The 72,089-nt window shown below is 42.4% G+C and overlaps 1 protein-coding gene across 2 annotated transcripts; it reads right to left on the minus strand.

Annotated features, from left to right (window-relative positions):
* Nucleotides 1-12,197: 12,197 nt before the first annotated feature.
* On the minus strand, nucleotides 12,198-16,333 carry LOC125540143 (linoleate 9S-lipoxygenase-like). 2 transcript variants are annotated; one of them, XM_048703732.1, is made up of 8 exons: nucleotides 15,898-16,333; nucleotides 15,557-15,813; nucleotides 15,030-15,471; nucleotides 14,721-14,914; nucleotides 14,000-14,355; nucleotides 13,619-13,912; nucleotides 13,165-13,293; nucleotides 12,198-13,073 (listed from the first exon to the last, which is right to left on the minus strand). In XM_048703732.1, the coding sequence occupies exons 1-8, from the start codon at nucleotides 16,265-16,267 to the stop codon at nucleotides 12,332-12,334; spliced, it is 2,784 nt and encodes a 927-aa protein (XP_048559689.1). In that variant the 5' UTR covers nucleotides 16,268-16,333; the 3' UTR covers nucleotides 12,198-12,331. The 2 variants fall into 2 exon arrangements, with proteins under 2 accessions (XP_048559689.1, XP_048559690.1); XM_048703733.1 differs by lacking the exon at nucleotides 13,165-13,293 and having other exon boundaries at nucleotides 15,898-16,332.
* Nucleotides 16,334-72,089: the final 55,756 nt, after the last annotated feature.

Raw genomic sequence — 72,089 nt, forward strand, 5'->3', positions numbered from 1 at the left:
AAAAATAATTGACAACATGGTGAGCCACCGTGTTAAAATAGAGGACGTTCATGTATGTCACTGTGTTGAGTCATACTTATTGCCTAGCGCATAATTTTTTTGTCTCCTGTTGCAACACATGGACATTTGCTAGTCAGAAATAAAAAAGAAAAAATAACCAGAGCAGAGCAAATAGTGACACGAGCGAACTGCAGAACAGTGAGCGAACAGGATAGGGGCATTTCCTATTTGGCGCTGCAGGCGCCGGTTATAGCTGTTTCCGCAAACCGGCGCCTGCAGCGGCTCTAGCTGGGGTCGGCCCAACTCCCATTTCACCCCTGTTTTCGAACTCAAAAAAGAAAAGTTAGGAAAAGCGTGCACAACCAGGAATCGAAACAATGACCTCTCAATTGATAGAAAACTCCACAGACGACTACGCCACCGCTCCGACTTGTGAATACAAGCCGCCTTTCCATATTTTTATACCTTTTTTTTCCTGTGTTTGTTCCCCTTTCTTTTTTGTTTAATGTTTTCTTCTTTTCTTAAATACGTGAAATGTCTACAAATAAATGATATTTGTTTTCTAATTCGTGAACTTTTTATTTAAATTGGTGAACTTTTTTCAATTCCATGAAGTTTTTTTCAATTTCAATGAACTTTTTCAAGTTCAATGAATTTTTTTTCAAACTGATTAATTTTTTTTTCAAAAGTCTTCTGAACATTTTTATGAACTTATTCTAAAAATAGATGAACTTTTTGTAAAATCCGATGAACTTTTTTCAATTCGATGAACATTTTTTTTCAAATCCAATGAACTTTTTTCGATTTGATGATTTTTTTCCAAATCCAATGAACTATTTTCAATTTGATAAACTATTTTTAATATGATGAACTTTTTTCAGATATGTGAACTTTTATGTTCAAAATCAATGAACTTTTCTTAATAATATATGACCTTTTTTCGCAAACATATTCAAACTTGCAAAAAACCGGAGTCCGGTCTTTTTCCTGAACCAGCGGCACAGCACAGCCCAAAAAAAGCCAGCCATGCGAGAGTGAGCGAGCGAGCGATCTTTTAGTGGGCCGCGGCCCATGGCTGGTCGCTGTAGGCGCCAGTTCTCCAACGGGCGCCTACAGCGCCCAATAGGAGCTCCCAGCGATAAGGCACTAGCTGCGCTAAAGCACCGGCCCATATGCGCGCTATTTTCGTCCATAATTGTCGCACCCTTCCGGCCGTCCTATATGCAAAAAAAGAGATGCTCAAAAAAAATATGCAAAAAAAGAAAAGAAAAATCCCATCCCCTCCTTGCCCTCCTTTTATTCCTCCCTCGCCGCCCCTTCCTTGCCCTTTGCCCTCTCCCCGCCTCCTCCTCCGGCCAAAATAATCCGACACCAGCTATGATATTTCCACCTAAAATGTGGCTTGACACACTTCAGATACTCTTGAGGAAGTTTGTGCAGTTATATGCTTCAGTAATTAATGTTTGTATGCTTTTCTTTTCTGATGATAGGGCTTCTACCGCTTTCTTGTGGAATCAATCTGGTAAAGTGTTTAAGACTTTTATTATCTAGAGAAAATTATCAATTTCTTGATGCCTCATATTTGAGTCGTGATTCTTAATATGCTTCCCAATTGATGCATGATTGGTATACCTCTGATTCATTAATCAATGCCTATTTCTCCTGTTCTGTAATATAATTAATCAATTGCATTGAAATTGTAACAAGGTGCATGCACCTTTTATCTGCTTAAGTTTCATACTTTTCTTGAGGCCAATCTGAAAAACAGTGTAGTGTTGCAAACCTGTGACATTGACCACCGAAGATACAAATACATTTGAAAACGAGTGGTGTATTTAGAGAATAAATTGAGTTCGATACAATGGATAAGTGATAGCTGCCACCCAAATTCGAATATGAAGGCTGTTTCATATGAGGACCTTCACTAGTCTGCACACATATTTTTTTTTCACGGGGAACCATAGTGTACAAATGTACAGAAAGGTCTCATGTCAGACGGTACTCATCTCTTACATTCCAATATCTCTTATGGACTTCAGTTCTACAATACCTTCTTTACCACTTTTGGCTTGGATTGAGGAGGCGTGGGTGTTCAAATTCAGGCCTAGAAATTTAGTGTATGCTAGGTAGGTCAATGCATTTGGAACATCCTGTAGAGCACACCAGTTGTTGCCTGTGTCCAATGAACTGGGTGTTTTGCTGAATCCAGGCATGTGGAGAATAAATTTAGTTTTAGTCTTTTAGACAATGTCTAAGTGATAGCTAACCTCCAATGCAATGAAGGGGTTTTCATGGAAATGTATGATTATATGTGCATTGTGGAAAAAACACACATCATTTTTGTTATATAACTTGTCTTTTTTTTCCACACAAGACATGTTGTATGTTTTCATGATTTTTTTTGTACATATATGAAAATTAACATGCACGAATTCACATATGTACGGCTTACTAAAGACTACTCTTAAGAGTGCACTCATCTTTACCTTTCGGGTGTTTCTTATTGTTTCGATACCTAGATACAGGGCTTCCTTAGCTTGGATTGAGGGGGCGTGGGTGCAGTGGCAGAGGCAGGGGGGACTGGCAGGGCCGTGCCCCCCCCCCTATGCTCTCACATATGCATGCATATTTGCTTGCTAATCGTTCATGCATGAGAGAAAATTAGCTAGGTTAGATGGTTTGGCCCCTCCTGATATTACAAGGCATTGTTTGGCCCCCTCTCCATCTTGAGTTTCTGGCTCTGCCACTGCATGGTTGTTAAGTTGAAATTTAGTGTATGTTAGGTAGACATGCATTTTGAACTCCTTCTAGAGCATTAGCTGTTGTTTCTGTCCAATGAATTGTGTCTTTTGCTGAGTAGAGACATGCATTTGATCACTGACACAACTAATGTAGCTACTGAATTTGGTAGTGTGGGGGTAGTGTTGGAAATATGCCCTAGAGGCAATAATAAATTGGTTATTATTATATTTCCTTGTTCATGATAATCGTTTATTATCCATGCTAGAATTGTATTGATAGGAAACTCAGATACATGTGTGGATACATAGACAACACCATGTCCCTAGTAAGCCTCTAGTTGACTAGCTCGTTGATCAATAGATGGTTACGGTTTCCTTACCATGGACATTGGATGTCGTTGATAACGGGATCACATCATTAGGAGAATGATGTGATGGACAAGACCCAATCCTAAGCCTAGCACAAGATCGTGTAGTTCGTTTGCTAAAGCTTTTCTAATGTCAAGTATCATTTCCTTAGACCATGAGATTGTGCAACTCCCGGATACCGTGGGAGTGCTTTGGGTGTGCCAAACGTCACAACGTAACTGGGTGGCTATAAAGGTACACTACAGGTATCTCCGAAAGTGTCTGTTGGGTTGGCACGAATCGAGACTGGGATTTGTCACTCCGTGTAAACGGAGAGGTATCTCTGGGCCCACTCGGTAGGACATCATCATAATGTGCACAATGTGACCAAGGAGTTGATCATGGGATGATGTGTTACGGAACGAGTAAAGAGACTTGCCGGTAACGAGATTGAACAAGGTATCGGTATACCGACGATCGAATCTCGGGCAAGTACAATACCGCTGGACAAAGGGAATTGTATACGGGATTGATTGAATCCTCGACATCGTGGTTCATCCGATGAGATCATCGTGGAACATGTGGGAGCCAACATGGGTATCCAGATCCCGCTGTTGGTTATTGGCCGGAGAGTTCTCTCGGTCATGTCTGCATGGTTCCCGAACCCGTAGGGTCTACACACTTAAGGTTCGGTGACGCTAGAGTTGTTATGGGAAATAGTATTTGGTTACCGAAGGTTGTTCGGAGTCCTGGATGAGATCCTGGACATGACAAGGAGCTCCGGAATGGTCCGAAGGTGAATATTGGTATATTGGACGAAGGGTATTGGAGTCCGGAAGTGTTCCGGGGGTATCAGGCTATGGCCAGCATGACTGAAAGGTGTTTCGGGAGCCCCGGCAAGTGTGGGAGGGCCTCATGGGCCAAAGGGGAAGGGGCAAACCAGCCCACTAAGGGGTGGTGCGCCCCCCACACCCTTTCCCACGTTACTTGGGGGGTTGGGGCGCCTCCACCTGGCTTTGGAGGCAAGCCTCCACCTGCTTGGCTTGGGGGGCAAGTCTCCCTAGAATTTTCCCTAGGGAGATCCAATCTGCCTAGCCGCCGCCTCCTAGGGGAAACCCTAGGGCACCTCCCCCTCTCCCCATGCCCCTATATATAGTGGAGGGGTGGGAGGGAAGTCGTGGCCTCTTCCCTGGCGCAGCCCTCCCTCCTCCAACTCTTCCTCCTCCTCCGTAGAGCTTGGTGAAGCCCTGCAGGAATACCACAAGCTCCACCACCACGCCGTCGTGATGCTGGAGTTCTCCCTCAACTTCTCCTCTCCCCTTGCTGGATCAAGGAGGAGACGTCCCTGGGCTGTACGTGTGTTGAACGCGGAGGCGCCGTCCGTTCGGCGCTAGATCGGAATCAACCGCGATCTGAATCGCTGCGAGTACGACTCCTTCATCCGCGTTCTTGCAACGCTTCCGCTTAGCGATCTACAAGGGTATGTAGATGCACTCCCCTTCCCCTCGTTGCTAGATTACTCCATAGATTGATCTTGGTGATGCGTAGAAAATTTTAAATTTCTGCTACGATCCCCAACAGTGGCATCATGAGCTAGGTCTATGCGTAGTTTCTATGCATGAGTAGAACACAAAGCAGTTATGGGCGTCGATTTTGTTAATTTACTTGCCGTTACTAGTCTGATCTTGATTCGGCGGCATCGTGGGATGAAGCGGCCTGGACCGACCTTACACGTACTCTTATGTGAGACTGGTTCCACCGAATGACATGCACTAGTTGCATAAGGTGGCTAGCGGGTGTCTGTCTCTCCCACTTTAGTCGGATCGGATTCGATGAAAAGGGTCCTTATGAAGGGTAAATAGAAATTGGCATATCACATTGTGGTTTTCGCGTAGGTAAGAAACATTCTTGCTAGAAACCTATAGCAGCCGCGTAAAAACTTGCAACAACAATTAGAGGACGTCTAACTTGTTTTTGCAGCTTATGCCTTGTGATGTGATATGGCCAAAAGGATGTGATGAATGATATATGTGATGTATGAGATTGATCATGTTCTTGTAATAGGAATCACGACTTGCATGTCGATGAGTATGACAACCGGCAGGAGCCATAAGAGTTGTCTTTATTTATTTATGACCTGCGTGTCAACATAAACGTCATGTAATTACTTTACTTTATTGCTAAAGCGTTAGCCATAGTAGTAGAAGTAATAGATGACGAGACAACTTCAAGAAGACACGATGATGGAGATCATGATGATGGAGATCATGGTGTCATGCCGGTGACAACGATGATCATGGAGCCCCGAAGATGGAGATCGAGAGGAGCAAAATGATATTGGCCATATCATGTCACTATTTGATTGCATGTGATGTTTATCATGTTTTACATCTTATTTGCTTAGAACGACGGTAGCTTAAATAAGACGATCCCTCACTAAAATTTCAAGAAAGGTGTTCCCCCTAACCGTGCACCATTGCGAAGGTTCGTTGTTTCGAAGCACCACGTGATGATCAGGTGTGATAGATTCTAACGTTCGAATACAACGGGTGTAAGCCAGATTTACACAGCAAAAACACTTAGGTTGACTTGACGAGCCTAGCATGTACAGACATGGCCTCGAAACACGGAAGACCGAAAGGTCGAGCATGAGTCGTATAGAAGATACGATCAACATGAAGATGTTCACCGATGTTGACTAGTCCGTCTCACGTGATGATCGGACACGGCCTAGTTGACTCGGATCATGTTTCACTTAGATGACTAGAGGGATGTCTATCTGAGTGGGAGTTCATTAAATGAACTCAATTATCATGAACATAGTCTAAATTGTCTTTGCAAATATGTTGTAGATAAATAGCTCACGTTGTAGCTCCCTGTTTCAATACGTTCCTAGAGAAAGATTAAGTTGAAAGATATTGTAAGAAATGATGCGGACTAGGTCTGTAGTCCGAGGAGTGTCCTCACTGCTACACAGAAGGCTTACGTCTTTGATGCACCGCTCGATGTGCAAACCCCTACAACGTCGTCCGTGGATGTTGTGAACACCTGACAGACACATCCTGATGACTACATGATAGTTTAGTGCACCATACTTTACGGCTTAGAATCGGGATTCCAATGACGTTTTGAACGCCATAGAACATATGAGATGTTCCAAGAGCTGAAATTGGGATTTCAGGCTCATGCCCGTGTTGAGAGGTGTGAGACCTCTAACAAGTTCTTTTGCCAACAAGATGGAGGAGAATAGCTCAGCTAGTGAGCATGTGCTCAGAATGTCTGGGTGCTACAATCACTTAAATCAAGTGGGAGTTAAACTTCCAGATAAGATAGTGATTGATAGAGTTCTCTAGCCACTATCACTAAGCTACTAGATCTTCGTGATGAACTATGACATGCAAGGGATGGAGTTGATCCCGGAGCTGTTCGCGGTGCTTAAGACCGCAAAAGGTAGAAATCAAGAAGGAGCATCAAGTGTTGATGGTTTAACAAGACCACTGGTTTCAAGAAGGGCAAGGGCTAGAAGGGAAACTTCATGGATGGCAAACCAGTTGCTGCTCCAGTCAAGGAACCCAAGGTTGAACCCAAACCCGAGACTAAGTGCTTCTATTCTAAGGGGGACGGTCACTGGTAGCGGAATTACCCCAAATGCATGGTAGATAAGAAGGCTAGCAACTTCAACAAAGTATATACGTGTTATTAATGTGTACCTCACTAGTACTCCTGGTAGCACCTGGGTATTGGATACCGGTTCAGTTGCTATTATTGGTGACTTGAAGCAAAAGCTACGGACTAAACGGAGACTGGCTAAGGGCGAGGTGACGATGTGTGTTGGAAGTGTTTCCAAAGTTGATGAGATCACCATCGCACGCTCCATCTGCCTTCGGGATTAGTATTGAACCTAGATAAATATTATCAGGTGTCTACGTTGAGCATGAATATGATTAGATCATGTTCATTGCAATACGGTTATTCATTTAAGTTAGAGAATAATGGTTATTCTGTTTACATGAATAATACCTTCCATGGTCATGCACCCTATGTGAATGGTTCAGTGAATCTTGGTCGTAGTAATACACATGTTCACGCCAAAAGATGTAGATAGTACCACTTTCTTGTGGCACTGCCGCTTAGGTCATATTGGCGTAAGATGCATGAAGAAACTCCATTTCAATGGATGTTTGGAGTCACTTGATTTTGAATCGCTTGACACATGCAAGCCATGCCTGATAGGCAGGATGACTAAGACCCCGTTTTCAGGTACAATGAAATGGGCAAGTGACTTGTTGGAAATCATACATGCTGATACGTGTGATCCAATGAGAATTGAAGCATGCGGTGGATATCGCTATTTTCTCATCTTCACTGGCGATTTGAGTAGATATAGGTATATTTACTTAATGAAGCACAAGTCTGAAACGTTTGAAAAGTTCAAGCGATTTCAGAGTGAAGTTAAGAATCATCATAACAAGAAGATCAAATTCCTACGATCTGATCAATGAGAATTTCTGAGTTATGAGTTTGGCAAACACTTAAGACATTGTGGAATTGTTTCATAGTTGAAGCCACTTGGAACACCACAGGGTAATGGTGTGTCCGGACGTCGTAATCAAACCTTATGAAATATGGTGCGATCTATGATGTCTCTTACTGATCTACCGCTATTATTTTGAGGTTATGCATTAGATACAACTGCATTCACTTTAGATAGGACACCATATAAGTCCATTGAGACGACGTCATATGAACATTGGTTTGGCAAGAAACCAAAGTTGTCGTTTCTTAATGTTTGGGGCAGCGATGCTTAAGGCTTCAGCCGGAGAAGATCGAACCCAAAGCGGACAAACACATCTTCATAGGATACCCAAAGGTTACAGTTGGGTATACCTTCTATCTCAGATCCAAGGACAAATTGTTTGTCGCTAAGAATGGGTTCTTTCTCGAGAAGGAGTTTCTCTCGAAAGAATTGAGTGGAAAGAAGATAGAACTTGATGAGGTTGTTGAACCTTTATTTCAACCAGAAAGTGATGCAACACAGAAAGATGTTTTCTGTGGCGCCTACGTCTGTTGAATAGGAAGTTAATGACAATGATCATGAAGCTTCGGATCAAGTTGCTATCGAACCTCGTAGGTCGACAAGGATATGTGCTACTCCTGAGTGTTGCGGTGATCCTGTCTTAGATATCATGTTGTTAGACAACAATGAACCTACGAGCTATGGAGAAGCGATGGTGGGCCCATATTCCGACAAATGGTTAGAAGCCATGAAATCCGAGATAGGATCCATATATTAGAACAAAGTATGGACTTTGGTGGACTTGCCCGTTGATCGGCAAGCCATTGAGATAAATGGATCTTTAAAGAAGAAGATGGAAATGGGCGGTAATGTTACCATCTATGAAGCTCGATTTGTGGGAAAGAGTCTTTTCACAAGTTCAAGGATTTGACTACGATGAGAATTTCTCACCCGTAGCAATGCTTAAGTCCGTCGGAATCATGTTAGCATTAGCTGTATTTTTCGATTATGAAATCTTACAGATGGATGTTAAAACAAGTTTTCTTACCAGTTTTCGTAAGAAAAGTTGTATGTGATACAATAAAAGGTTTTATCGATCCTAAGGATGCTAAAAGGTATGCTGGCTCCAGAAATCCTTCTATAGACTAGAGCAAGCATCTCGGAATCGGAATATATGTTTTGATGGAGTGATCAAAGCTTTTAGGTTTATACAATGTTTGCTAGAAACTTGTATTTACAAGAAAGTGAGTGGGAGCACTACAACATTTCTGATAAGTATATGTGGATGACATATTGTTGATCCAAAATAATGTAGAATTTCTGGAAAGCATAAACGGTTGTTTGAAGAGTGTTTTTCAAAGGAAGACCTGGATAAAGCTGCTTACATATTGGGCATCAAGATCTATAGAGATAGATCAAGACGCCTGATGGTACTTTCAAAGAACGCACACCTTGACATGTTTTTGAAGGAGTTCAAAATAGATCAGTCAAAGAAGGGGTTCTTACCTGAGTTGTAAGGTGTGAAGTTGAGTAAGACTCAAAGCTTGACCACGGCAGAAGAAAGAGGAAGGACGAAGGTCGTCCCCTATGCTTTTGTCATAGGCTCTATACGGTATGCCATGCTGAAGTACCGCACCTGATGTGTGCCTTGCCACATGTCTGGCAAGAGGGTACAAATGTGATCTAGGAGTAGATCACCAGATAGCGGTCAAAAATTATCCTTAGAGAAATAAGGAAATGTTCTTGGTTATGGAGATGATAAAGAGTTCGACGTAAAGAGTTATGTCGATGCAAGCTTAACACCTATCCGGATAACTCTGAGTAGAGATACCGGATACGTATAATGGAGCAATAATTTGGAATAGCTCCAAGTGGAACGTGGTAGCAGCATCTACGATATAAAGTTTTGCGAAATACATAGGGATCTGAATATGGCAAGACCCGTTGACTACAACCTCTCTCACAAGCATAACATGATCAAACCCAGAACTCTTTGAGTGTTTATCACATAGTGATGTGAACTAGATCACTGAGTCTAGTAGACTCTTGGATGTTGGTCACATGGCGATGTGACCTGTGAGTGTTAATCACATGGCGATGTGAACTAGATTATTGATTGTAGTGCAAGTGGGAGACTGTTGGAAATATGCCCTAGAGGCAATAATAAATTGGTTATTATTATATTTCCTTGTTCATGATAATCGTTTATTATCCATGCTAGAATTGCATTGATAGGAAACTCAGATACATGTGTGGATACATAGACAACACCATGTCCCTAGTAAGTCTCTAGTTGACTAGCTCGTTGATCAATAGATGGTTACGGTTTCCTGACCATGGACATTGGATGTCGTTGATAACGGGATCACATCATTAGGAGAATGATGTGATGGACAAGACCCAATCCTAAGCCTAGCACAAGATCATGTAGTTCGTTTGCTAAAGCTTTTTTAATGTCAAGTATCATTTCCTTAGACCATGAGATTGTGCAACTCCCGGATACCGTAGGAGTGCTTTGGGTGTGCCAAACATCACAACATAACTGGGTGGCTATAAAGGTACACTACAGGTATCTCCGAAAGTGTCTGTTGGGTTGGCACGAATCAAGACTGGGATTTGTCACTCCGTGTAAACGGAGAGGTATCTCTGGGCCCACTCGGTAGGACATCATCATAATGTGCACAATGTGACCAAGGAGTTGATCATGGGATGATGTGTTACGGAACGAGTAAAGAGACTTGCCGGTAACGAGATTGAACAAGGTATCGGGATACCGACGATCGAATCTCGGGCAAGTACAATACCGCTGGACAAAGGGAATTGTATACGGGATTGATTGAATCCTCGACATCGTGGTTCATCCGATGAGATCATCGTGGAACATGTGGGAGCCAACATGGGTATCCAGATCCCGCTGTTGGTTATTGGCCGGAGAGTTCTCTCGGTCATGTCTGCATGGTTCTCGAACCCGTAGGGTCTACACACTTAAGGTTCGGTGACGCTAGGGTTGTTATGGGAAATAGTATGTGGTTACCGAAGGTTGTTCGGAGTCCTCGATGAGATCCCGGACATGACGAGGAGCTCCGGAATGGTCCGGAGGTGAAGATCGGTATATTGGACGAAGGGTATTGGAGTCCGGAAGTGTTCCGGGGGTATCAGGCTATGACCAGCATGACCGAAAGGTGTTACGGGAGCCCCGGCAAGTGTAGGAGGGCCTCATGGGCCAAAGGGGAAGGGGCAAACTAGCCCACTAAGGGGTGGTGTGCCCCCCCCACACCCTTTCCCACGTTAGTTGGGGGGTTGGGGCGCCTCCACCTGGCTTGGGAGGCAAGCCTCCACCTGCTTGGCTTGGGGGGCAAGTCTCCCTAGGATTTTCCCTAAGGAGATCCAATCTGTCTAGCCGCCGCCTCCTAGGGGAAACCCTAGGGCGCCTCCCCCTCTCCCCTTGCCCCTATATATAGTGGAGGGGTGGGAGGGCAGCCGTGACCTCTTCCCTGACGCAGCCCTCCCTCCTCCAAATCTTCCTCCTCCTCCGTAGAGCTTGGCGAAGCCCTGCGGGAATACCACAAACTCCACCACCACGCCGTCGTGATGCTGGAGTTCTCCCTCCTCTCCCCTTGCTGGATCAAGGAGGAGACGTCCCCGGGCTGTACGTGTGTTGAACGCGGAGGCGCCGTCCGTTCAGCGCTAGATCGGAATCAACCGCGATCTGAATCGCCGCGAGTACGACTCCTTCATCCGCGTTCTTGCAACGCTTCCGCTTAGCGATCTACAAGGGTATGTAGATGCACTCCCCTTCCCCCCGTTGCTAGATTACTCCATAGATTGATCTTGGTGATGCGTAGAAAATTTTAAATTTCTGCTACGATCCCCAACAGGTAGGATCTACTGGAATTTTTTGAGCAAGACACTCCGCCTTCAGCAAAGGGTTGATCTCACATAAAGCAAAACATTCTTCGTTTTCTCTTTTATTTCTGCCTTGCATGCCTGTCAGCCTGTGTGATCATTCCCGTTTGCTTTGGTTCTATGTAATCACAAATATCTGTTCATCTTAGGTTGCTCAACATTTACGTGTATCTCATAATGGCCTACGATGCGACTGTCGGCGTGAAGCATGGCAGACTGGAGTGGCTTGGGGTCTATAGAATGCTGCGAACGAAGGGTGGCCTGATGAAGGTGCTGAAGCATACCTTTCTTGATATCTTCGGTGGAAACAAGAAGTCAGTCTCGATAAAAAGAAGGAACAAAAAGGGCCAGTAAGGGAGGGGGGGAGGGGGGGGATGCAAGTAGGGTGCTCACTTGTGTCATCTGGTGGCAATTATTAGTAGAATCATTAGGTTAAGCTGGTAGGCTCAATGGGTTCTTCACACCGTACCGTATGCTTGTGGTGTGGCTGCGCACTGAAGAAGATAGCATGTTCTGCGTTTGGATGGAACGCTGGACTTACCTTTTGTTGGTACGGTTTCAGCGAAGTCGGTGAACTGAATCGTGTTTATATCGAACTGAAGATGGTGTGTTCTTCTTTGGTTGTAGCAGAAAGTCAGAAGGTTAAATGCAAATAGTTGACAGTGATGGATTAAGATGTGCCAGGATTATCAAAGGACTTCCCCATCATCCCGGGAGCTCTTTTATTTATTTATTTATTTATTTTATTTATTATTGACCAAGTCTACACTTTTGGCGTCCATCATACTGCATACACGCGCCGGGGGACGCAGCGTGCTGCTCAAACGGCGATGCTGTTGGGAATCCCGCCGACGTGTGGCGCCGCAGGGTCGGCCCTCGGCGCGAGCAGCGTGTAGGGCACCTCCACGGGCCCGTTCCGGTTCCGCAGAGCGCCGTCGGCGTTCCTCTTCTTGACGGCCTCCGCGACGGCGTCCAGCTTCGCGTTGAACTCGAGCAGCGCCTTGGCTGCCCGCTGCTCGCTCGTCCACCGTGCCGTGTCCGGCCGCTCTCCCATGAGCGGCTCCCCTGGCTTCACCGGCGGGCTCATGGTGAGCGCCATGAGGCCGAACGCCTCGTTCTTCGGGGTGATGTGACCGAGGAACTCCGCCTCGGTCACGGCCGCCCCGGCGTCGGCCGGCATCTCCCCGGAGGTGACGGTGGGGCGGTTGGGGACGAAGCCGTTGTAGGCGTACTGCCCGAAGCTGACGGCGGAGTGGTAAGCGGAGCCGAGCCAGATGATGGTGGCGCAGGTCTCCACGAGGTCGTTGACGCTGTCCATCGCCGGCCACCACGGCGCGTCGCTCAGGTCGCCGTGGCCCACGTTGCGCACCTCGCTCCACCATGCCTGCAGCTCGCTGTCGCCCGCGACGGCGCCGTCGCCCTCGGCGTAGTATATCGCGCAGTAGTCGGTGACCCATTCCTTGATGGCTGTCCAGATCTCCAGCCCGTCCACGGCGTACGGGTAGTCCTTTATCAGCAGCTCCAGCTCCCCAGCCTTCTTCGGATCGCCTCTCGCCACACCTCTGCGTACATACAAATGCATCAAGTATTTCAGATTCTAAAGCTGTGCATGCATTGTAGGATTATCAATTTTATCAGCATTTTAGTCGGTACGTCTTGATGTGTTCGTTGGGGAAAAAGAGTTCGGTGACCCATTTCCAGATCGCCGTCAAGATGTTGAGCTCGTCGTTTCTCGGCAGCTCCAGCTCCTCAGGTTTCTTCGGAGCTCCTCTCACCATTCCACTGCGTAGTATGTGTACAAACAATAATGCTAGACCTATAAAGACTCCACAAACGTTTAACTTTTCTAACTAATACTAATTCTCTCCCCCCTTAATCTAACTGGGCTGGTCTCCTTCATCCCTCTTTTACCAATCATAATCCTCCACATCAGTTTGTGTTTAAAAAATTGAAATAACCTTTTGTAGATGTAGCATCACTCATGTACAAATGCATCAATTAATCATTCCAAATTCTAGGTGTGCCATTTGATTGTAGAGTTTACTTAATAGTACCTAGGTTTTTCGCAAAAAAGAATTAGTACATAGGTCAGTTGCACTTTACTCACCGCTTGATGAGTTCGTTGGGGAAAGCGAGCTCGGTGAAGTTAAATGAAGCGTATGCCTTGGAGGACATCTCCATGCCGTACTTGCCGGTGAAGAAGTTGACCTCGTGCATGTTGCGGTAAAAGGCACCGCCCTGTCGCTCGTCGCCGGAGCCGATGACGATGTGTCGTGCCGTGGAATTTGTGTCCAAGGTGTTCCGGAAGTGCGGCTTGAGAAGCTTGTGGATTGGGTGCAGCACGCTGAGCTGCCGGTTCGCCGCGATCACCACCGGCTCCATCGTCGCGTGCGTCCTCAGCCTACACACACCACACAAACCAGTCAACATGACATGAGCACATGCTATGATTCTCATCACACTGATTAGCGTAGTAAGGGTAGCGTACCAGTGGAGGACGTAGTTGTTCTTGCAGGCGTCGTTGGAGGCGGCGTGGGCCTTGGCGAGGTCCCACGCCGTGAAGGTGTCGGAGGCGGCGTCGCCGGCTTTGAGTTGGTCGGGCGGAGTGTACACCGTGCTGGTGGCGCCGAGGCGCTCATCCTTGGGGTGCGGCGAGCTAAGCTCGATCGCCAAAGGCTTGAGTGTGGAGTCGTCTTGCAAGAAGAAGAGAGTCCTTGTGGCATACGACTTCCTCTCGGAGATCTCGCCCTTCTCCTCGTCGCCTGGCAGCTCGTTGATGCGCTTCAGGTACGGCATCACCCAGTCGTGGTGATCCACAACGTACAACCTGTCCTTTTCTATAGCCTGCACAATTCGCGCAGTGGTCCGAGAGCACACTTACATTTTTGTGTTTGAAGAGATATTAACGGTTTTGCCATTTCTTCTCAATTAAGAAAATCTTACTCATAATTTGAATGATTTCACGGTTGCTATTGCTATTGGACCATATATATTAGGAACATATTTTATCCAAACACTTTTACTTTCTTATTTTGCTTTTTCTATGAACATGTGTGTGTGTGTGTGTGTGTGTGTGTGTGTGTGTGTGTGTGTGTGTGATATGAACATATATTTCCTTTATAAACTTGGTCAAAATAATTATAATGTTTGACTTTGAAGAAATTTTACATGCCTTATAATTTGACAAGGAAGAAATATATAGTACGTACCTGCGCCACGGTCATGTTTCCCAAGTTCTTCTCAATGTGCTCTTTGGTTATCTTGCTGTCTTGGTCACCATACAGGGCCCGGTCAAGCTTGCTCGTGAGTGGGAGGCCGGTGACGAGCTCGATGGACAGGGGGTTTGTCCCCGCGAGTGTTTGCCTGGCGAACTCTTCATCGGTCCGCCAAGCTGTTCGATTCGCTATATATGTACACCAAAAATAGGTTTGATGAGTTCAACTTCCGTGGCATCACACATACATACTTGAAGCTGATAAGTTGATCGAGAGACCGGGGTGAGACGACAATTGCGGTACCTGAGATGACCTGTGGGACGGGGAATGCGATGGGCTTGGCGTTGGTGTCGAAGAGGCCGTGGACATCCGCCAAGGACCCGAAGTGGCCCTCGAGCTTGGGAAGGTTGGGCGCCTTGGCGACGGCGCCGGTCCGCTCGTCGCATGGGATGTAGACCCCTTCCTCCAGCGACGCCCGCGTCTCGCTCGCCGGGTCTGCCTTGCTCGGAGGCCGGCTGGTCCTGGTCCGGCGAGGGTACGGGTACTCTTCGGACCCTCCCAGCACCGGGCGCGCCAGGTCCTCGCGCAGGTCCGGGTTTCCCAGGTCGTTGTAGAGCGCGTAGTCGTACACGCGGTCCCATTTCTGCAGCGGCGCGTCTGCCGGCGCGCCCTCGCCCCGGAGCAGACGGAGCTCGTCTTCCCTGTCCTTGCGCAGCGCCGGCGGCGTCTTCTCCTTCACGTACGCCTGCACCAGAATCACCAAACGTACGTTGTAGCTTATATACTATGCAGGAAAACAGTTCATGGCAGCTGTGTGTTAGTGCACTCACGTCGTTGGTGAAGAAGAGGCGGTACGGGTGCTTCCCGACGGGATAGACCCATCCGTTGCAGACGAAGTGGACGGCCGGCGAGCTCAGGCTCAGCAGCTTCAGGTACACGGGGAAGCCGGAGTTGTTTGTCACGAGCACGGCGCCGGGCGCGCCCAGGGCCTCGTCCCACAGTAGCTCCACGTCGACCTCCGTCTCCCCGCTGGATATGACGGCGTCCAGCGCCGCCGCCTCCCCTCTCACGCCGCGCTCATCACGCCCTGTAGTATGTTTGTTAGAGTACTCACGGTGGTCTAACTTACGGCTGGCCATCTGATTAAGCTACAAACATGCTACGTACGTACCGGCGACGGTGGCGCTGACGAGCTGGAGGGACAGCCTGAGCGGGCCGTTAGGCGAGTCGGAGCTCTGCAGCAGCAGCTTGCCTTGGACAAGGGCGCTAGTGGCGGCGGACGTGGTCTGCACGTCGGAGCCGGCCACTGCACGCGTGGCCGTGGTGGCGCCATGGCTTGGGCTGGTGCTCGGGTGCAAGATTTTGAGCTGCGAGCGAGCCGCGGAAGGGACGAGCATTGGACGTGGTCCGTCCCGGCGCTCCAGCGCCCCTGCAGGACGGAGCATCGTCGCGGTCCATCCCGGCGCCCTAGGGCCCGTGGCGGACGGAGCATGCGGGCCGCGGGCACACGGACGTGGGCTCTGACGGATCTGCATCGGCATCGAGTCGGTCAGGCGAGAGCGCGCTGATCACAGGTATGCTTGGTGCTGGGTGGTTGGCATTGTGACTCGGGACACACATATATATACATCGTCGGGCGAAAGTTGGCACCGATGATGCTACTAATATCCTAAAAAAAAAACATGTGCTACTAATTCTCTAGTCATTGAGTTTCATTCAAACAAATAGATGTACAGTAATATAGTTTGAAATAAAATTTTGTTTTACTTTCCTTTTCATAAATGTGTTTTTTCCAACAAGATCTTTAAAACAAGACCAAAATTGAAATCAATTTTTTGACAACTACTCCCTCCGTTCCAAATTACTCGTCGCGGAAATGGATGTATCTAGAACTAAAATATATCTAGATACATCCATACCTGCGACAAGTAATTTGGAACGGAGGGAGTAAATCACAAGGCTTCAAACTTGTTTCGTCAAAATTCATTAATTCCATGCGAAAAATCAATAACGTTTTATTCTTTTTCGCATAAATAATCTTATTGTTTCACTCTGGCCCGTGTTCCATGGTGTACCATTATGTTTCACCTTGTTTTAATATTTGAATTTGAAAACTTGTTGAAATATAATCACAAGTGGTCTCGTTTATACCTTCTCATCATCATAAACACAAAGATGCAAACGGATGCTAACATGGACTTCCGGTTAAGAAGATAAAATAGATCTAGACTTGGGAATAAAATGAAAAAGCATGGGATGGTGGAGCATAGCTGAACAACAGTGAGAGAAAAGTCTGACCAACTATAAGCAGCAATCATGAATTCATGCGAATCTCCAAGAAAATCAATTGATGCTACATGCATGGGATATCTAGTGCATGGTAGACAGGCCTTTCTCTGTAAATATACCGTTCCGTTATCCACACTAGTCCTAGCTTCAGGACTCGTGCAGAGTCCAACCCATGATTTCCCATTTTGTATAAAATGGATACGAAAACGAATGCTGGTGGTGGTTGCCCCCCCCCCCCCCCCCCCCCCCCCCCCCCCCCCGCCCCCCCCCCCCCAAATCTCTCTCTCTCTCTCTCTCTCTGAAATATACGGAAAAATAAGTGAAATATGCGATATGCTACTTATTTCAAATAACTGGAACTGAAATACGAATTGAAAATTACTGAGATATATGTTTCAGGAATATTTCAAATGAGACAAATTGTGATTTGTGAAAACTATATATGAAATAAGTGTAATTTAAAAGGTTCCAAAATTGAAAATTGGTGAACTTGTTGCTGAAATTGAAAATTTAAATCATTGAAATATGTTGTGGAATTGAAGTTGTTTGAATATATGTTACTGAAATCCCTGTTTGTGAAATTGAAAAATCATTGAAATAGTAAGGTAAAATATTTTTTAAATAGTAACTGAAATAATTATTTTGATAGAGATGGAGAAAGTGAGATAGATTCTGGATTGAGAGAGAGAGAGAGAGCACACAACATGGCGGCAACAAAGTCTAGAAGAAACATGGGTGCCCCCCTTCGAGTTGACATAAATATGACATACGAGTGGGAGGCTGAGCTCCGGTGAGGGAGGGGTGATGACGGTGACGCACGTTCGCCCCGCTTTAGTGCCGATAGTCATCACTATGTTTTCTACTGGCATGGATATAATTTTTGTTATTTCCGTGTTCTTTGTACTGCCATGGCTTGATGAATAGATCAAAAGTTTTCTCGCAGATAAAATACAATGAGCATGATGGCAAAGCAGCGGCATGGTTGCTGGAGGCTTCGAGCGAAGAACACTTTATTTGATTTAAACCGTATAAAAGGAGAAGACAAGTCACCCCGTATAAAAGGAACATACTAAATACAGGGTAAAAAAGATGATATCGAATGATTAGAAGAGTGTGAGTAAATATTGACGTAATTTTTTCAATTTGAAACTTAGAAGAGGTATGTACATTGTTATATTGATCTTAGCCTCACCGCCCCGTCCCTGGTGCAGATTAAAAAGTGTTTATCAATAAATTAATATGTTCTGTTATATAGTCCTTTTGGACCGAGAGCTTCACAAGATGGGTGCCCTCGCGTCGCCTCCCCTCAGACAGCTCAGGGCAAACCCTAGGTCCATCGTCGTCTCTTCCTCCCCCGCTCCCTCACCTCGCCACAACCCAACGTGCCCATTGGCAAAGCTAGTGCAAGGTCCATGGATGGTGGCTGCTAGGCACTTGGTTGCTTGGTCAGTTGGCGGGGCGAAGTGAGGTCACCTGATCTGGGATACTAAGGTGGCCACTGCTCAGAGGTACTATGGCAAAGTAGCAGCATGGTTGGTGGAGGCTTCAGGCGCCTCGCGCGTAGGTCAGGTGGAAAGTGGTACATGTGTCGTTCCCCGCCGTTGGATCTCCTCATATCCACCCACTTCCTTTATCATGGTGGCGATTGGCCCCGATCTTCTATAGGGGTGGCGATCATCCGGTGTCTGTGCGCGGCGACATTATGTGATGTGCATGTGGTGGCTTCAGATTGTGGTGATGACTATGAAGCGATGGTGTCGTTCCGAGGCTCTTCAGCGAGGTGTCATCCTAACCCAGACCCTATATATCCTCCTCATTCCTACTTAACAACAGGAGTAAGTCTTATTTAATTTTGTTTGCAATTAACCTAATGGTGGTTGGTTACTATCGAGAATCATATTATCCCAATCTTTCCAAATTTACCAAGAAGATAACAGAATGACTTCAGTAAACAATGGCATGGATGATACTTGTTGTTTTGTTACGGAGACATTAGTGACGATTCTAAATGCTAATTAGCATAGTGACCATTTAATTGTCTAGCTATATTTGTTATGACTTGTATATTGGCATTGGTGTTTGTTCATTGTAGCTTTCGTATTTATGAATCAAATTAGAAGCGAGAGAGTACGTATGGACACAAATTGTTACACCATAATCAGAAGCGAGAGAGTACGTATGGACTTCAAGGTAGCTACGTTTTATTTTCCGACCAAACCCAGGACCTACAATTTTATTTTATTTTATTAATTATATATGTAAGCTATGTTGTTTTTCTTCTGGACCGCGGTTCCTTTTGTATATTCACTGTTCTTTTCTATTTATTGCCAAAATAAATCTTATCCTGTGACTTATTTTCTTAATTAAATTCCAATTGTTATTTATAACTTATTATTAAAGCAAGTTCTAATCCTCTATTATAACTTCATAATAATCACATAATTTCTACTACTTTAATAATATAATATAATTCTGGATAGATACATGTGAATGGAGTAGTTAAGAGAAAATTTGTGAATGTCAGAGTGGGCATGAACATATTCTTAGTGGGTAGGGAGTTCAACGGTTGGTGAAATCAGGTAGAGCCTCATAGCCTCATAGGTGTATACAAGGTAGCATGCTGCCCTTTAGGATGACCCAAGTGAAAAGGGGAGAAATTGAAGTAATGAGATATGGATCTCATGACATCGCTCGCAGCATACACTTAACTGCTCTTGACTTTGTATGAAATTAACGATAGATTTAAGCATGAATGAAAAACATGAAGCAACTTCTTAAGATGGACTAGTGCTTTATTTAGTGAGGGCCCGGGTGGGGTGGGTGGGTGGGGGGGGGGGATTACAATAATTGGATATGTATGTAGTGACATAGCTCAGATCTAGTGACATCGCTTGCAGCATATTCTTGACTTTTGTACATGGTTAACCATAGAATTAACTATTAAGCACAGAGGAAAACCGTGAAGTATAGAAAAAGTTAAATGTATGCTTGTAGCTTAATAATGCAGTTCGTACACCAAACTAACTAAAGAATAAATCATATTGTGGCATCACTCCACCACGTACTCTTAACTCAATCTGCATGTGATTAATTAAATAAATAAGCACCCAGGAAAAACGTGAAGCAAAGTAACAAGTCAAAGTACACCTTTAGCTTAATAATGCAGTTCGCAGAGCTAGCCTTGTCATAGTCTAAAAAAATCTTATAGATTTAATTACATCGCTCACGACATACTCTTGACTTTGTATGCAATTAACAACAAGAATAAGCACTTAGGAAAAACATGAAGCAAAGCGACAAGTCAAAGTATACATTTACCTTAATATTGTAGTTAGTACACCAAGCCTTATAATAGTCTAACAAAAATCATATGGATCTAGTTACATCGTTCACGACATACTCCTGACTTCATACACAATTAACTATAGAATTATGTACAGTAAAAGGGTTAAATCAAACAAACAGGTTCAAAGTAATACTTTAGCATAATAGTGGAGTTCGTGCAAGATTCCTTACAACTTTAATATGTAATATCAAACAAATTCAATACAATCATCTTAGAAGGCCAAAAAATAATATATCTATTATATTATTAAAATTAGAGGTAAAAAACACTACCTTCGTTCACACCGAGGCTAAATAATTTGCTTAGTTGATTGCATAGTAAGTTCTAGTTATGATGGTCAAGGTTTAAAAACTAGACATCAAATGTGGAAGGTAACTTATGCATGCTAAAATTAGCATTGGCATCAATTGAGTAAATCTGAATGACAAAATTTTTTGTAAAGAAACAGATTTTAACAGTGCAAATAAGACCATACATACTAGTCCACTCTACAAAAGAACTTATTCTTACTTGGTTTGACAAAAATACCGAAGGACATAACGTCCATGGCTAACCCATCTGAGAGATCACTTATAGGTTATATATGTTCAATAAAATCAATTACCTCATATGCATAACGTCTATCAAAAACACTTATTTCCAAATTGTATATTTATGTGTATATTATCAATTGAAACTTTTTTATCATTAAAGGAACAAAATTTTAAGTGTGATAAAACCTTCTTGTGCTTATTATTCAAGTGAGGAGGATCTAACACAAAACTGAAAATCATGCTTGGGTGTAACCCAATTATCCTTAAAATAAAAATCATTTTAGTTTTTTAGTGTAAAAATAGATGTCCAGTTCAATGATGTGACATTGATTTATATATGAATTTTAGAATGAGAGCTAACAGTACTAGGCTTCATGGAAAAACATCATATGGAAACCTCAATACATAATTAAAAACGAAATGTATGACATCATCATCATCATCATTATTATTATTACGCAGATGAACAATGCATCTCCCTTTGTATATGACATTCGAAATACCAATAAAAAGGGAAGTAACAAATGTGCTCCATATAAAATACATAGATAGTCCATAATTAGTTATGCTCAGAAGATTCTGTATATAAAAAAACTAGTTGGTGGACAAACGGACACCTACTTTCTATGTACCAAATTTTAATATTATTTTAGATTAGGAAAGTATGCAATATATAACGACACAGGAAAGAGGCCAACCTAACATGCATAAAAAAATATTGACATGCATGTATGGCCTCTGTCGATATACACGGTAACAAGAAGTGTCCCGACTCTGATGAAGGAGGGGCGATGACAGCGGCGCACCTTCGGCTCGCTCCAGTGTTTGTAGTCATCGCTAGGTGTTCTACGGACATTGATGTAATTTCTATTGCTTCTTGTGTTCTTTGTACTGGCATGATAATTGATGAATAGATCGGAAGTTTTTCCGCAAAAGAAAAAGTGGTTGAGAAAACATATCGAGAAGATGGCATACATGCCATCGGTTCACACTCGAGCTAAGATTTGGCCACATTATTAGGTCAGTAGAGGGTACTCCTGAAACAAACCCAACAATGCCCCCACATCATCTGTTTGGGCAACACAGGAGGCTCTTCCACAGCTAGTCCGGAAGGTCTCCTTCCTGCCCGTCCTCTTCCTGCCGCTGCTGATTCACATCGGTAGGGAAAAACCCTATGCGGCGGACGACCTGATGGGCTACGACGGCCATCACTGGTGTGGCTCCTAGCCCAGATTCGGATGTGCCTCTATGCGACTGCGGGCTTCCTACATCCTCGCGGAGCGCGGCGGCGTGTGATCTTGGAGCTGACATAGTGCTCTAGTCGAGAGGCGTTGTGCTGATCTTGCGGTTGTATCCAGTGGTGTGCTCCGTTATCGGTGTTTGTCCTAGTGGTGACCACTCCGGCCTGTGGCGGCAGACTTGTTGCAGATTGCTGTGGCCACCAAAAGATCTTAATGAGGGTACTCCCTCCAGATCCGGTGGTTGACTTCAGCAAGGAGATGCAAACTATGGATGATGGCTTGACGCAAAGGGATGGTCGTGCAACAAAGGCTGTTGCAGATCGTGTATAGTTGCTGGAATGACGGAAAAATGGTGGCGACAACACATAAGCAACATTGATGCTTGGTGCTACTCGAGCTCAGTCTCGAGCTCACGGGCGAAAGCCTAGGTCTGACCTATGTTGGTTATACATGGCAATGCCGATGTTTTTTCGTTGTTACCTTGTTGAAGGCATTGTTTGGAATATACTTCGACTAATTCTTCTGGGTGAAAATCTAGTTTCTAACCTAGTGTGATTGAATGCGGTGATGGCAACATTTGTGTGTTGTTTCCTTCTTGTATGCGTTGCTATTGAAGAACCTCGCCATCCATGTGGTGTCATGAAGTATTTGTTGAGTATATGGTCATCGTTATAGTTTGCCGTTCGCGAATCAGGTCGTTTTTTTTCTTTTCTCCTCGCCTATGCATATCTTTCGTCTTATATGACTTTGCTATTTGTCGTCATGTTTTTGTGTGAGTGTGTTGGTGTTGGCTGTGTACATCCTACATATGCAGAGGCCGGATGTATACTCACTGTGTTTGTGTCCTCTTGATGCTTTATTTTGAGCAAAAACATTCATCAATTGTCAAAAAAGAAAATGCATGTCATCGGTGAGAACAACTGACGGATTCATGGCAATATGCTATGTGTGTGACCGAGCATATCATACGAGACAGAGAACATGATGTTGTGGTGGCAACAATAAAGGTTGGAATCACAAATCATGTCAAGTATATAATTAACCATTTTAGTTGTGCTTAAGAATGCAACTGACACAAACAACATGTGCAGAATCAGAATATATAAATACAAGCTCAAGTAGTTAAGTGCTAGAAAATGATTACATAATTTCGCCAGAGTATGCAACGATGAATAAACGAAGTTAGATGACAAGGGACAATATAGAGTAGTGTAAGGTGGGGGGAGACTAGTATATGATCAGTCCTTTAGGTGAGATCGTAGGATCAACCCAAACATTTCATATTTAGACAATCCAAAAAATTCTGAAAAAATGTACAACATACCTGCAAGGTATGTCTACAACTTCAAAAAAACATCAGCTCAAAACTTGATCTACAATTAGAGATTCGAAAAAGACAAATTCAACTATGAATAGTGCCAACTTTGGGGTGAATAGTATTTGACACTATTCATATGAGATTTTGTCTTTTTTCATCCTCTAAGTGTAGTTCGAATTAGGAGCTGAAACTTTTTGAGCTTGTACATCACACATGAATGTGTGTCTCCAAAAAAATTCAGAATTCTTGAACATGTTTTGTATCTTCAATTTTTTTGATCTCATTGCGTGGAGAATTTAGGTATATGAATTGCAATCCGTATTGTTTGTTAATTAATGTTGCGAAAGATGAGGCGGGTGTATGAGGAGAACATAATTTTTAAGTCGATCAGATAGTTGGTTGAAAAATCACCAGAAGATATTTAAAATCATTGTAACGACGTGATCAAGCTTCTGTTTCTAACTAACCACCGATGATGAACCATGCATAGATAGAGAAAAATGTGTGCACTCCAACTTTTCTACTACCATTCTTCTAAAATAAAAGTTTTCTACCATTAACACAGAAAATTATTTCAAATTTTCAAGTAAAAACTGTATAGTTTTAGTCCTCCAAACCTATAATTTTGTCCAGGTATGTTCATACAGAAAACACTCACCAAAGTTGTGCAGCCGAGACCAAGTCAAAATATATCTCAGACGTCACATATATGACATGAATAAATATCTAGCCGAGAACGCTAGTTGCCGTAGAAAAAGCATAAGCAACGCAAAATATAATGACTTGGCGGAGTACCATTTAACGCCATCCACATCAGCAACTCAGCAACTGACAGTGCCACGACTTCTCGTACGATCATGCGGCCGCACTATTTTGGCACGCATTCAGCACCTGTATATAGTACTATTTATAGCAGCTGTGCAGTTTTGGTTTTGTGTGAAGTGGCCGAGACAGATTTGGATCATGCGGAATGGTGACCTCCACACGCAGAATAATGCAACGGTGACATGAGACAAAGTTGTATCATGCGGGCGTGGATCGCGTGTGGCATGGCAGAGGATAGGGACGCCTTATCTCCACCGCGGAGCCGAGGCACCGTATGTTGCATCGCCACGTGCGTGTGTATGCCATCGGTTGGCAGCTCGTGAAACGTGCATCGCGTGTAGTAGGCCCACGACCACGAGTGACCCTGGACGTGGTACCGCACCTTGCGCTACCGTGCTACGGGGTAACCTGGGCCGTTAGATCTGCGATCCAACGGAGAGCGTCGCTGGATGTGCATCAAAGCGCCATTTTGAGAGTGTCCGGAGGTTTTATGCGAAACTCGCACTGATTGATGCTGACCCGATCCAAGATCTAGTGGTCCAGAAGCGCGTATGACAGTGCTGTCTGAAGATTAGGCAGCGCTGCGAAAATTCACAGGGGCACGCACCTGCGAAAACGCCTGCCGCATGGGGAAATTCGTTAGAAAATGGATGTAAAATTTTAAATGTGTGAATATAAGAAGGTATACATGTTTTTTCTGCACAAATACAACATCCATGCGTACTTCTACGATCTTGCACTTTATGATACGCTCCATCACCCCTTATGTTCTAACAGTTATTCACTACTGTTCATCTTCTTTCTCCTCCATCTGTTCTTGCACTGCCTTTTCATTTCTATACATGTGATTTCCTTTCAACCTTTTAATCTTCCTCCATCTGTTTCGTTAGTTCGTTAGATACATATTTCTCCAACACATTCGGTTCTTGCAATTGCAATGACTTACCTAAGGTTTGATTTCATTTTCGGCTCCTATGGTTAACCCCGTTTGTTCAACCAGGTTTTTATACGAAACTTAGAGCGTAATATTTTCCGTTCTTCTTTTTGAAACTTACTGTCACTTATGGCGTGCATATTTTATTTTGTTCATGGGCACACACAACTAGTGGGCCCTAGCTAGCCAACATTTGTTTTCGCTTGCGGAATCGAAACATGTCTTATCTTCTTTTTGGTTGCTCTCTTGCTCTCGTCTTCTTCCTTTCTACTACGATCCTGTAGATCTACTTTCTTTTGGCTTCTACTGAACGTTTCTACAACCGGTTGCCGCAAGTCGACGTCCTCGAGTATCGACATATATTACACTAGTCTCGGTGGTTCTTTCCATGTCGCTCCAATTTGTGGCAACCAAGAAAACCCCAATGGAGGTCGATGCAGTTCATGAAATGGAGGTAAATTACAACGTACAGATCTTTAATTTCCTGCAAATCACGAGTCCGATATTACCGCCGACTAAATTGGTTGTTCATTAATTTCTAGTCTGTAATGACTGTAGGGGATTGTGTGGCGGTCATTACGCTATTAGAAACAAGTCTTTATCCTTGTTTTTCCCAGCGGCCTACAAAGAAAGAACGGCAAGTTTCTAATTGTAGTTCAAATATTCTTCATGACTTTTTTCCTCAATTTTACTGCACACTGCTAACCATACTGCTGAACAACATCTTTAATTAAATTTCTGTTCACTGGACAAGACGTTCATTGAGGAAAATATATGCCAACGTTCTCTTCCTCATAATTACTGAATTTTCACCCTTTGGCAAACACACATTTCCATTCATAACATTATGTAATTTTGCAAAATGGTACATCAGTGTATTCAGATACATTGATTCTGTTTTGCATACCATTTCTGTACTATCAATCGCCCAATTTCTAATGAAGTGTACATATCCTTCTCTCAAATAATGTTTTTAGTATATTCTCTCTTAAATTCAATAGGTTCTCTGAATGAATATAATCTTTATGTTCCTTTTTAGTAACATCTTTTCCTTTTGTTAATGTTTCCCAGGAAATCCCCTGCTTTGCAAGAAAAGATTTCTTAAAAAAGATTGGTATTGCAAAATCTGCTTTCACTCAAGTCACAACTCCGCTTCAGACAAAAGAAGGGTTTACTTTTTTTGTTAATGTGATCAACGAACAAGACACAACTTATTTTACTGGCAGGTATCGGAAACAATTCTTGGAATTGTACCGGCTTTGGGTGGTAAAGAAATGAGCGTCACTTTAGCTGGTGACACCGATCGATCAAACTGGATAAAGCACACAAAAACATCATCTAGAGCATTGATACTACATTTGGAACAACAAAAACCTGGGAAGACATTGGCCATGCTAACAAGTTTATTAAGCATATTCAGAATCCTGATGATACATTTGTTCTGTTCCTACACACTTTCATGAAGACTAACATTAAGAAGAAACTCCCGGTGCGCTTTCTATTGTATATTATGTTTCGAACCATCTTCTGTTACATTATGTACAACTTTTTTTATCGTAATTTTCTTTTGACAGAGACTACCGAAAAGTGCGATGCCTAGCATCACCAATGAAGCAGGCTTTATCAAGATTATTTTGGATCCCACTATAGAATTCACATGTATGTACACATGTTCAATCGATGATCGTGTCATTGTCAAAGGATGGCCATAAATACTCAAGCTGACAAGATTTAAAGTTGGAGAGAAACTCTTGTTCATCAAGCAGGAGGATACTAAAGGGGGTCTCCTGTTTGTTGTTCCAATTTCTATGTCCACTTAGATTTATCTTACGATGTTCCAACTGTATGGAGAAACCCTATGTGTAGGGGAAGTTGCATGGAAAACAAAAAAAAAGTCCTATGAATTCACACTGGTAGAAAAAGGGTCATTTGTCCTGGTTCTAGAACTGGGACTAAAGGGTCGTTACTAAAGCCTCCCCCTTTAGTCCCGGTTGGTAAAGGTACTTTTACGATTTTTTTATTTTTTTTATTTTTTTCGACTTTCAAATTTCTGAATTATTTTCCAATTTAATCTCTAATCACCCCTCATCACTGCTCCATTTAACCTCTAATCTCTAATCACCCCTCATCATTCCAAATCATCTAACTTCCCGGCCGGTCACCCATCCTCTCACTACTCCAATCTGAGCACGCTTCACTTCCGAGTTCTATTCCCCCTCGTTTCCAAGTCTGTACTTATTGTTTTACTCACAATAGTAAGATGTCAATCCTATTAACCCTCAGGAGTTTAGCTTGAGCATGAAGTCACACGTTTCACTGTTTGAGTTTGAAACTATTATTCTAAAAACAATAATTATTTAGTAACACTAATATTTCTTAAATAAGTAGTTTGACCAGATTTGACCAAAATTCAAAAAATTGAAATAATTATTTAGTAACACTAATATTCTTGAATAATTATGTAGTAACACTAATATTTCTTGAATAAGTAGTTTGACCACAGTTTGACCAAAATTGACCAAAATTCAAAAAAACTGTAATAATTATTTAGTAACACTAATATTCTTGAATAATTATTTAGTAACACTAATACTTCTTGAATAAGTAGTTTGACCAAAGTTTGACCCGATTTAACCAAAATTAAAAAAAATTGAAATTTGAGCATAATGTTTTTTCCTTTTAGAATTTGAGGATTCTAAAAATTTGCAAAAAGGCCGTAGGCTGTCAAAATCAGATGCGGATTTTCGTGCTGAACATTTTGATATATTATACTTTTTCGACCTCGTATGCAAAAGTTATAGCCGTTTTACATTTTCCCTACACTTTTTGCAAAACATGTCCAAATTTAAGTTTTTAAATTTTCCTAACTAGTAGATGTAATAATATAACTACATCTCGAAGGATTTTATTTTTTGAAGTTTTTATCATTTTCTTTTTCTTTTTACAAAACTGAAAAGGCAGTCCACTGGGGGGTAGAGTTTGAAAATGGGACCCCTTTAGTCCCGGTTCGTGTCTCAAACCGGGACTAAATGGCTCATTTGAACCAGGACTAATGCCTTTAGCCGCACGAACCGGGACCAATGCTCACATTAGTCCCGGTTCGTGACTGAACCGGGACTAATGGGCTTATCTGGCCCGAACAAAAGCCCTGTTTTCTACTAGTGTCACCCAAGATCTAATCTAGGAGATGCTAGCAACGAGAGGTACTGTGTCTACATACCCTTGTATACCGAAAGTGGAAACATTCAGCGAACGTGGTTGATGTAGTCGTACTCTTCACGATCCAATCTGATCAAGCGTCGCACGAACGACACCTCTGAGTTATGCACATGTACGGCTCGGTAACGTCTCATCCTTCTTGATCCAGCAAGCGAGGGGAGGGGGAGATAGATGGGATATAGGCCAGCACGGCATCGTGGTGGTGGAGGAATTTCTGCAGGGCTTCGCCAAGCAACTACGGAGGAGGAAGTGGAGGGAGAGAGAGGACGTGACAGTGAGGTGAATGGGTGGGTGTGCCCAGACCCTTCCCTCCCTTTATATAGGGTGCGAGGGGGTGCGGCCAGCCCTGTCCCCCGCTCCAAGCCAAGGGGCGGTGGCCCCCTCCAAGCCTAGGGGGCGCCCCCCTTTTTTTAGGGTTTGTCCCCCTTAGCTAGATGGGCCCTTGGGCTCTGGCGCCTGGCCCATGTAGGGATGGTGCGCTCCCTCCCCTAAGGGTCCCTGTGGCTCCTCTGGGGAAGGTGAGCCCCACTAGAACACCCTTGGAACTTTCTAGAGCCCCCTTGATACAATACCGGTAATTTCCCGAACTTTTCCAGTACCCTGAAAAACACTTCCCATATATGAAACTTTACCTCCGGACTACTCTGAAGCTCCTCGTGATGTCCCGAATCCCATATGAGACTTCGAACTACCTTCGGACTCACCATAATGAATATCACAATACTACCCTAGCGTTACCTAATGTTAAGTGTGTGACCCTACGGGTTCGAGAACATCTAGACATGATAGAGACACCTCTCTGATCAATAATCAATAGCGGGACCTGGATGCCTATCATAACTCCCACATATTCAACGAAGATCTTTATCGGTTTGAACCACGACGTCAAGGATGATAATCCCCTATACAATTACCTTTCTCTCGTGATATATTTACTTGCCTGAGATTTGATCGTCGGTATCGTTATACCTAGTTCAATCTCATTACCGACAAGTTCTCTTTGCTCGTTCCGTAATACAATATCCCCGTGACTAAACACATTAGTCACATGTTTGCAAGCTACTTAGGATATCGTGTTGTCTCGGGAGTTTCAGAGAGAAAACATGAGTCCAAGCCCGAATAGAGAGAGCACAAACCCAATTCTTTGCTGAACTAACTACTAATGATTAGAGGAGAATGCCGAAATTATAAATTATACACTAAACCGACACATCTGAAACATATATACATTTTTTTATTGATTTATTTTATGTTTATATCATATTGGCATAGTTTGGCACCAAATTTATATTATTTTTCCGTACTAACCTGTTAATTTAGTGCAAGTGCCAATTGATGTTTTCTGCATGATTTGGATTTTCAAGATATTCTATTTTTTCTGCCTCAAAAAAATCCGAGAAAAAATTAGCAAAAATAATTTCATCCAGAAGCTTCGGGTGGCAGCCAACGTAGGTCGGGGGCCACCCACAGGCCCCACATGGCCAGTGGCGCGTAGGCTCCCTAGCGCTCCAATCCATTTCCTCTCGATCTCTGTGCCTCTATATATACCCGAAAACTTAGACGATTTTCAACTCTAATTTATCAACTGTTGCACACCCTTGTTTCATGGTGATCCATTTTGGAGGCCTTTTCCGGAGCTCCGCTGGAGGGGGCGTTCTTGACATTGGCCATCTCCATCAACTTGAAGGCTACCATAATCACACGTGACTAGTTTTCTTTGGACTATGGGTCATGGCAGTAGCTAGATGGTTTTCTCTCCCTTGCTTCTCAACACAAACTACATGATTGTGATCCATCTGATGTAATCCGTTGGTGTTTTTGTTGGGATACGACGAATTGTCACTTATGATCAGATTTATTCATGCATCTGTTTAAGATCTATTTGGTTTCTTTGCTGCATAATTCTTATTCCTCTCTGATCCATTCTTCTTTCTTTGCCCAAGGTTGAGATTTGATCTCCAAGAGGGAGTTGTGTATGGTAGTTGGGTTCAATCTTACACGGTAATCCATCGTAGTGACAAAAAGTGGGAAAAACTTGTATTGTGTTGTTGCCACTAGGGATAGAAAGGTTGATTAGATCAGTTAAAAAAAGGTTGATTAGCAATCAAACATCGTTGACCAACCAATTACCTCTTAGATCAATCAAGGGTATCTGAATCTGCCAAAGTAGTAGAACACGACCTGCTAGCCTGTTGGCCGGAGCAGAAGCACGTGTAATCATCCAGCACCCGAGTGTCATACCCGAGGCGCCCTCTAGAAGCCTGGCACTCGCCGCACCAGTCGGCACCGGCCTTCCGTCGCACAGAGAACCCCACCTTAATGGCGTCCCTGATGGTGGCGTACCGGCGTTCCCGGCGGTCAGCGCATCCGCCATGGCCGATGACCGACTCGTACGGCTGCACCTGCACACCACCCCAGGCCCAATACGTCCTCTGGCGCCGACGTACCGGCGCTCTCCTTCTATGCCGCCGCCAAGCTCGCCTACAGTTGGATGCGATCTAGAGTGGTGCAGAGAAGAGGGAGGAGCAGAGAATTTGTTGATGGGACTGGATCCTACTGCCGACGGCCTGGAGCCCTGGACCGTGACTGCGGGCATACGAGAAGGGGAGAGTCAGAGAATTTTTTTTCTCGGGGGCGCCGGAGCAGGGAGAGAGACGGGATCGGGAGCGATGGGGTGCGGGAGATGAGGAGGCTGCGTGGGCGCGGGACGTGGGGTCGTGGCCTCGTGGGTCTTTTTTGTTTGCCTTTTTTTCGGGCGGGGATGGAAAAGCGGTGGGAGGACGTAGCGATAGGAGGGGGAGGTCGAACGAGGTCGAACCATCACGACGTTCGATCCTCCTTTAATAGTAGAGATAACGCGTGTTGCCTAGAGCTACCATGATGTCAAAGCTCAAGCTTGCTGCAAGTATGATACTAGTAGGATTCACTAATAGCTGGTGCAATTCAGAGATGATTCAGAGCAAAATTTTGAGATTCAGAGAAGATTTTTGTTGGTGCGATTCACTGACTGATGTTTGATCGTTCGTATACTGAGCTATCTGATACCCTGTCGTGTCATTTCATTCTGCTATTGATTATTGCTGCGCAACGCTGCTTCACATATATCTACTGTGCCTATAGTCTGTATCTTGCGTTCTTCGTTGGGAGTTGCTGGCTTGTTACTTTGTTGCTTATATTTCAAAATATTCCAAATATAGCCACTGTAAAAATCACTTTACATGCAGAATTGAAAAAATGTCAATCTTGTATTTAAAAGTCTTAAAGGTCGATAAAAAATTGTTACTACTGATGTATAAAAAAATGTACAATTTGTATGGAAAAGTAAACATAAAAACATATACATGAGAAAAATGTTAATCATGTATTTCAAATGTTAAATGTGTGTATGAAAACAGTAACTGATGTATACAAAAAATGTACAATGTTTACGGAAAATGTAAACATAAAAAGATGTAAGTTTTCAAAAAATGTTAATAATGTATTTGGAAAATATTAAACGTGTATGAATTATTTTCCTGATAAAAAATGTACAATGTTTATGAAAAAAGTAGACATCAAAAAATAACATTTTTTTTACAAATGATAATCATGTATTTGGAAAATGCTAAACGTGCATACAATTTTTTTAATGTAAAACGTACAAATTAAATTTGCATGGAAAAAGCAGACATAAAAACATTATATATTTGAAAAAAATGTTAATCATGTATAAAAAATGTCTGTGTAGTTTAAAAAGAATGTTTCTTACCATAAACAAATATTCAATGTGTTTTTGAATAAATGTAGTCACCAAAGCATGTATTAGAAGAAAATGTACATTGTATATTTGAACAATGTTCAACATGTTTAAAAAAATGTCTCCCATGTACCCTAAATATGTATATCGTGTACTAAAAAAAGTAGACATGGGTTGAATAGTAAACAAACCGATGAAAATCGACAAAGAAAGAATGAAAAAAACGAAGAAACCCAATAAAAATAAAAAATAAAAAATAAATCTATAAAAAAAGAAAATGGAAACCAAAGAAAACAAATGAAAAAAACCTGATGAAACCCGAGAAAGGAACAAAGAAAAACTGAAGAAACCGAGAAAAGAACCAAAAAAGCAAACAAAGAAAGAAAAGCAAAAACTAGTGAAAACTAAGAAAGAAACAAGAAAAACAGTAATAGCCCTGAAAGAAACAAAAAAACCGGTGAAAAACAAAGGGAAATGAAAAAATCGAAGAAAACCAAGAAGAATCAGATAAAACGAAAATGAGAAAAGAAAAGAAAAGAAAAAAACTGAAGAACTGAATGAAACGAAGGGTAGCGATAGAGCCGAGGAGAAAACTGGAAATGTACAAAACCAAGAAGAGCCCTACACTGCATGTCAGATTGTGGCATATTGAGGTGAAAAGGCAGCAAGTACGACCAACCAAACGAAAAAAAACCCAAAAATGCTAGACACATGGACTAAACCAACGTAACTTTACGGATCAACTAACTTGTCCTGTTTTAATTTGGCTAAATAACCTACTCCTAGGGAAAGACTACCCATATACCTAAATTTTATTGGGGAGATGAATTGAGTAGCATAAGAGTTTACAAAACACAAAAACAACTAATTCTCGAACAAAAGTGACCTTATGGCACTGCTTTGATGTAGATGTGGTCACCGAAACTAGCAGAGAAATAATACTAATTTGTTTTAAAGATCTTGCTGACACTAGATCTTGTTGCAAATCATGACGGGAAATTTAGGAAGCAATCTGTAACACATGAAGAGTCAGGAAGAGCAAGAAGGCATAGCAAGGCGAGACAAGATTAAACCCAAACTCAAATTGGCAATTGAAACAATCTAAACTGAAATGGTTTGCAAGAAGCGGCGAAACAACACATAACAATGTAAACAAGCAGGCAGGCATGGAGAAGCTCAGAGACAATCAAACATCACAGACAACTGCGGAATAGAATACTTGAGTTTAGATGATTATAATGTTGACAGTAGATACATGCCATTGCCATTGGTCCTTGGTCACATATTATTACTTGATAATACTAAGATCAAACACAAACAAAGATAAATGGATTTCTAACATAGATGTCCTCTGGATCGATCAACTACTAGCGTAGATAGGTCACATTCTGTAACCTATGTCAATGCATGGCTTCTTCTCTGATTGTAGGAATATGCCAAGAGTGTTCAGAAAATTGGAAGCATCAACAACTACGCGCTCTTCGAACACCCCAATATCTTGAAGGTAGCGGCGGAAGCCGCCGAGAGGTGCATCCAGGTTGTTGAGCTTGTTCTCACTGTGGTGGTCAATGAGTTAGCCGGCTACCTTGTTGGGGAACGTTGCATGGAAAATAAAAAAATTATACGCACACGCAAGATCGATCCATGGAGATGCATAGCAACGAGAGGGGAAGAGCATCTACGTACCATTATAGATCGCTAAGCAGAAGAGTTTATCACGCGGTTGATGTAGTCGTACTCTTCGTGATCCGGTCACAATCCAACTGATCTAGTGCCAAACGGACGACACCTCTGAGTTTAGCACACATGTGGCTCAATGACGTCTCCTTCTTCTTGATCCAGCAAGCGGGAGAGGAGAAGTAGATGGGATCACAACCAACATGACGGCGTGGTTGTGATGGTGGTGGTGAAGCACCGACAGCGCTTCGCTAAGCATCGCCGGGACGAGGCGGTGGAACTGCGGAGTAACAGGAGAGAGAGGGGTGCCAAGGGCTTGATGTATCCTCTTGGGCACCCCTCCCCTCTATATATAGGTGGAGGGGCGTGGAAAATAGCCCCTCCCAGCCCTAGGGCACAGTTAAGGGGGAGAGGACTTGGACTCCAAGTCCAATCCTATTCCTACTAGGAGTCCTTTCTTTTTTGCCTTCCCTAGCCACACGGGCTTTTGAGGACTTGGTGCGCCTAGCCCAATAAAGCCAGGGCACCTCCCCATAGCCCATGCTAGCCCTTGGGTCGTGGTGAACTGATAACCCACAAGTATAGGGGATCGCAACAGTTTTCGAGGGTAGAGTATTCAACCCAAATTTATTGATTCGACACAAGGGGAGCCAAAGAATATTCTCAAGTATTAGCAGCTGAGTTGTCAATTCAACCACACCTGGAAACTTAATATCTGCAACAAAGTGTTTAGTAGCAAAGTAATATGATAGTAGTCGTGACGGTAGCAAAAGGTAACGGTAGCAAAAGTAATATTTTTGGTGTTTTATAGTGATTGTAACAATAGCAACGAAAAAGTAAAATAAGCGAAGAACAATACATGGAAAGCTCGTAGGCAATGGATCGGTGATGGAGAATTATGCCGGATGCGGTTCATCATGTAATAGTCATAACATAGGGTGACACAGAACTAGCTCAATTCATCAATGTAATGTAGGCATGTATTCCGAATATAGTCATACGTGCTTATGGAAAAGAACTTGCATGACATCTTTTGTCCTACCCTCCCGTGGCAGCAGGGTCCTAATGGAAACTAAGGGATATTAAGGCCTCCTTTTAATAGAGAAGCGGAACAAAGCATTAGCACATAGTGAATACATGAACTCCTCAAACTACGGTCATCACCGGTAAGTGGTCCCGATTATTGTCACTTCGGGGTTGCCGGATCATAACACATAGTAGGTGACTCTAGACTTGCAAGATAGGATCAAGAACTCTCATATATTGATGAAAACATAATAGGTTCAGATCTGAAATCATGGCACTCGGGCCCTAAGTGACAAGCATTAAGCATAGCAAAGTCATAGCAACATCAATCTCAGAACATAGTGGATACTAGGGATCAAACCCTAACAAAACTAACTCGATTACATGATAAATCTCATCCAACCCATCACCGTCAGCAAGCCTACGATGGAATTACTCACGCACGGCGGTGAGCATCATGAAATTGGTGATGGAGATGGTTGATGATGACGATGGCGACGATTCCCCTCTCCGGAGCCCCGAACGGACTCCAGATCAGCCCTCCCGAGAGAGTTTAGCTTGGCGGGCTCCGTATCGTAAAACGCGATGAATCCTTCTCTCTGATTTTTCTCCCCGAAACTGAATATATGGAGAGGTTGAGGTCGGTGGAGCGTCAGGGGGCCCATGAAGGGCACGCCAGGGAGGGCGCCCCCACCCTCGTGGACAGGTGGAGGCCCCCTGACGTGGATCTTCTTCCAGTATTTTTTATATATTCCAAAATAATTCTCCGTTGATTTTCAGGTCATTCCGAGAACTTTTATTTCTGCACAAAAATAACACCATGGCAATTCTGCTGAAAACAGCGTCCGGGTTAGTTCCATTCAAATCATGCAAGTTAGAGTCCAAAACAAGGGCAAAAGTGTTTGGAAAAGTAGATACGATGGAGACGTATCAACTCCCCCAAGCTTAAACCTTTGCTTGTCCTCAAGCAATTCAGTTGATAAACTAAAAGTGATAAAGAAAAAACTTTTACAAACTCTGTTTGCTCTTGTTGTTGTAAATATGTAAAGCCAGCATTCAAGTTTTCAGCAAAGATTATGAACCAACCATATTCACAATAACATTTAGGTCTCATGTTTACTCATACAATGGCATAATCAACTAGCGAGCAATAATAATAAATGCTCGGTCCACTTTCTCAGAAAAACATAAATGCAGAGCACCTTAAAGATCAAGGACTGACTAGACATTGTAATTCATGGTAAAAGATCCAATCAAGTCATACTCAATGTAAACTAACAGTAATGGATGCAAATGACAGCGTGCTCTCCAACTGGTGCTTTTTAATAAGAGGGTGATGACTCAACATAAAAGTAAATAGATAGGCCCTTCGCAGAGGGAAGCAGGGATTTGTAGAGGTGCCAGAGCTCGGTTTTGAAATAGATATGAATAATATTTTGAGCGGTATACTTTCATTGTCAACATAACAACCAAGAGAGTCGATATCTTCCATGCTACAACATTATAGGCGGTTCCCAAACAGAATGGTAAAGTTTATACTCCCCCTCCACCAAAAAGCATCAATCCATGGCTTGCTCGAAACAACGAGTGCCTCCAAATACAACAGTCCCGGGGAGTTTTGTTTGCAATTATTTTGATTTATTTGCATAAAGCATGGGACTGGGCATCCCGGTGACCAGCCATTTTCTCGTGAGTGAGGAGCGGAGTCCACTCCTCTTGAGAATAACCCACCTAACTGGAAGATATGGACAACCCTAGTTGATACATGAGCTATTCGAGCATACAAAAGCAGAATGTTTATTTGAAGGTTTAGAGTTTGGCACATACAAATTTACTTGAAACGGCAGGTAGATACCGTATATAGGTAGGTATGGTGGACTCATATGGAATAACTTTGGGGTTTATGGAATTGGATGCACAAGCAGTATTCCCGCTTAGTACAAGTGTAGGCTAGCAAAAGACTGGAAAGCGACCAGCTAGAGAGCGACAACAGTCATGAACATGCATTAAAATTAATCAACACCGAATGCAAGCATGAGTAGGATATAATGCACCATGAACATAAATATCGTAGAGGCTATGTTGATTTTGTTTCAACTACATGCGTGAACATGTGCCAAGTCAAGCCACTCGAATCGTTCAAAGGAGGATACCACCCTATCATACCACATCACAACCATTTTAATAGCATGTTGGCACGCAAGTAAACCATTATAAGCTCCTAGCTAATTAAGCATGGCATAAGCAACTATAATCTCTAATTGTCATTGCAAACATGTTTATTCATAATAGGCTGAATCAGGAACGATGAACTAATCATATTTACAAAAACAAGAGAGGTCGAGTTCATACCAGCTTTTCTCATCTCAATAAGTTCATCATATAATCATCATTATTGCCTTTCACTTGCACGACCGAATAGTGTGGATAATAATAATAGTGCACGTGCATTGGACTAAGCTGGAATCTGCAAGCATTCAATTCAAGAGAGAAGACGAGGTAAGATGGGCTCTTTGTTAGATCAACAATAATGCATATAAGGGCCACTCAACATTTTCATTATGGTCTTCTCCTATCGACCCCCAAAGAACAAGAAGAGAAAATAAAACTATTTACATGGGAAAGCTCCCAACAAGCAAAAGAAGAACGAGAAATCTTTTTGGGTTTTCTTTTTAATTATTACTACTACAGCATGAAAAGTAAACTAATTAAAAGCTACAAGTAATTTTTTTTGTTTTTCTTAAGGTTTATTAAACACACAAGAAGAAAGCATAAAAAGGAAAATGAACTAGCATGGATTATACAGTGAAAAAGTATGAGCACCGACAACTAGCAATGAGTGTGTGAACATGAATGTAATGTCGGTGAGAAATACGTACTCCCCCAAGCTTAGGCTTTTGGCCTAAGTTGGTTTATGGCCACGGCTGGCCTGGCGGATATCCAAAGTTATAGTTGGGGTCGTACTGAGATGCAGCAACTATTGCCTCATGAGCTACCGCTTGGAGACGAGCCGTCTCCGTCCTCCTCTTATACTCGTCCGCCTCCTCCCTGGTTATAATATATCTCCCTTTTGCCTGAGAGTCAAAGAAAGGAGGAGCAGGGAGAGCGACGTGATAGGGCGTCGTCTGTTAAAGATTAGTCGGTACTGGAGGAACTGATCGTTCCTCTCAACAAACAGATGATGAACCATGGCTTCATAATCTAAATAAATAGGAGGCAACTCAATATCATACCCACGTATGGGTATATCAAGAAAATTAGCTAGACGGGTTGCATAAATTCCACCGAAGAAATCTCAATTAAATCTATTATTATGCAACCTACGTGCAACAATGGCTCCCAAATTATAATGTTTATCTCCTAATACAGAACTCCTGAGAACACTGAGGTCAGGGACACACATGTGGCATGCTTCATCCTTACCATTTATGCACCTACCTCTGAAGAGAGCAAAATAATGTATAGCAGGAAAATGAATGCTCCTTATGGTAGCTTGTGTTATGTCTCTAGATTCCCCCACAGTTATACTAGCAAGAAAATCTCTAAATTTAGATTTGCGAGGTTCATTAGGACTACCCATTGTGGAAGTTTGCGAGCAGTGTTAAAATCCTCTAAGTCCATAGTATAAGAATTTTTATAAAGATCAAACAGGACAGTTTGAGAATTGCGTGATGATGAAAATTCAAACCTTCTCACAAAGGAATCAGTGAGATAGTGGTACTGGCGGCACTTATCTGCCTCGAAGCTCTCAAGATTAGCATTACGCACATATGCGTTAAATTCTTCCTTGATTCCTGCTCGATCCATAAAGTCCTCTGAAGGCCATTCACAAGCCCACACTTGAGCTTCCCTCGGTGGTTCATCGTCGGCATCGCATATTGCGAGCTTGGGTCCTTGCTTCCTTGAAGAACCACCTTGGTACATTTTCCTAAACATATTTCTTCCTCTGAAAAATTTCTGAAATTTTAGTAACTTCAAAATAAAAGCGAACCAAACTCAACAAAATTGATAGCAACTACTCCCACAAGTGCCTAGAGACTATATCATGCATTAAAACTACTTTTGACCATATAAATTTGACATGCAAGCTCAAGAACATGGTCACCTAGGCAGCACAAATTTGCAATGAATAAAGCACTAGAACAAAAACTAATTGGACCATTGGAGGAGTCACATACCAAAGAACAATCCCCCAAAGCATTTTTTGAATGGAGCTTTGAGCAAGGAGATCAAAATTGGCAGCAAAATGAGCTTGGACTCCGGTTTGAGCTGGTTGGTGATTTTTGTGGGAGGAAGAAGGAGTGTGTGGTAGCTGGAATAAGTGGAGGGAAGCCACCATGGGCCCACGAGGCAGGAGGACACGCCCAGGGGGTAGGGTGCGCCCTGGGCCCTCATGGCTAGGTGCTTGCTCCCCCTACTGTGTTCTCAGTGCCAGATATTCTCAAATATTCCAGAAAAAATCATATTTAAATTTCAGGGCATTTGGAGAACCTTTTTTTGGGGTATTTTTTATTGCACGGATAATTCAGAAAACAAACAGAATATACTATTTTTGCTTTATTTCAACTAAATAACAGAAAGTAAAAAGAGGGTACAGAGAGTTGTGTTTTCTAAATTCATCCATCTCATTCTCATCAAAAGGAATCCACTAACAAGGTTGACCAGGTCTTGTTAACAAACTCATTCCGAATAACATGGAACCGAAGAATTTTCAAATAACACTAGGTTACCTCAACGGGGATATGCATGTACCCAACAATAAGAATATCATATTTCTTCTTGACAGTAGGAAGAGGAAATTCAAAACCTCCAATAGTAATTGTTGAAATTTTTCCAATAGAATTGATACTATGGACTTGAGGTTGTTTCCTCGGAAAGTGTATCATATGCTCATTACCATTAACATGAAAAGTGACATTGCCTTTGGTGCAATCAATAATAGCCCCTGCAGTATTCAAAAAGGGTCTTCGAAGAATAATAGACATATTATCGTCCTCGGGAATATCAAGAATAATAAAGTCTGTTAAAATAGTAACGTTTGCAACCACAACAGGCACATCCTCACAAATACCGACATGTATAGCAGTTGATTTATCAGCCATTTGCAAAGATATTTCAGTAGGTGTCAACTTATTCAAATCAAGTCTACGATATAAAGAGAGAGGCATAACACTAACACCGGCTCCAAGATCACATAAAGCAGTTTTAACATAGTTTCTTTTAATGGAGCATGGTATAGTTGGTACTCCGGGATCTCCTAGTTTCTTAGGTATTCCACCCTTAAAAGTATAATTAGCAAGCATGGTGGAAATTTCAGCTTCCGTTATGTTTCTTTTATTAGTAACAATATCTTTCATATACTTAGCATAAGGATTCATTTTAAGCATACCAGTCAACCCATACACAAAAAGATAGGTCTAATCATTTTAGCAAAGCGCTCAAAATCCTCATCATCCTTTTTCTTGGATGGTTTAGGACGAAAAGGCATGGGTTTCTGAACCCATGGTTCTCTTTCTTTACCGTGCTCCCTAGCAACAAAGTCTCTCCCATCATAATGTTGATTCTTTGATTGTGGGTTATCAAGATCAACAGTAGGTTCAATCTCTACTTCATTGTCATTACTAGGTTGAGCATCAACATGAACATCATCATTAACATTATCACTAGGTTCATGTTCATTACCAGATTGTGTTTCAGCATCAGAAATAGAAATATCATTGGGATTCTCAGGTGTGTCAACAACAGGTTCACTAGAAGCATGCAAAATCCTATCATTTTTCTTTTTCTTCCTTTTAAAAGGACTAGGTGCATCAATATTATTTCTCTGAGAATCTTGCTCAATTCTCTTAGGATGGACCTCAGGATACAAAGGTTCATGAGTCATTTTACCACCTCTAGTCATAACTCTAACAGCATTATCATTTTTCTTACTATTTAATTCATTGAGAAAATCATTCTGAGCTTTAAGTACTTGTTCTACTTGAGTGGTAACCATAGAAGCATGTTTACTAATAAGTTTTAGTTCACCTTTAACACTAGCCATATAATCACTCAAGTGTTCAATCATATAAGCATTATGTTTCAATTGTCTACCAACATAAGCATTAAAATCTTCTTGCTTAACCATAAAGTTATCAAACTCATCTAAGCATTGGCTAGCAAACTTAGTAGCAGGGATTTCAGCTTTATCATATCTATAGAGAGAATTTACCTTTACTACCTGTGCCGGGTTACCAAGACCATGTATTTCTTCAACAGGCGGCAAATTAAGACCATGTATTTATTCAATAGGAGGTAAATTCTTAACATCTTCAGCTTTAATACCCTTTTATTCCATAGATTTCTTTGCCTCTTGCATATCTTCAGGACTGAGAAATAGAATACCCCTTTTCTTCGGAGTTGGCTCATGAGTTGGTTCAGGAATTGGATCAGGGATTGGATCAGGAAGTGCCCAATTATTTTCATTAGTCAACATATTAGTCAATAGAATTTCAGCTTCATCTGGTGTTCTTTCCCCGAAAACACAACCAACACAACTATCCAGGTGGTCTCTGGAAGCATCAGTTAGTCTGTTATGAAAGATATCAAGTATTTCATTTTTCTTAAGAGGATGATCAGGAAAATCATTAAGTAATTGGAGAAGCCTCCCCCAAGCTTGTGGGAGACTCTCTTATTCAATTTGCACAAAATTATATATTTTCCTTAAAACAGCTTGTTTCTTATGAGCAGGGAAATATTTAGTAGAGAAGTAATAAATCATATCCTGGGGACTACGCACACAACCGGGATCAAGAGAATTAAACCATATATTAGCATCACCCTTTAATGAGAACGGAAATATCTTAAGGATATAATAGTAGCGAGTTTTCTCATCATTAGTGAACATGGTGGCTATATCATTTAATTTAGTAAGATGTGCCACAACAGTTTCAGATTCATAGCCATAGAAAGGATCAGATTCAACCAAAGTAATTATATCAGGGTCGACAAAGAATTCATAATCCTTATTAGTAACAAAGATAGGTGAAGTAGCATAAGCAGGATCATATTTCATTCTAGCATTCAGAGTTTTTTGTTTCAGCTTAGCTAATAATTTCTTAAGATCACTCCTATCATTGCAAGCAAGAAAGTCTCTAGCAGTTTCTTCATCCATAACATAACCCTCAGGAACAACAGGCAATTCATATCTAGGGGGAGAATCCTCATCACCACTTTCATCAATATTATTAGTTTCAATAATTTCATTCTCTCTAGCCCTAGCAAGTTGTTCATCAAGGAATTCACTAAGTGGCACAGTAGTATCAAGCATAGAAGTAGTTTCATCATAAGTATCATGCACAGAAGAAGTGGCATCATCAATAACATGCGACATATCGGAATTAATAGCAGAAGCAGGTTTAGGTGTCGCAAGTTTACTCAAAACAGAAGGTGAATCAAGTGCAGAGCTAGATTGCAGTTCCTTACCTCCCCTCATAGTTGAGGGATAAATCTTGGTTCTTAGATCTTTCAAGTTCTTCATAATGATAAGCAGATATAAATCCCAACTGACTCAAAGAAAAGAGCTATGCTCCCCGGCAATGGCGCCAAAAAATAGTCTTGATAACCCACAAGTATAGGGGATCGCAACAGTTTTCGAGGGTAGAGTATTCAACCCAAATATATTGATTCGACACAAGGGGAGCCAAAGAATATTCTCAAGTATTAGCAGCTGAGTTGTCAATTCAACCACACCTGGAAACTTGATATCTGCAGCAAAGTGTTTAGTAGCAAAGTAATATGATAGTAGTGGTGACGGTAGCAAAAGGTAACGGTAGCAAAAGTAATATTTTTGGTGTTTTATAGTGATTGTAACAATAGCAACGGAAAAGTAAATAAGCGAAGAACAATATATGGAAAGCTCGTAGGAAATGGATCAGTGATGGAGAATTATGCCGGATGCGGTTCATCAACAGTCCTAACATAGGGTGACACAGAACTAGCTCCAATTCATCAATGTAATGTAGGCATGTATTCCGAATATAGTCATACATGCTTCTGGAAAACAACTTGCATGACATATTTTGTCCTACCCTCCCGTGGCAGCGGGGTCCTATTGGAAACTAAGGGATATTAAGGCCTCCTTTTAATAGAGTACCGGACCAAAGCATTAACACATAGTGAATACATGAACACCTCAAACTACGGTCATCATCGGGAGTGGTCCCGATTATTGTCACTTCGGGGTTGCCGGATCATAACACATAGTAGGTGACTATAGACTTGCAAGATAGGATCAAGAACTCTCATATATTGATGAAAACATAATAGGTTCAGATCTGAAATCATGGCACTCTGGCCTTAGTGACAAGCATTAAGCATTGCAAAGTCATAGCAACATCAATCTCAGAACATAGTGGATACTAGGGATCAAACCCTAACAAAACTAACTCGATTACATGATAAATCTCATCCAACCCATCACCGTCCAGCAAGCCTACAATGGAATTACTCACGCACGGTGGTGAGCATCTTGAAATTGGTGTGGAGGATGGTTGATGATGATGATGGCGACGGATTCCCCTCTCCGGAGCCCCGAACAAACTGCAGATCAGCCCTCTCGAGAGAGCTTAGGGCTTGGCGGCGGCTCCGTATCATAAAACACGATGAATCCTTCTGTCTAATTTTTTCTCCCCGAAAGTGAATATATGGAGTCAGGGTTGAGGTCGGTGGAGCGTTAGGGGGCCCACGAGGCAGGGGGCGCGCCCCCACCCTCATGGACAGGTGGAGGCCCCCCTGAAGTGGATCTTCCTTCCAGTATTTTTTATATATTCCAAAATAATTCTTCGTTGATTTTCAGGTCATTCCGAGAACTTTTATTTCTGCTCAAAAATAATACCATGACAATTCTGCTGAAAACAGCGTCAGTCCGGGTTAGTTCCATTCAAATCATGCAAGTTAGAGTCCAAAACAAGGGCAAAAGTGTTTGGAAAAGTAGATACGACGGAGACGTATCATGAACCCACTTGTGGACGTCCGGACCCCTCCGGAACCTTTTGGAAGCTTCCCGGTACAATACCGAAAAAACTACACCTTTTCCCGGAACCCAAAATATGACTTCCCATATATAAATATTTACCTCTCGACCATTCCGATACTCCTCGTGACGTTCGGGATCTCATCCTGGACTCTGATCAATATTTGGTTACCACTCATCAAATATCCCAATACTATTCTAGCGTCAACGAACGTTAAGCGTGTGACCCTACGGGTTCGGGAATTCTGCAGTCATGACCGAGACACCTCTCCAGTCAATAACCAATAGCGGGACCTAGATGCCCATATTGATTCCTACATATTCCACAAAGATCGTTTATCGGTTTAACCTTTATAACAACATATGTAATTCCCTTTGTCTGTCGGTATGTTACTTGCCCGAGATTCGATCATTGATATCTCTATACCTAGTTCAATCTCGTTACCGGTAAGTCTCTTTACTCGTCCCGTAATACATCATCTTGCAAACTAACTCCTCACTCACTTTGCTTGCAAGCTTCTTGTGATGTGTATTACCAAGAGGGCCGAGAGATACCTCTCCAATACACGGAGTGACAAATCCTTATCTCAATTCACACCAACTCAACAGACACCTTCGGAGATACCTGTAGAGCATCTTTATGATCACCCAGTTACATTCCGATGTTTGATAGCACACAAGGTATTCCTCCGGTATCTGGGAGTTGCATGATCTCATGGTCGAAGGGACATGTGTATTTGACATTAAGAAATCAGTAGCAATAAACTGAACGATCATATGCTATGCTAACGGTTGTATCTTGTCTATCACATCATTATCCTAATGATGTGATCCCGTTATCAAATGAAAAATCATGTCTATGGTTAGGAAACCTTAACCATCTTTGATCAACGAGCTAGTCTAGTAGAGGCTCACTAGGGACACAGTATTTGTTTATTACCCACACATGTATTTAAGTTTCCGGTCAATACAATTCTAGCATGAATAATAAACCTTTATTATGATTAAGGAAATATAATAATAACCATTTGTTATTGCCTCTAGGGCATATTTCCATCAGTCTCCCACTTGCACTAGAGTCAATAATCTAGTTCACATCGCCATGTGATTAACACCCAAGAGTTCACTAGAGTCAATAATCTAGTTCACACCGCCATGTGATTAAAACTCAAAGAGTTCTAAGGTGTGATCATGTTTTGCTTGTGAGAGATGTTTTTAGTCAACGGGTGTGCAACATTCAGATTCGTGTGTACTTTGCAAATATATATGTCTACAATGCTCAGCATAGAGCTACGCTAGCTAATTTCTTCCACATTCAATATGTATCCATATTGAGACTCACGGTCATCCAGATCAGTGTCAAAGCTTGCATCAACGTAACCCTTTACGACAAACTCTTTATCACCTCCATGTCCGAGAAATATTTCCTTAGTCCTCTTTAGGTACCTAAGGATAATTTTGACCGTTGTCTAGTGATCCACTCCTGCATCACTATTGTACCCCCTTGCCAGACCCATGGCAGGGCACACAACAGGTCTGGTACACAACATGGCATACTTTATAGAACCTATGCCTGGGGCATAGGGAATGACTTTCATTCTCTCTCTATCTTTTGCCATGGTCAGGCTTTGAGTCTTACTCAACTGCACACTTTGAATACAGGCAAGAACCCTTTCTTTGACTGATTCAATTTGAACTCCTGCAAAACTTTGTCAAGGTATGTGCTTTGCGAAAGTCCTATTAAGAGTCTTGATCTATCTCTATAGATTTTGATGCCCAGTATGTAAGTAGCTTCATCGAGGTCTTTCATTGAAAAATTCTTATTCAAGTATCCTTTTATGCTATCTAGAAATTCTATATCATTTCCAATCAGCAATATGTCATCCACATATAATATCAGAAATGCTATAGAGCTCCCAATCACTTTCTTGTAAATACAGGCTTCACCATAAGTCTATATAAAACCATATGCTTTGATCACCTCAGCGTATATTCCAACTCCGAGATGCTTGCACCAGTCCATAGATGGATCGCTGAATCTTGCACACTTTGTTAGCACCTTTAGGATCGACAAAAACTTCCGGTTGAATCATATACAACTCTTCCTCAAAAAACCTGTTAAGGAATGCAAGTTTTTGACATCCATTTGCCAGATTTCATAATCATAAAATGTGGCAATTGCTAACATGATTCGGACAGACTTAAGCATCGCTACGGGTGAGAAAGTCCCATCGTAGTCAACCCCTTGAACTTGTCAAAAACCTTTTGCAACAAGTCGAGCTTTGTGGACAGTGATATTACTGTCAACATCCGTCTTCCTCTTAAAGATCCATTAATTCTTTATGGCTTGCCGATCATCCAAAAAATCTACCAAAGTCCACACTTTGTTCTCATACATGGATCCTATCTCAGACTTCATGGCCTCAAGACATTTTTGAAAATGTGGGCTCATCATAGTTTCTTCATAGTTCGTAGGTTCGTTGTTGTCCAACAACATGACTTCCATGACAGTATTGCCGTACCACTCTGGTGCAGAATGTGTTCTGGTCGACCTACGAGGTTCGGTAGTAACGTGATCTGAAGTTTCATGATCATCATCATTTGCTTCCTCTCTAGTTGGTGTAGGCACAACAAGAACAACTTTCTCTGATGTACTACTTTCCAATTCGAGAGAAGGTACAACTACCTCATCAAGTTTCACTTTCCTCCCACTCACTTCTTGCGAGATAAACTCCTTCTCTAGAAAGGAACCATTCTTAGCAACAAAGATTTTGCCTTCGGATCTGTGGTAGAAGGTATACCCAATAGTTTCTTTCAGCTATCCTATGAAGAAGCACTTCTCCACTTTGGGTTCGAGCTTATCAGGCTAAAGCATTTTGACATAAACGTCACATCCCCAAACTTTTAAGAAACGATAGCTTAGCTATCTTGACAAACCACAGTTCATACTGTGTCATCTCAACGGATTTAGACGGTGCCCTATTTAACATGAATGCGGCTGTCTTTAATGCACAACCCCAAAATGATAGTGGTAAATTGGTAAGAGACATCACCGACGCACCATATCTAATATAGTATGGTTACGATGTTCGAACACACCATTACGCTGTGGTGTTCCACGTGGCGTGAGTTGTGAAACTATTCCACATTGTTTTAAATGAAGGCCAAACTCGTAACTCAAATATTCGCCTCCGCGATCAGATCGTAAAAGCTTTATTTTCTTGTTATGACGATTCTCCACTTCACTTTGAAATTCTTTGAACTTCTCAAACTTTTCAGACGACTTGTGTTTCATCAAGTAGATATACCCATACCTACTCAAATCAACTGTGAAGGTGAGAAAATAACGATACCCACCGTGTGTTTGAACACTCATCTGACCGTATACATCGGTATGTATTATTTCCAATAAGTCATTAGCTCGCTCCATTGTTCTGGAGAACGGAGTTTTAGTCATCTTGCCCATGAGGTATGGTTTGCGAGTATCAAATGATTCATAATCAGGTGATTCCAAAAATCCATCCCCATGGAGTTTCTTCATGCGCTTTACACCAATATGACCTAAACGGCAGTGCCAAAAGTATGTTGCACTATTGATATGTCTCCAACGTATCTATACTTTTTGATTGCTCCATGCTATATTACCTACTGTTTTGGACTATATTGGGCTTTATTTTCCACTTTTATATTATTTTTGGGACTAACCTATTAACCGGAGGCCCAGCCCAGAATTGCTGTTTTTTTGCCTATTTCAGTGTTTCAGAGAAACAGTGTATCAAACGGAGTCCAAACGGAATGAAACCTTCGGGAACACGATTTTCTCATCAGATAAGACCCAGGAGACTTGGACCCTCCGTCAAGAAAGCCACGAGGCGGTCACGAGGGTGGAGGGCGCGCCCCCCTAGGGCGCACCCCTGCCTCGTGGGCCCCTCGAAGCTCCACCGACGTACTCCTTCCTCCTATATATACCTACATACCCCCAAACGATCAGAGACGGAGCCAAAAACCTAATTCCACCGCCGCAACTTTCTGTATCCACGAGATCCCATCTTGGGGCCTGTTTCGGAGCTCCGCCGTAGGGGGCATCGATCACGGAGGGCTTCTACATCATCATCCAAGCCCCTCCGATGAAGTGTGAGTAGTTTACTTCAGACCTACGGGTCCATAGTTAGTAGCTAGATGGCTTCTTCTCTCTTTTTGGATCTCAATACAATGTTCTCCCCCTCTCTCGTGGAGATCTATTTGATGTAATCTTCTTTTTGCGGTGTGTTTGTTGAGATCGATGAATTGTGGGTTTATGATCCAGTCTATCTATGAATAATATTTGAATCTTCTCTAAATTATTTTATGTATGGTTGGTTATCTTTGCAAGTCTATTCGAATTATCAGTTTGGTTTGGCCTACTAGATTGGGTTTTCTTGCCATGGGAGAATTGCTTAGCTTTGGGTTCGATCTTGCGGTGTCCTTTCCCAGTGACAGAAGGGGCAGCAAGGCACATATTGTATTGTTGCCATCGAGGATAACAAGATGGTTTTTTTATCATATTGCATGAAACTATCCCTCTACATCATGTCATCTTGCTTAAGGCGTTACTCTGTTTTTTACTTAATACTCTAGATGCATGCTGGATAGCGGTCGATGAGTGGAGTAATAGTAGTAGATGCAGGCAGGAGTCGGTCTACTTGTCTCGGACGTGATGCCTATATACATGATCATACCTATATATTCTCATAAATATGCTCAATTCTGTCAATTGCTCAACAGTAATTTGTTCACCCACCGTAGAATACTTATGCTCTTGAGAGAAGCCACTAGTGAAACCTATGGCCCCCCGGGTCTCTTTCTCATCATATCAATCTCCATCACTTTATTATTGCTTTTCTTTTTTACTTTGCCTTTTACTTTTCACTTTGCATCTCTATACCAAAAATACCAAAAATATTATTTATCATCTCTATCAGATCTCACTTTCGTAAGTGACCGTGAAGGGATTGACAACCCCTAAGCGCGTTGGTTGCGTTGAGCTATTGTTTTTGTGTATGTATGAGGGACTCGCGCATAGCCTCCTACTGGATCGATACCTTGGTTCTCAAAAACTGAGGGAAATACTTACGCTACTTTGCTACATCATCCTCTCCTCTTCGGGGAAATCCAACGCAGTGCTCAAGAGGTAGCAAGAAGAATTTCTGGCGCCATTGCCGGGGAGTCTGCGCAAAAGTCAACATACCAAGTACCCATCACAATCCCTATCTCCCACATTACATTATTTGCCATTTGCCTCTCGTTTTCCTCTCCCCCACTTCACCCTTGCTGTTTTATTCGCCCTCTCTCTCTCTATCCTCCCTCTCTATTTGCCTCTTTTGCCCATTTGCTTTTTGTTTGCTCGTGTGTTGGATTGCTTGTTTGTCACGATGGCTCAAGATAATACCAAATTGTGTGACTTCACCAATACCAACAATAATGATTTCCTTAGCACTCCGATTGCTCCTCTTACCGATGTTGAATCTTGTGAAATTAATGTTGCTTTGTTGAATCTTGTCATGAAAGATCCGTTCTCCGGCCTTCCTAGTGAAGATGCCGCTACCCATCTTAATAGCTTCGTTGATTTGTGTGACATGCAAAAGAAGAAAGATGTCGATAATGATATTGTTAAATTGAAGCTATTTCCTTTTTCGCTTAGAGATCGTGCTAAAGCTTGGTTTTCATCTTTGCCTAAAATTAGTATTGATTCATGGAACAAGTGCAAAGATGCTTTTATCTCTAAGTATTTTCCTCCCGCTAAGATCATCTCTCTTAGAAACGATATTATGAATTTTAAGCAACTTGATCATGAACATGTTACACAAGCTTGGGAGACAATGAATTTAATGATACGTAATTGCCCTACTCATGGTTTGAATTTGTGGATGATTATACAAAAATTTTATGCCGGATTGAATTTTGCTTCTAGAAATCTTTTAGATTCGTCCGCGGGAGGCACTTTTATGGAAATCACTTTAGGAGATGCTACTAAACTCCTAGATAATATTATGGTTAATTATTCTCAATGGCACACTGAAAGATCCACTAATAAAAAAGTGCATGCGATAGAAGAAATTAATGTTTTGAGTGGAAAGATGGATGAACTTATGAAATTATTTGCTACTAAGAGTGTTTCATCTGATCCTAATGATATGCCTTTGTCTACTTTGATTGAGAATAATAATGAATCTATGGATGTGAATTTTGTTGGTAGGAATAATTTTGGTAACAACGCGTATAGAGGAAATTTCAACTCTAGGCCTTATCCTAGTAATCCCTCTAATAATTATGGTAATTCCTACAACAATTCTTATGAAAATTATAATAAGATGCCCTCTGATTTTGAATCTAATATTAAAGAATTTATTTCTTCGCAAAAGAATTTTAATGCTATGATTGAAGAAAAATTGCTTAAGATTGATGATTTGGCTAGGAACGTTGATAGAATTTCTCTTGATGTTGACTCTTTAAAGCTTAGATCTATTCCTCCTAAGCATGATATCAATGAGTCTCTCAAAGACATGAGAATTTCCATTGATGAGTGCAAGGAAAGAACCGCTAGGACGCGTGCTATGAAAGATGCCTTTATTAAAGCGTGTTCTTCCACTTCCTATGAAAATAAAGATGAAGATCTAAAAGTTATTGATGTGTCCCCTATTAAATCTTTGTTTTTCAATATTAATCTTGATAATGATGGTACTGAATATGATCCACCTTTACCTAGAAGGCGTTCTAAAAATTCGGAGTATTTAGATCTTGATGGTGAAATTGATAAAAGTGGGATTAAAAGAAATAAAACCCTAGATGATGCTAAACCCACTATATTGGATTTCAAGGAATTTAATTATGAAAATTGCTATTTAATTGATTGTATTTCCTTGTGCAATCCGTGCTAAATTCTCGTCATGCTTATAGTCAAAATAAAGCCTTTACCGAACATATCGTTGATGCCTTGATGCAATCTTATGAAGAAAAACTTGAGTTGAAAGTTTCTATCCCTAGAAAACTTTATGATGAGTGGGAACCTACTATTAAAATTAAAATTAAAGATTATGAGTTTTATGCTTTGTGTGATTTGGGTGCTAGTGTCTCTGCTATTCCCAAAACTTTGTGTGATTTGCTAGATTTCCGTGATTTTGATGATTGCTCTCTAAACTTGCATCTTGCGGATTCCACTATTAAGAAACCTATGGGAAGAATTAATGATGTTCTTATTGTTGAAAATAGGAATTATGTGCCCGTAGATTTTATCATTCTTGATATAGATTGCAATCCTTCTTGCCCTATTATTCTCGGTAGACCTTTCCTTAGAACGGTTGGTGCAATTATTGATATGAAGGAAGGGAATATTAGATTTCAATTTCCATTAAAAAGGGCATGGAACACTTCCCTAGAAAGAAAATAAAATTACCATATGAATCTATCATGAGAGCTACTTATGGATTGCCTACCAAAGATGGCAATACCTATATCTATTCTTGCTTGTTATGCCTAACTAGGGGCGTTAAACGATAGCGCTTGTTGGGAGGCAACCCAATTTTATTTTTATTCCTTGATTTTTGCTCCTGTTTAGTAATAAATAAATTATTTAGCATCTGTTTTGGTTGTGTGTTTTTGTGTTTAATTAGTATTTGTGCCAAGTAGAACCGTTGGGAAGACTTGGGGAAAGTCTTGTTGAACTTGCTGTAAAAAACAAAAACTTTAGCGCTCACGAAAACTGATGTCATTTTTATTTTGAGAATGCTATTTAGTTAATTCTTTTTGCAGATGATTAATAGATAAATTAATCACGTCCAGAAATTTATTTTAGAATTTTTGGGGTTCCAGATCTTGCGCTAGCTACAGATTACTACAGACTGTTCTGTTTTTGACAGATTCTGTTTTTCGTGTGTTGTTTACTTATTTTGATGAATCTATGGCTATTAAAATAGTTTATAAACCATAGAGAAGTTGGAAGACAGTAGGTTTAACACAAATATAAATAAAGAATGACTTAATTACAGTACCTTGAAGTGTTCTTTTGTTTTCTTTCGCTAACGGAGCTTACGCGATTTTCTACTTTAAGTTTTGTGTTGTGAAGTTTTCAAGTTTTGGGTAAAGATTTGATGGATTATGGAACAACGAGTGGCAAGAGCCTAAGCTTGTGGATGCCCATGGCACCCCCAAGATAATCTAAGGACACCTAAAAGCCAAAGCTTGGGGATGCCCCGGAAGGCATCCCCTCTTTCGTCTACTTCTATCGGTAACTTTACTTGGAGCTATATTTTTATTCACCACATGATATGTGTTTTTCTTGGAGCGTCTTTTATGATTTGAGTCTTTGATAGTTAGTCTACCACAATCATCCTTGCTGTACACACCTTTTGAGAGAGCCATACATAATTTGGAATTTGATAGAATATTCTATGTGCTTCACTTATATCTTTTGAGCTCTATAGTTTTACTCTAGTGCTTCACTTATATCTTTTGAGTTTTATAGTTTTGCTCTAGTGCTTCACTTATATCTATTGGAGCACGGTGGTGGATTTGTTTTGTAGAAACTATTGATCTCTCATGCTTCACTTAGACTATTTTGAGAGTCTTAATAGCATGGTAATTTGCTTAATAATAATATGCTTGGTATTCAAGATTTGTAAAACTTTCTTTTGAGTGCGTTCAATACTAAGAAAAAAATTGATGCTTGATAATTGTTTTGAGATATGAGGATGGTGATATTAGAGTCATGCTAGTTGAGTAGTTGTGAATTTGAGAAATGCTTGTGTTAAAGTTTGTGATTCCCGTAGCATGCATGTATGGTGAACCGTTATGTGATGAAGTCGGAGCATGATTTATTTATTGATTGTCTTCCTTATGAGTGGCGGTCGGGGATGAGCGATGGTCTTTTCCTACCAATCTATCCCCCTAGGAGCATGCACGTAATACTTTGCTTTGGCAACTTCTAGATTTTTGCAATAAGTACATGAGTTCTTTTTGACTAATGTTGAGTCCATGGATTATACGCACTTTCCTTCCTTCCACCATTGCTAGCCTCTCTAATACCGCGCACTTTTCGCCGGTATCATACACCCACCAAATACCTTCCTCAAAACAGCCACCATACCTACCTATCATGGCATTTCCATAGCCATTCCGAGATATATTGCCATGCAACTTTCCACCGTTCCGTTCATTATGACACGCTCCATCATTGTCATATTGCTAGCATGATCATGTAGTTGATATCGTATTTGTGGCAAAGCCACCATTCATAATTCTTTCATACATGTCACTTTTGATTCATTGCATATCCCGGTACACCGCCGGAGGCATTCATATAGAGTCATATTTTGTTCTAAGTATTGAGTTGTAAGAAAAATAAAAATTGTGATGATCATCATTTTTAGAGCATTGTCCCAAGTGAGGAAAGGATGATGGAGACTATGATTCCCCCACAAGTCGGGATGAGACTCCGGACGAAAAAAAGGACATAAAAAAAGAGAAGGCCCAAACAAAAAAAATGAGAGAAAAAGAGAGAAGGGACAATGTTACTATCCTTTTACCACACTTGTGCTTCAAAGTAGCACCATGATCTTCATGATAGAGAGTCTCTCATTCTGTCACTTTCATATACTAGTGGGAATTTTTCATTATAGAACTAGGCTTGTATATTCCAATGATGGGCTTCCTAAAAATTCCCTAGGTCTTCGTGAGCAAGCGAGTTGGATGCACACCCACTTAGTTTCTTTTGTTGAGCTTTCATATACTTATAGCTCTAGTGCATCCGTTGCATGGCAATCCCTACTCACTCACATTGATATCTATTGATGGGCATCTCCATAGCTCGTTGATACGCCTAGTTGATGTGAGACTATCTTCCCCTCTTTTTGTCTCCTCCACAACCACCATTCTATTCCACATATAGTGCTATATCCATGGCTCACACTCATGTATTGCGTGAAGATCGAATTTTTTTTGAAAATGTCAAAAGTATGAAACAATTGCTTGGCTTGTCATCAGGGTTGTGCATGATTTAAATACTTTGTGTGGTGAAGATAGAGCATAGCCAGACTATATGATTTTGTAGGGATAGCTTTATTTGGCCATGTTATTTTGAGAAGACATAATTGCTTTGTTAGTATGTTTGAAGTATTATTATTTTTATGTCAACATGAACTTTTGTCTTGAATCTTTTGAATCTGAATATTCATACCACAATTAAGAAGATTTACATTGAAATTATGCCAAGTAGCACTTCGCATCAAAAATTCTGTTTTATCATTTACCTACTCGAGGACGAGCAGGAATTAAGCTTGGGGATGCTTGATACGTCTCCAACGTATCTATAATTTTTGATTGCTCCATGCTATATTACCTACTGTTTTGGACTATATTGGCCTTTATTTTCCATTTTTATATTATTTTTGGGACTAACCTATTAACCGGAGGCCCAGCCCAGAATTGCTGTTTTTTGCCTATTTTAGTGTTTCGGAGAAACAGAATATCAAACGGAGTCCAAACGGAATGAAACCTTCGGGAACGTGATTTTCTCATCAGATAAGACCCAGGAGACTTGAACCCTCCGTCAAGAAAGCCACGAGGCGGTCACGAGGTGTTGGAAATATGCCCTAGAGGCAATAATAAATTAGTTATTATTATATTATATTTCATTGTTCATGATAATCGTTTATTATCCATGCTAGAATTGTATTGATAGGAAACTCAGATACATGTGTGGATACATAGACAACACCATGTCCCTAGTAAGCCTCTAGTTGACTAGCTCGTTGATCAATAGATGGTTACAGTTTCCTGACCATGGACATTGGATGTCGTTGATAACGGGATCACATCATTAGGAGAATGATGTGATGGACAAGACCCAATCCTAAGCCTAGCACAAGATCGTGTAGTTCGTATGCTAAAGCTTTTCTAATGTCAAGTATCATTTCCTTAGACCATGAGATTTTGCAACTCCCGGATACCGTAGGAGTGCTTTGGGTGTACCAAACGTCACAACGTAACTGGGTGGCTATAAAGGTACACTCCAGGTATCTCCGAAAGTGTCTGTTGGGTTGGCATGAATCGAGACTGGGATTTGTCACTCCATGTAAACAGAGAGGTATCTCTGGGCCCACTCGGTAGGACATCATCATAATGTGCACAATGTGACCAAGGAGTTGATCACGGGATGATGTGTTACGGAACGAGTAAAGAGACTTGCCGGTAACGAGATTGAACAAGGTATCGGATACCGATGATTGAATCTCGGGCAAGTACAATACCGCTGGACAAAGGGAATTGTATACGGGATTGATTGAATCCTCGACATCGTGGTTCATCCGATGAGATCATCGTGGAACATGTGGGAGCCAACATGGGTATCCAGATCCCGCTATTGGTTATTGGCCGGAGAGTTGTCTCGGTCATGTCTGCATGGTTCTCGAACCCGTAGGGTCTACACACTTAAGGTTCGGTGATGCTAGAGTTGTTATGGGAAATAGTATGTGGTTACCGAAGGTTGTTCGGAGTCCCGGATGAGATCCCGGACATGACGAGGAGCTCCGGAATGGTCCGGAGGTGAAGGTCGGTATATTGGACGTAGGGTATTGGAGTCCGGAATTGTTCCGGGGGGTACCAGGTGATGACCAGCATGTCCGAAAGGGGTTTCGGAGGCCCCGGCAAGCGTTGGGGGGCCTTATGGGCCAAGGGGAGAGGTCACATCAGCCCACTAAGGGGCTGAGCGCCCCTTCCACCCCATCTAACGTAACCAGGAGAGGTGGGGGCGCCACCCCTAGGGCAGCCGCCCCTCCCGGCTTGGGGGGCAAGTTTCCTAGGGGGTGGGGGCGCCCAAACCCATCTAGGGTTTCCCCTGTGGCCGCCGCCCCTCCCCTAGGGAACCCTAGGGCGCCTCCCCCTCCTCCCTTCCCCCTATATATAGTGAGGGAGAGAGAGGGCAGCCACACCCTTCCCCCGGCGCAGCCCTCTTCCTCCTCCAACACCTCATCCTCCTCCGTAGTGCTTGGCGAAGCCCTGCCGGAGAACCACGAGCTCCATCACCACCACGCCGTCGTGTTGTCGGAGTTTTCCCTCAACTTCTCCTCTCACCTTGCTAGATCAAGAAGGAGGAGATGTCTCCCAACCGTACGTGTGTTGAACGCGGAGGTGCCGTCCGTTCGGCGCTAGGATCATCGGTGATTTGGATCACGACGAGTACGACTCCATCAACCCCGTTCACTTGAACGCTTCCGCTTAGCAATCTACAAGGGTATGTAGATGCACTCTCCTTCCCCTCGTTGCTAGATTACTCCATAGATTGATCTTGGTGATGCGTAGAAAATTTTGAATTTCTGCTATGATCCCCAATAGTGGTATCAGAGCCAGGTTTATGTGTAGTTTCTATGCACGAGTAGAACACAAAGCAGTTGTGGGCGTCGATTTTGTCAATTTACTTGCCGTTACTAGTCTTATCTTGATTCGGTGGCATCGTGGGATGAAGCGGCCCGGACCGACCTTACACGTACTCTTACGTGAGACTGGTTCCACCGACTGACATGCACTAGTTGCATAAGGTGGCTAGCGGGTGTCTGTCTCTCCCACTTTAGTCGGATCGGATTCGATGAAAAGGGTCCTTATGAAGGGTAAATAGAAATTGGCATATCACGTTGTGGTTTTCGCATAGGTAAGGAACGTTCTTGCTAGAAACCTATAGCAGCCACGTAAAAACTTGCAACAACAATTAGAGGACGTCTAACTTGTTTTTGCAGCATATGCCTTGTGATGTGATATGGCCAAAAGGATGTGATGAATGATATATGTGATGTATGAGATTGATCATCTTCTTGTAATAGGAATCATGACTTGCATGTCGATGAGTATGAAAACCGGCAGGAGCCATAGGAGTTGTCTTAATTTATTTATGACCTGCGTGTCAACATAAATGTCATGTAATTACTTTACTTTATTGCTAAAGCATTAGCCATAGTAGTAGAAGTAATAGATGACGAGACAACTTCAAGAAGACACGATGATGGAGATCATGGTGTCATGCCGATGACAACGATGATCATGGAGCCCCGAAGATGGAGATCAAAAGGAGCAAAATGATATTGGCCATATCATGTCACTATTTGATTGCATGTGATGTTTATCATGTTTTACTTCTTATTTGCTTAGAACGACGGTAGCTTAAATAAGATGATCCCTCACTAAAATTTCAAGAAAAGTGTTCCCCCTAACTGTGCACCGTTGCGAAGGTTTGTTGTTTCGAAGCACCACGTGATGATCGGGTGTGATAGATTCTAACGTTCGAATACAACGGGTGTTGACGAGCCTAGCATGTACAGACTGGCCTCGGGACACATGCGAAACACTTAGGTTGACTTGACGAGCCTAGCATGTACAGACATGGCCTCGGAACACGGAAGACTGAAAGGTCGAACATGAGTCATATAGAAGATACGATCAACATGAGATGTTCACCGTTGATGACTAGTCCGTCTCACGTGATGATCGGACACGGCCTAGTCGATTCAGATCATGTTTCACTTAGATGACTAGAGGGATGTCTATCTAAGTGGGAGTTCATTAAATAATTTGATTAGATGAACTCAATTATCATGAACATAGTCTAAATTGTCTTCGCAAATATGTTGTAGATAAATAGCTCATGTTGTAGCTCCCTGTTTCAATACGTTCCTAGAGAAAGATTAAGTTGAAAGATATTGTAAGCAATGATGCGGACTAGGTCCGTAGTCCGAGTGTCCTCACTGCTACACAGAAGGCTTACGTCTTTGATGCACCGATCGATGTGCAAACCTCTACAACGTCGTCTGTGGATGTTGTGAACACCTGACATACACATTCTGATGACTACCTGATAGTTTAGTGCACCATACTTTACGGCTTAGAATCGGGATTCCAATGGCGTTTTGAACGCCATAGAACATATGAGATGTTCCAAGAGCTGAATTGGGATTTCAGGCTCATGCCCGTGTTGAGAGGTGTGAGACCTCTGACAAGTTCTTTTGCCAACAAGATGGAGGAGAATAGCTCAGCTAGTGAGCATGTGCTCAGAATGTCTGGGTGCTACAATCACTTAAATCAAGTGGGAGTTAAACTTCCAGATAAGATAGTGATTGATAGAGTTCTCTAGCCACTATCACTAAGCTACTAGATCTTCGTGATGAACTATGACATGCAAGGGATGGAGTTGATCCCGGAGCTGTTTGCGGTGCTTAAGACCGCAAAAGGTAGAAATCAAGAAGGAGCATCAAGTGTTGACGGTTAAACAAGACCACTGGTTTCAAGAAGGGCAAGGGCTAGAAGGGAAACTTCATGGATGGCAAACCAGTTGCCGCTCCAGTGAAGGAACCCAAGGTTGAACCCAAACCCGAGACTAAGTGCTTCTATTGTAAGGGGAACGATCACTGGTAGCGGAATTACCCCAAATGCATGGTAGATAAGAAGGCTGGCAACTTCAACAAAGTATATACGTGTTATTAATGTGTACCTCACTAGTACTCCTAGTAGCACCTGGGTATTGGATACCGGTTCAGTTACTATTATTGGTGACTTGAAGCAAAAGCTACGGACTAAATGGAGACTGGCTAAGGGCGAGGTGATGATGTGTGTTGATGAGATCACCATCGCACGCTCCATCTGCCTTCGGGATTAGTATTGAACCTAGATAAATGTTATCAGGTGTCTACGTTGAGCATGAATATGATTAGATCATGTTCATTGCAATACGGTCATTCATTTAGGTTAGAGAATAATGATTATTCTGTTTACATGAATGATACCTTTCATGGTCATGCACCCTATGTGAATGGTTCATTGAATCTCGGTCGTGGTAATACACATGTTCACGCCAAAAGATGTAATGATAGTACCACTTTCTCGTGGCACTGCCGCTTAGGTCATATTGGCGTAAGATGCATGAAGAAACTCCATGTCGATGGATGTTTGGAGTCACTTGATTTTGAATCACTTGACACATGCGAGCCATGCCTCATGGGCAGGATGACTAAGATCCCGTTTTCAGGTACAATGAAACGGGCAAGTGACTTGTTGGAAATCATGCATGCTGATGCGTGTGATTCAATGAGAATTGAAGCGTGCGGTGTATATCGCTATTTTGTCATCTTCACTGACGATTTGGGTAGATATAGGTATATCTACTTAATGAAGCACAACTCTGAAACGTTTGAAAAGTTCAAGCGATTTCAGAGTGAAGGTCAGAATCATCATAACAATAAGATCATGTTCCTACGATCTGATCAAAAGGGGATTTTCTGAGTTATGAGTTTGGCAATCACTTAAGACATTGTGGAATTGTTTCACAGTTGAAGCCACCTGGAACACCAGAAGGTAATGGTGTGTCCGGACGTCGTAATCGAACACTATGAGATATGGTGCGATCTATGATGTCTCTTATCAATCTACCGTTTTCATTTTGAGGTTATGCGTTAGAGACAGCTGCATTCACTTTAGATAGGACACCATCTAAGTCTGTTGAGACGACGTCGTATGAACATTGGTTTGGCAAGAGACCAAAGTTGTCGTTTCTTAATGTTTGGGTCTGTGATGCTTAAGGCTTCAGCCGGAGAAGCTCGAACCCAAAGCGGACAAACACATCTTCATAGGATACCCAAAGGTGATAGTAGGGTGTACCTTCTATCTCAGATCCGAAGGAAAATTGTTTGTCGCTAAGAACGGGTCCTTTCTCGAGAAGGAGTTTCTCTCGAAAGAATTGAGTGGGAGGAAGATAGAACTTGATGAGGTTGTCGAACCTTTACTTCAACCAGAGAGTGATGCAACACAGAAAGATGTTTTCTGTGGCGCCTACGTCTGTTGAAGAGGAAGTTAATGATAGTGATCATGAAGCTTCGGATCAAGTTGCTATCGAACCTCGTAGGTCGACAAGGATATGTACTACTCCTAAATGGTACGGTAATCCTGTCTTAGATATCATGTTGTTAGACAACAATGAACCTACGAGTTATGGAGAAGCGATGGTGGGCCCGTATTCCGACAAATGGTTAGAAGCCATGAAATCCGAGATAGGATCCATATATCAGAACAAAGTATGGACTTTGGTGGACTTACCCGTTGATCGGCAAGCCATTGAGATAAATGGATCTTTAAGAAGAAGACGAACGTGGGCGGTAATGTTACCATCTATGAAGCTCGACTTGTGGGAAAGAGTCTTTTCACAAGTTCAAGGAGTTGACTACGATGAGAATTTCTCACCCGTAGCAATTCTTAAGTCCGTCGGAATCATGTTAGCATTAGCTGTATTTTTCGATTATGAAATCTGACAGATGGATGTCAAAACAAGTTGTCTTACCAGTTTTCGTAAGAAAGAGTTGTATGTGATACAATCAAAGTTTTGTCGATCCTAAGGATGCTAAAAGGTATACTGGCTCCAGCGATCCTTCTATGGACTAGAGCAAGCATCTCGGAGTCAGAATATATGCTTTGATGGAGTGATCAAAGCTTTTAGGTTTATACAATGTTTGCTAGAAACTTGTATTTACAAGAAAGTGAGTGGGAGCACTACAACATTTCTGATAAGTATATGTGGATGACATATTGTTGATTCGAAATGATGTAGAATTTCTGGAAAGCATAAACGGTTGTTTGAAGAGGATTTTTCAAAGGAAGACCTGGATAAAGCTGCTTACATATTGGGCATCAAGATCTATAGAGATAGATCAAAACGCCTGATGATACTTTCAAAGAACGCACACCTTGACATGTTTTTGAAGGAGTTCAAAATAGATCAGTCAAACAAGGGGTTCTTACCTAAGTTGTAAGGTGTGAAGTTGAGTAAGACTCGAAGATTGACCACGGCAGAAGAAAGATGAAGGACGAAGGTCGTCCCCTATGATTTTTTCATAGGCTCTATACGGTATGCCATGCTGAGTACCGCACCTGATGTGTACCTTGCCACATGTCTGGCAAGAGGGTACAAAGGTGATCTAGGAGTGGATCACCAGATAGCAGTCAAAATTATCCTTGGAGGAATAAGGAAATGTTTTCTTGGTTATGGAGGTGATGAAGAGTTCGACATAAGGAGTTACGTCGATGCAAGCTTAACACCTATCCGGATAGCTCTGAGTAGAGATACCGGATACGTATAACGGAGCAACAATTTTGCGAAATACATAGGGATCTGAATATGGCAAGACCCGTTGACTACAACCTCTCTCACAAGCGTAACATGATGAAACCCAGAACTCATTGAGTGTTAATCACATAGTGATGTGGACTAGATTATTGAGTCTAGTAAACTCTTTGGATGTTGGTCACATGGCGATGTGACCTGTGAGTGTTAATCACATGGCGATGTGAACTAGATTATTGACTCTAGTGCAAGTGGGAGACTGTTGGAAATATGCCCTAGAGGCAATAATAAATTAGTTATTATTATATTATATTTCATTGTTCATGATAATCGTTTATTATCCATGCTAGAATTGTATTGATAGGAAACTCAGATACATGTGTGGATACATAGACAACACCGTGTCCCTAGTAAGCCTCTAGTTGACTAGCTCGTTGATCAATAGATGGTTACAGTTTCCTGACCATGGACATTGGATGTCGTTGATAACGGGATCACGTCATTAGGAGAATGATGTGATGGACAAGACCCAATCCTAAGCCTAGCACAAGATCGTGTAGTTCGTATGCTAAAGCTTTTCTAATGTCAAGTATCATTTCCTTAGACCATGAGATTGTGCAACTCCTAGATACCGTAGGAGTGCTTTGGGTGTACCAAACGTCACAACGTAACTGGGTGGCTATAAAGGTACACTATAGGTATCTCCGAAAGTGTCTGTTGGGTTCGCACGAATCGAGACTGGGATTTGTCACTCCGTGTAAACGGAGAGGTATCTCTGGGCCCACTCGGTAGGACATCATCATAATGTGCACAATGTGACCAAGGAGTTGATCACGGGATGATGTGTTACGGAACGAGTAAAGAGACTTGCCGGTAACGAGATTGAACAAGGTATCGGATACCGACGATCGAATCTCGGGCAAGTATAATATCGCTGGACAAAGGGAATTGTATACGGGATTGATTGAATCCTCGACATCGTGGTTCATCCGATGAGATCATCGTGGAACATGTGGGAGCCAACATGGGTATCCAGATCCCGCTGTTGGTTATTGGCCGGAGAGTTGTCTCGGTCATGTCTGCATGATTCCCAAACCCGTAGGGTCTACACACTTAAGGTTCGGTGACGCTAGAGTTGTTATGGGAAATAGTATGTGGTTACCGAAGGTTGTTCGGAGTCCCGGATGAGATCCCGGACATGACGAGGAGCTCCGGAATGGTCCGGAGGTGAAGATCGGTATATTGGACGAAGGGTATTGGAGTCCGGAATTGTTCCGGGGGGTACCAGGTGATGACCAGCGTGTCCGAAAGGGGTTTCGGAGGCCCCGACAAGCATTGGGGGGCCTTATGGGCCAAGGGGAGAGGGCACATTAGCCCACTAAGGGGCTGAGCACCCCTCCCACCCCATCTCACGTAACCAGGAGAGGTGGGGGCGCCACCCCTAGGGCAGCCGCCCCTCCCGGCTTGGGGGGCAAGTTTCCTAGGGGGTGGGGGCGCCCAAACCCATCTAGGGTTTCCCCTGTGGCCGCCACCCCTCCCCTAGGGAACCCTAGGGCGCCTCCCCCTCCTCCCTTCCCCCTATATATACTGAGGGAGAGAGAGGGCAGCCACACCCTTCCCCTGGCGCAGCCCTCTTCCTCCTCCAACACCTCATCCTCCTCCGTAGTGCTTGGCGAAGCCCTGTCGGAGAACCACGAGCTCCATCACCACCACGCCGTCGTGCTGTCAGAGTTTTCCCTCAACTTCTCCTCTCACCTTGCTGGATCAAGAAGGAGGAGACGTCTCCCAACCGTACGTGTGTTGAATGCGGAGGTGTCGTCCGTTCGGCGCTAGGATCATCGGTGATGTGGATCACGACGAGTACGACTCCATCAACCCTGTTCACTTGAACGCTTCCGCTTAGCGATCTACAAGGGTATGTAGATGAACTCTCCTTCCCCTCGTTGCTAGATTACTCCATAGATTGATCTTGGTGATGCGTAGAAAATTTTGAATTTCTGCTACGATCCCCAACACGAGGGTGGAGGGCGCCCCCCTAGGGCACGCCCCTGCCTCGTGGGCCCCTCGAAGCTCCACCGACGTACTCCTTCCTCCTATATATACCTACGTACCCCCAAACGATCAGAGACGGAGCCAAAAACCTAATTCCACCGCCGCAACTTTCTGTATCGACGAGATCCCATCTTGGGGCCAGTTCCGGAGCTCCGACGGAGGGGGCATCGATCACGGAGGGCTTCTACATCATCATCCAAGCCCCTCTGATGAAGTGTGAGTAGTTTACTTCAGACCTATGGGTCCATAGTTAGTATCTAGATGGCTTCTTCTCTCTTTTTGGATCTCAATACAATGTTCTCCCCCTCTCTCATGGAGAGCTATTCGATGTAATCTTCTTTTTGCGGTGTGTTTGTTGAGACCGATGAATTGTGGGTTTATGATCCAGTCTATCTATGAATAATATTTGAATCTTCTCTGAATTCTTTTATGTATGATTGGTTATCTTTGCAAGTCTCTTCAAATTATCAGTTTGGTTTGGCCTACTAGATTGGTTTTTCTTGCCATGGGAGAAGTGCTTAGCTTGGGGTTCGATCTTGCGGTGTCCTTTCCCAGTGACAGAAGGGGCAGCAAGGCACGTATTGTATTGTTGCCATCGAGGATGACAAGATGGGTTGTTTATCATATTGCATGAAACTATCCCTCTACATCATGTCATCTTGCTTAAGGCGTTACTCTGTTTTTTACTTAATACTCTAGATGCATGCTGGATAGCGGTCGATGAGTGGAGTAATACTAGTTGATGCAGGCAGGAGTCGGTCTACTTGTCTCGGACGTGATGCCTATATACATGATCATACCTAGATATTCTCATAACTATGCTCAATTCTGTCAATTGCTCAACAGTAATTTGTTCACCCACCGTAGAATACTTATGCTCTTGAGAGAAGCCACTAGTGAAATCTATGGCCCCCGAGTCTCTTTCTCATCATATCAATCTCCATCACTTTATTATTGCTTTTCTTTTTTACTTTGCCTTTTACTTTTCACTTTGCATCTCTATACCAAAAATACCAAAAATATTATTTATCATCTCTATCAGATCTCACTTTCGTAAGTGACCGTGAAGGGATTGACAACCCCTAAGCGCATTGGTTGCGTTGAGCTATTGTTTTTGTGTAGGTACGAGGGACTCGCGCGTAGCCTCCTACTGGATTGACACCTTGGTTCTCAAAAACTGAGGGAAATACTTACGCTACTTTGCTGCATCATCCTCTCCTCTTCGGGGAAATCCAACGCAGTGCTCAAGAGGTAGAAACTATCATTATCAACTTTGTATCTTTTGGCATCAATATTATGAATATGTGTATCACTACGATCGAGATTCAATAAACCATTTACATTGGTTGTATGACCATAGAAGGTTCTATTCATGTAAACAAAACAAAAATTATTCTCTAACTTAAATGAATAACCATATTGCAATAAACACAATCTAATCATGTTCATGCTCGACACAAACACCAAATAACATTTATTTAGGATCAACACTAATCCCGAAGGTACAGGGAGTGTGCGATGGTGATCATATCAATCTTGGAAACAGTTCCAACACACATCGCTACCTCGCCCTTAACTGGTCTCCGTTTATTCTGTAACTCCTCTTTCGAGTTACTAATCTCAGCAACTGAATCGGTATCAAATACCCAGGGGCTAATACGAGCACCAGTAAGGTACACATCAATAACATGTATATCAAATATGCCTTTGTTTACTTTTCCATCCTTCTTATCTGCCAAGTATTTGGAGCAGTTTCGCTTCCAGTGACCATTTCCTTTGCAGTAGAAGCACATAGTTTCAGGCTTGGGTCCATCTTTGGCCTTCTTCACGGGAGCGGCAACCTTCTTGATGTTCTTCTTGAAGTTCCCTTTACTTCCCTTGCCCTTTTTCTTAAAACTGGTGGTCTTGTTAACCATCAACACTTGATGTTCTTTATTGACTTCTACCTCCACCGATTTCAGCATCGCGAAGAGCTTGAGAATCATTTTCGTCATCCCTTGCATATTATAGTTCATCACGAAGCTCTAGTAGCTTGGTGATAGTGACTGGAGAACTCGGTCAATCACAATCTTATCTAGAAGATTAACTCCCATTTGATTCAAGTGATTTTAGTACCTAAACATTCTGAGCACATGCTCACTCGCTGAGCTATTCTCCTCCATCTTGTAGGTAGAGTACTTGTCAGAGGTCTCATACCTCTCAACACGGGCATGAGCCTGAAATACCAATTTCAGCTCTTGGAACATCTCATATGTTCCATGGCGTTCAAAACGCTTTTGGAGCCCCGATTCTAAGCCGTAAAGCATGGCGCACTATACTATCAAGTAGTCATCAGATCGAGCTTGTCAAATGTTCATAACGTCTGCATTAGCTCCTACAGCAGGTCTGTCGCCTAGCGGTGCATCAAGGACATAATTCTTCTATTCAGCAATGAGGGTAATCCTCATATCACGGACCTAGTCCGCATTATTGCTACCATCATCTTTGAACTTAGTTTTCTCGAGGAACGTATCAAAAAAATGTGGAAGTTATATCGTGAGCTATTGAACTACAACATAATTTGCAAAGACATTTGGACCATGTTCATGATAAATCTTAGTTCAATTAATCAAATTACAATGAACTCCCACTTCAATCAACATCCCTCAAGTTTTCTAAGTGATACATGATCCAAATCAACTAAACCATGTCCGATCATCATGTGAGATGGAGTAGTCTTCAATGGTGAACATCTTTATGTTGATCATATCTACTATATGACTAATGTTCGAACTTTCGGTCTCTAGTGTTCTGAGACCATGTCTGTACATGCTAGGCTCATCAAGTTTAACCCAAGTATTCTGCGTGTGCGAAACTAGCTTACACCCGTTGTATGTGAACGTAGAGTCTATCACACCTGATCATCACATGGTGCTTTGAAACGACGAACTTTGGCAATGGTGCATACTCAGGGAGAACACTTTTATCTTGAAATTAAGTGAAGGGATCATCTTATAATGCTATCATCGTTCTAAGCAAAAAAAGATGCATAAAGGATAAACATCACATGCAATCAAATATGTGACTTGATATGGTCATCATCATCTTATGCTTTTGATCTCCATCTCCAAAGCATCGTCATGATCTCCATCGTCACCGGCTCGACACCTTGATCTCCATCATTGCGCCGGGGTCGTCTCTCCAACTATTGCTAATGCATACCGATAAAGTAAAGCAATTACACGGCGCTTGCATTTCATACAATAATTAAGAGACAACCCTAAGGCTCTTGTCGGCTGTCGATATTACAAAACATGATCATCTCGTACAACAACATATATCACATCACGTCTTGACCATATCACATCACAACATACCCTGCAAAAACAAGTTAGACGTCCTCTACTTTGTTGTTGCAAGTTTTACGTGGTTGCTACGGGAAACTAGCAAGAACCGTTATTAGCTACGCAAAACCACAATGGTGATTATCAAGTTTGTTGTTTTAACCTTCTTCAAGGACCGGTCGTAATCAAATTCGATTCAACTAAAGTAGGAGAAAAAGACACCCGCCAGCCACCTCTTTGCAAAACAAGTTGCTTGTCAGTCGGTAGGATCGGTCTCATGAGCGTGGACATGTAAGGTTGGTCTAGGCCGCTTCATCCCTTAATGCCGCCAAATCAAAATAATACATTGGTGGTAAGCAGTATGAACATCATTGCCCACAACTTCTTTGTGTTCTACTCGTGCATATCATCTACGCATAGACTTGGCTCATGATGCCACTGTTGGGGAACGTTGCATTGAAAACAAAAAAGATTCTACACACACGCAAGATCTATCCATGGAGATGCATAGCTACGAGAGGGGAAGAGCATCTACTTACCCTTGTAGATCGCTAAGCGGAAGCGTTTATGACGCAATTGATGTAGTCGTACTCTTCGCGATCTGATCATGATCCAACCGATCTAGCGCCGAACGGACGGCATCTCCGAGTTTAGCACACATGTGGCTCAATGATGTCTCCTACTTCTTGATCCAGCAACCAGAAGAGGAGAAGTAGATGGGATCACAACCAACACGACAGCGTGGTGGTGATGGTGGTGGTGGAGCACCGACAACGCTTAGCTAAGCGTCCTCGGGACGAGGCGGTGGAACCGCGGAGTAACGGGAGAGAGAGGGGCGCCAAGGGATTGGTGTATCCTCTTGGGGCAGCCCCTCCCCTCTATATATAGGTGGAGGGCTGTGGGAAACAACCCCTCCAAGCCCTAGGGCACAACGAAGGGGGAGAGGACTTGGACTCCAAGTCCAATCCTATTCCTACTAGGAGTCCTTCCTTTTTTGCCTTCCCTAGCCACATGGGCTTTTGAGGACTTGGTGCGCCTACCCCAATAAGGCCAGGGCACCTCCCCGCAGCTCATGCTAGCCCTTGGGTCATGGTGAACCCACTTGTGGACTTCCGGACCCCTCTGGAATCCTCCAGAACCTTCTGGAAGCTTCCCAGTACAATACCGAAAAACTGCACCTTTCCCCGAAACCGAAAATATGACTTCCCATATATAAATCTTTACCTCCCGGCCATTCCGAGACTCCCCATGATGTCCGGAATATCATCCGGGACTCACTAGGGATGCGGTATTTGTTCATGTATCCACACATGTGTTTAAGTTTCCAGTCAATACAATTCTAGCATGAATAATAAACCTTTATCATGATTAAGGAAATATAATTATAACCATTTTATTATTGCCTCTAGGGCATATTTCCATCATACCCTCTAGCGCATCCAGTCATCGAGTCCACTACAGCCCACAATGTTCACCTTGTAAAAGACTGCCAGTTCATGATTGCCGAGTGCAAGGAGGGGTATGTCCGGGTGTGTCCATTGCTTGATTCGCTTTACCACTTTAAGATGCCAGCCGCCAGGTTTGTCATTGATATGGACTTCAGCAGGGTCCCCAGCGTCTCAAAGCTCTTCATCACTGTCATCCCATTCCCAACGGAGGCGGAGAAGGTGGCCCACTTTAGGGGTGTGACGGAGAAACTCGATAAGTTGACACGCATCGTTGAGTCACGCGTTGAAGAATGGAGCAATTTCGGCAAGTCAATTGGGTGGTACGAGTGGAGCGTGATCTCCTTGTACGACGACGAATAGAGGTGAGGTCGTGGCTGACTCAGTCTGTTTTTTGCATCCGTTTATGTACTAGGAATTATTAGTCGTCTGCAAGATGTTGGTTTCACTACACCACGACACTACATCCCCAACGGCCACGTTGGTCGGAAATACAGCTTTCGCCAATAGACAGTTGGTCGGGAAAAACTATTGCCGACCGACCTTGTCTGTTAGGATAAGTCCAGACGGGAAAAGCCTTTCCTGGCCGACATATTTTTGCCGGCCGACTGCTTGATGGCTATGGAGTATCTTTCCCTACCAACAGTCTGTTGGGCTTCCCATGGGCTTTTCCCGACCAACAGTCTGTTGGGGCTGCCATGGGCCTTTCCCGACCAACAATCTGTTGGGGTGGCCGTGGACCTTTCCCGGCCAACATTCTGTTGGGCTTGTCACTAGCCTTTCCCGACCGACAGTCAGACGGCGTTTGTTTTGCCGACCAACAATCTGACGGTGTTTTCCTTTGCCTATCAACAATTCATTAGAACTTTGTTTAGCCAATAACAGCTTTAATTAACATGTGGTACTGGTTAATACATACATATAGTTCATATTTTCTAAGCATAATCACCAAGATGACACCCTACATCAGCTGCACCAAACATTTTTTATTCCATTTAGTAATTGTCACATACATAATGTTCAGTCTGTTCTAAACATAACCATCAAGACCCCATACATCAGGTTCACAAAAGGACAGCTAAAATATGCAAGCCTGAGACATCAGTTGTACAAAATGAAAGCTAAATCCAGTTGACACGATCTTCGCTGGCTTCATGGTTCCTTATGAGTGTTGCCCTTTTGTTTGCTTCCTACAAAAGTTAAACAAGTCTCAATTATAATACACTATCGGAAACTGCATTTTGTTTGCTAGTTTTTAATTTGTAAACATTCCATATGTAAATCGGAGCACCCAGCCAATAATGAATGAAGAATCCTGTTCGAAGTAAAACACATGGAGGAGTCAGAGCACCCAGGAAAAAATGTAGTTTCCACAAATAAAAAAGATGTAGTGTTCGGGAAGAATTCACATGCTGATTTCAGCCAAAAAAATCAATCCAAACTCTCCCTTCTGCATTCATAAAATATAAAAATATCCACACTCCAGCTTTAGCGATTCCTGCTGAGATAACAAACTCTTTACCCTGATGTTGTACGAAAAAAAATGATATAGCAGAAACGCGAAACATGCTGCCAGCCGTCCAACCGGACGCCCCGCGCACAATATCACTCAAACAAACATCAAGTTCAGCGTGAGATTATATGGCAACAGCAGCTTGCATCGCGCTGACGGCTGTCGCGGGGCAACACAGACAAAACAATAGCCTATGTATGCTGATTGAAAATAGACATGTACATATACATACGAAAGAGAGTGCAGCAAAGATATTAAAAAACACTTTTGTCTAATATAGTAAACTATGCGTACAATCTGATGTTAGCTCCTTCTCTAAAAGAAATGATGTTAGATGTAATAAATTATGTCTACAATATGATGTTTTCCTTAAAAACCATAGACGGACAATATGCAAGTGCTACTATTTAAATTTCCTTCCTTGCATTTTAACTCCTGTAGTTCAAATAACAATGTGAAAGCGTCATATGAGAGACACAAGTCAATATAAAGGAATTTTATTTGGAAGATCGTATCTGAAGTACTTTTAACTGCAAGCAAATCAGTTTACAGTAATAGTGAGTTCTTTTGATAATAACATAAGGGAGCAAATTGTGCTTTTAACCTTTCAGCAGAGTATTCAAGCACTTTTTAAGACAAAGAATAGTGTAACAAATATTCCACTGATAATGGTGGACAACGTTTACGAGTCGACGAGTCGATGAGTCGTTCGAAGGTTGAGACTCATAGACTAATCATGACTAGTCTAGACTACTACTGGACTAGTCGACATGGTACTGTAGTTCACAACTTGCAGTAATCAATTACTAAAACCTAGTATTAATATGTAATATATACTGTAGAAAGTGCATTGGAGCGTCAATTTGTCCTGCAGATTAGTCCAGTAAGCATATTTCCATGTTGGATCCTTGCTCCTAGTTGGCTTCTTGCAGGATCCTTCGATGGATCATATTGCTCATTGGTCCGAGCTGCAGCTGCTGAATATAGTACTTGAGATATTTCCGGCATGAAGAGCATAAGCAATGGAGGGAAAGGGGCAGGGTGGCTGGCTCACTTATCCCCTCCCAATCCCTAAAAAATAAAAAAAAAATTGAGTCGAACGACTCAAGGTGCACGACTAGTCCTTCGACTCCTTGACTCGGCGAACTAGTCTACACGAGATTTCTAGTCGACACCCAGAAAGCGACTCATAGACTAGTCTAGCGACTAGTCTCGACTAGTCTCGACTAGTCCCTCGACTCGTAATCAATGATGGTGGAACATGATCAAGTGGCCAAATCCATCACACCAAAAGCCTATTGACTTTTGTGGACAGAACAGAGTTCAAAGCAGCTATTGCGCAGAACTGGACTATCAGAGACAAGTGCAAAATTTGGTGACCGGATGATGGAGAGGAAGTACTGAGTTTGTGGGAGGGACAGGTGTTGGCAATAAGACCTAATAAGTTGCCTTATTTTCCTGAGAGTCCATGGGATAAATAGGTTATACAATTTAAGAATGATGGTTCTGGTCATCTATATAGCCCCCGGGAGCTCCATGCTGCTGATAGCCCATTAATTGGTTCCAGAATACATTTGATGATATATTTAAAACAAGATGATGCATACTCTTCTTTTTTAGAGCTGATATGTTTTAATCAAGGTAATTATTTACTCTTTTTCGTCCATATATGCTAGTAGGATATAGTATAGAGAAACAAAAATCCCTGTCCTGTCCATATATGCTATTTGCTATAGTACTACTACTGCTCCTGGCCCTGTCCTAAAGGTAAAAGGAAAGACAATACAGAGCCCTCCATCCCGTGTTTGTAGAACTATTCGCAACTATCTATTCAATATAGAAGAATATGCCATATTGTTTGTACCTGGACATACATCTAGTGAGCGAGTGAGTGAAAAAAATACCTTAGCAGCAGGATAAGGCAGCGCAGCCTTCCCTCTAATCACAACATCAACAACAACCTCATAAGTCCCTTGATTGAGATGCTTCTTGGTGGCGGCCTTCCAACAACTCTCATATGAACATAAATCCCTTCATCATCATCTCCTTCGACATCATTAGCTTCCTTGGGTTCAACTCTTGAGTTCTATCAACAACAATATGTAGATAGGATTATTGCACGCATGATGAATAATTACTGTAATGACCAGATGTGGAAACAGTTCATTACTTGTCAATAATTATAATCATTTGATATAAAATTCATCTCTCCAAGGGGCATATAACTTTAATAAGAACAAAAAAAATCTCATGTTACACACAGGTCTGAAGATTGACAATCATTGCCAAGGACTACAAATACAGTGGCGGAGCTATGTACGTTGCTGCAGGGGCCATGCCCCCGCCCCCACATAGGATTATTGCACGCATGATGAATAATTACTGTAATGACCAGATGTGGAAACAGTTCATTACTTGTCAATAATTATAATCATTTGATATAAAATTCATCTCTCCAAGGGGCATATAACTTTAATAAGAACAAAAAAAATCTCATGTTACACACAGGTCTGAAGATTGACAATCATTGCCAAGGACTACAAATACAGTGGCGGAGCTATGTACGTTGCTGCAGGGGCCATGCCCCCCCCCCCCCCCCCCAGCTTTGATTAAAAACATGAAGAAAATTATTTGGGGACTGCTGAGTTTAGAGATAAACTATAACATTTGCCACCCCACCCCCCAAACATACTACATATTTTGTGTTTGGCCCCCCTTGAGAATCTTTCCTAGCTCCGCCACTGT

The sequence above is a fragment of the Triticum urartu genome, chromosome 2 (genome assembly GCF_003073215.2).
Source record: "Triticum urartu cultivar G1812 chromosome 2, Tu2.1, whole genome shotgun sequence".
In the NCBI taxonomy this organism is placed as follows: Eukaryota; Viridiplantae; Streptophyta; class Magnoliopsida; order Poales; family Poaceae; genus Triticum; species Triticum urartu.

Excerpts from the sequence above, each read along its gene's own strand:
- LOC125540143 (XM_048703732.1), bottom strand. The coding sequence starts at position 16,267 with ATGCCGATGCAGATCCGTCAGAGCCCACGTCCGTGTGCCCGCGGCCCG. Across the intron at positions 15,472-15,556 it reads GCCTCTTCTTCACCAACGAC|GCGTACGTGAAGGAGAAGAC; the intron begins GTGAGTGCACTA and ends ATTCTGGTGCAG. Across the intron at positions 13,074-13,164 it reads CCCAACGAACACATCAAGAC|AGGTGTGGCGAGAGGCGATC; the intron begins GTACCGACTAAA and ends GTATGTACGCAG.